The sequence below is a fragment of the Triplophysa dalaica genome, chromosome 16 (assembly GCF_015846415.1).
Source record: "Triplophysa dalaica isolate WHDGS20190420 chromosome 16, ASM1584641v1, whole genome shotgun sequence".
Classification (NCBI taxonomy): Eukaryota; Metazoa; Chordata; class Actinopteri; order Cypriniformes; family Nemacheilidae; genus Triplophysa; species Triplophysa dalaica.
Genome location: NC_079557.1, coordinates 19,399,779 through 19,452,074, shown reverse-complemented (window position 1 = coordinate 19,452,074; position 52,296 = coordinate 19,399,779). Strand labels below are relative to the sequence as shown.

Sequence of the window (52,296 nt, the reverse complement as noted above, 5' to 3'; positions counted from 1 at the left end):
GACACATTTACTGGTAATGATGTACTAATTTGTGGGATTGAAACTTGTTGTGTGAATGTGCCTTTGCACAGTGTGTACCTGGATTCTGGTATTGTAAGGGGTGCTGTCGGTTTAGCTGTAAGTTAGCAGCTACCTGTTGAAGGTATAGGACTGATTCTAGGGAATGACCTTGCAGGTGACACAGTTTTTTCTTGACCATTAGTGTCTTGCCACACTGCACCGATCCAAAAACCTGACCTGTCTGAGAAATTTCCTCTGCATTTCCTGTCTGTGCAGTTACACGTGCCCAATCCAAAAAGTTTGAGGAAGTTGTGGATCTTTCAAGCTCCTTTTTTTTGATTGATTTAGATCCTCTGGAATGTGTATTGTCTGTTACTCCAAGGATAGGTGTTGATGTGACTCCCTCATTTGAAAGCAGATAGCGAACATCTGGCTATTGCTCAAACGTCAGACCCTTCTTTGGTAAAGTGGATTGAGGCTGTTAACCATACTAACTTTGCACCCAATTCAGGGGTGGATTATTTTTTGGAACAGCGTTTACTAATGCATAAATGGAGGCCAAAACGTGATGAGAAAGCGTCGAAAGGAGGTACAGCAAGTAGTTTTGCCCTCTGGTTATAGACAGGAAATCCTTAAACTCACCCATGAGAACATGATGGCTGGACATCTCTGTATTAATAAAACCTACCATCGTATTACCGGATACTTTTTTTGGCCTGGACTAAGTCTGATGCGGCAAAATTCTGTAGGTCATTCCATACATGCCAGCTCTTGAGTAAGCCAAACCAGAAAATTCCACCTGCACCACTCTGCCCAATCCCTGTTGTAAATGATCAATTTGAACGACTGATCATTGACTGCATTTGACCATTGCCTAAGGCCAAATCTGGACATCAATACATATATGTGTGCTGCAACATGATTCCCAGAGGCTATTCCCTTACGTACCCTGAAAGCTAAGGTCGTGGTAAAATAACTTCTTAAATTCTGTACAACCTTCGGATTGCCACGGGTAATTCAAAGGCTATGTTATGCCGTTATTGCATAGGAATTGGTAAAGACTGGCATGAAGGTCTTACTTTCCTAATGTTTGCTGTCAGAGAATCAATGCAGGAGTCCCTTGGCTATAGTCCATCTGAACTTCTGTTTGACCCTACAGTGCATGGCCCCCTAAAGTAGTTAAGTGAACAGTTGTTAAATAAGAATTCCGAACCTGTGTCGATTGATGCTTATGTCGTGAAAAACCCAGAGCCTTGCTAACCTTCACTTGACTACTGCCCGGAGTAAGATGAAGGTTCATTTTGACAAAACCTCTGTGAAAAGAGACTTTAAGCCAGGTGACCCCATCTTAGTTCTTCTTCTGACTTCTGGATCTGTGTTAAATTCAAAGTTTTCTGGTCCATATTTCGTTGAACAAAAACTAAGCGACACCAACTATGTAATTACGAATCCCGACAGAATATGTAAAACACAAGAGATTCATGTAAACCGACTCAAAGCATATGTAGGTAGAGATGGTTTTGAAGGGGAAGTTAACACTAATATACCACTGGTCATCCCTACTGCTACTGTTAATACTACCTTAAATTACTCCTTAGAGGAATGTGATTTGTGAAGCAAAGATGCTCCAATGTCCTCTACACTGCTAAAGAATTCAGCTATGTTGCAGAACACTCCGAGTTTTCTTTCTCATCTGTCAGACGAGCAATCTGAAGATTCGATCCAGTTGTTAAATGCTTATCCTACCTTGTTTACTGATGTGCCAGGTAGAACAATGATGTGTCATCACAACATAGATGTAGGTAATGCTGTCCCTATCAAACAGTATCCATACAGAGTGAATCCATATAAACGGAAAGTCATGCAAGCAGAGGTAGAATATTTGCTGCACCATGGACTAGCCTAACCCAGCCAGAGTCCGTGGAGTTCTCCCTGTTTATTTGTTCCAAAGACTGATGATACCTATCGATTTTGAACAGATTACAGGAAAGTGAACAGTGTGACTAAGCCTAACTCTAGACCTACTAAAAGGTTATTGGCAGGCTCATCAGCGTTTTTACACCTGGTTATTTCCTTCAGTACAAAGTTTTAGCCTTTGGCCTGAGAAATGCACCTGCTACGTTTCAGGGTATGATGTGCAAGATACTGTTTGAAGTACCAAATTATGAAATATATCTAGATGATATTGTCCTTTACTCCACCGACTGGACGGATCATGTAAAAACCCTTGAGATGCTCAAGTACCTCAAGTACTTGTAAAGACTTTACAGGATGGAATATAGGTCAGAGGAAGATGTTAAAAACTTATGAAAAAATATGAATAGAGGAAGTAAAGAAAAATTGAAGTACATATCTGCTGTTATTACACAGATTTTTATTTTACTCTTTAAATGGTCAAAAACTAGTAAAAGATAAACAAATAACCACAAAATACAAGCAGGGCTGGATTCAACCAGCTGTTCTTCAGTAACCCTTTCCATTGTACCACTTGGCTCTGGCTACAACATCATTAGCATAATCATTTCCTGTTGTGCCAACGTCCATATTTTGATATGTACGAACATTCCCCACACCTGCGTTGTAAGCTGAAATTCCTCCTGAAACAGACATAACACTACAAATGAGACATTGTACTATAAATGAGTTTGACTTTAATCTAATATCTGAGTATTTATCAGTGGAGTAAAAAGTGTAAACATATGTCCCTTGGTAACTCAATTAATATAAAAAATAATAAATGTAAGAAAAATGTTAATTAATGACAAAGAAGCACTTTGGAATTCTTTGCATATGTGTTCACAGAGTATGCAGAGTTAATAAGGGTTAATGACCTTTAAAGCATTGTTCTTTTGTCCATTTGGGAAAGTTTGCTTTGATTTGTTTAATCGAGTTAATAAGTATTTCAGTTCCTTGTGTGAAATGCTCCTCACTGTCCCATGTGCCTTTGAGACTGTGATGGCGTTTGTCAACCTAAAAGAATCAGAAGTAACAAAGAAAACAGCAAAAGTATTTGTTAATAAATCAAATCAAAAAATCATATCAGTCTAGCTCGGCTCATTGTGGAAACTAGAGATAATCTAATTGTTAAACTCTATTCACACAAAAACTGAATTAATCAATTTAAAAACAAGTATTTTTAACTTTTAACTCAAATCTCAAGTAAACCTGTTCTCAACTTTGTATTTTCAAATAGGACACACCCATTCCTTAAACCAACCTGCATGAGGCCGAACCCATTGCCTTTGTCACCCCACCCATCCTTCAGTACAGCTCCAGCTCTGGACTCTCTGGATATGATGGCGGCGATCACAGCCGGCTCCATTTGCTTTGCTTTGCCAACTTTAATGATCAAACTCTTGTATTTCTCCATTCGGGCCAGATCATTCTCAGCCAGTTTTTGAGATGCTTCAACACCTTTAACAAGAATAAATGAATGTTAACAGAAACTGTAAAGTTGTGCATATTGATCTGACTATGTGGTAACTAATCAAAATTACATTTGAGTTAAATTTTCATACCCTTTGCAGTTAATTTGTCCTGTTTTGCTGTCATCTCTGATGCTCCAGTAGTGTCTATTTTCAGGATGTCTCCATAAATACATGCTGGGAACAAACAACATCACGTTTAAGCCCTCAGTAGATGGTTAAAATATACAGAATATTCAGCAGAGCTTCACTTTAATACTGATATTAAGATATAGAAGACGTAACTTTAACTTACCCATGGTGACTCAGAACTGCACTTGATGTGAACAAACACTGCAGTAAATCAGACTTTTAAACCGTTTCTCTTTCTCTTCCTCTCAAGTTCTTCCTGGAAGGTGGGGCAACACCATTCAAAAACAATGCAGTCATTGCAAGATTCTTGACTGAGTCACAAGCCAGCGAATCAAAAGTAAGCAGGTCATTGCAAGTATAGACTCAGCTGGCAGATTGTGTTCAGAAAACAGGCCAGGGGAGGCGGCAAAGAGGGAAATAAAAAGAAAAAGACATAGGAGGAAGTAAATAATAAAAGTGAAGTACAGTACTTTACACAATACTGTAATGTCACAAATTAGGCCTATGTCATAAAAATAGTGACCAAGTCTCAAAATAATGAAACATGTTAACAATTATGAACCATGTTATTATTCTTATAGAATCAGCAAATACTTACATGTGTGAAGCTTGTTATTCTTCTGTAGTGTACTGTAAAATGTGTTTGGCCTGGCTAATATCCACAAAATTGCGTAACATCTGTTGTCTGATCAGTTATAGTTATTGCAAGTGAGAGAGTAAATGGAGGGCCTTTTTCAGTCTTTTGGACAAAAAGGGGCTTGAAGTCAAAAAGGCTTGGAACCACTAACACCAAAAATCAGCACATTTTAAAGTATATGTTACATAAAACATGTTTATGTGGAGATTTCATCCAAAGACAAAAATAGTAGGCTACCAAACTTCATTTTTCAACATTTCACCCATTTCACGCTTGAGTTGTTTTCGGGGCCCACCTACTATTTAAAATCATATATTTGTCAGCATTAGTAAATGTTTTGACTAACAATGACACTTGTTCGTTGGTTTACTTGTTATAATTCTTTGTTTTGACAGTGGGAGCCACAAGTGGTGCGTCTATAGCATGTAGGAAGTTTCAAACGTTCTTAAATGTAAAATGTAAAATGCCACATACAATTGTTTATGTTAGTTTGTGGTGCATCTTCAATGTTTTTAAAAATAAGTAAATACTGAAAATGAATATTAAGAAATGCAGACATGTATTCTAAGGCTTAACTAATGTTAACAAATGGAACGTTGTAAAGTGTTATAAATAGATTCCATAGATCCATCAGTTAAGCTATGACAGATCTATGAGTTTGAAATGCACTTTAAATTTATAATCATAATAATGAGATGAAACATCTTAATATGGCTTGAATAGTTTCAGAATAATGAGATGGGTCCATAGTTTTGTAAAGTCTAGTTAACTGAAGTTGTGCATGGCAAATAGGGCTCTTCTCTGTTATACATCGTTTTAATTAATAAATCAGGATACGCCAACATGCCTGACGGAAAGTTAAGCTAATTATGCGAAATCAATCCTTACATAAGGCAGTGCTATTAAATCGTGCTAGACCAATGAACAAAGTTTAAATGAAAACTAAAATGACTGGCATATAACTACACAAATTAAATGTACGAGAGCAGGCGGGACCCCCTGAATGGCAGGGCCACTGGGCTGGAGCCCAGTCAAGCCCAATGGTAAGTCCGGCCTTGTTAGCACCTAAAGGAACTGTCACTGATAAACTTTAAAATTCAGCCATAAGTTCAAGTGAGTATACTTATAGTGCCACCTTATGGCTGAACTTTATATGAATTCTGAACATAGCCTTATAAAGATGCCCCATCATTTATTTACCAAGTGTCATGCTTATCAGCTATTCATTATTGTCATTTTTAGTTTAGATTTACAATGAATTTTCGATTCTTTGTTCAAATGGGTTTATTGGGCTCTTTGGGGGGGATTTTACAACCTCAGAACCTCACGTTGTTTTTGTCATTTACTTCTATTTAGTTTGGACTTCACTTTCAAGAAGTCAGTTATGCTCAAAGACAAAAACATCAGGTGTTTGCATCTCCAAATATGTATTAAATGTTTCATAAAATAACAACGGGCTTTGAGGATTATCAAATAAGTGGGAAATTAAAGGAGGCACGAACGCGTGTTTTTCTTGTGGCGATTTTAGCTGCATGTTAAAATAAGTTTAACTTACCAAATACGATTCTCCACCAGATCTATCAAGAACACATCCATGAAATTAGTTGTTTAAAACATCAATTTCATTCAAGGAATTAGTTTAGCTCAAAGGAAAATATGTATAATAATCGTCATTACACATACATATCTTACAAATTCTGATTAGCAGTATAGTGATAAAAATCCTTTATGTATTCGTCCAGCAAATGCATCAATGATTTTATACACTAACGTTATATCATGACCATAAGTAACGTGACTTTACCAAACAGAATTAAGAGCAGAGGTAGCATAGATCAAAACACAGTTTAAGTGACCAGTTTGTGAGCGTGAGCACAGAAAACCCATCACAAATGCCTTTATGGTTTTTATTAAACTCTACTCTACATGGTAAACATAATGACGACAAACAAATACATGAAACACAAAAACACATACACGCTAGGAAGCGCAGAGAGAGAGAGAGAGAGAGAGAGAGAGAGAGAATGAGAGAGAGAGAGAGAGGGGGTATGGCCCCGAGGCAGGTAAAACATGTCTGAAAACCAATAAAATCATCTTTAACAAAGAGGCACGCTCTTAACGCAGCTATTCTAATATATAGAATCGGATACTTGCTATCTCGATGATGGAACAATATCTGGATGCGCAAGGATGGAAATCTGGAATGGTTTCAGAATGCAGTCCTGTTGAAACGCTGAGTTTAGGTTCGGAGTCCCAAGTTCCATGGCCTAATCGGACTCCCCAGAGGGGAGCCCCAAGCCGGGGTGTCCGTTGGATTGTCCTCCGTGTCCTCTTTCTTTTCCCTTCCAATTCCTGATTCAAAAGTATCCAAAGTGGATCGGTGATGGTCTGCGGGCAAATGCCATGAAAGTGATAAGTGGGCCAGAGAAAGTTCCCTTGTTTTTCATGGCGCCTCATTTGCATAGCTCTGACAGTATGGTCAGTTTGCATTTAATACCTAAACTTAGTTATGGACATAGTATTATGTATGCTATGTTTTTATAACATAGCTCATCATATAGGGAATTCAGAGATGTGTAGTTACATATGAAACATGCAAGTCTTTGAGCTGTGAATCATCCCAACGTATGAATACATCGAATGAACCCAATATCAAATCTTGTACATCTAACAGTTACAGACTATTTAAAATGCCACGAGCGCCAACACACAACCTAGACATATCGATACATTTATAGAAAAGGATAGTTTAAATCACATAAGTTTATTATTTGTTAGAGAAGTTTCTCTGGTTAGCCTCAGATGTTAAGTTAGAGATGCGACAGACACTTCTCACCAATGCTTTGAAGCTTAGGAGTCCTAAAAATCCTACAGATACATAACATCTTGGTGAGAGTTCAAAACCTAAAACCTGAACTCTGGAGCCAGGTTTGCTATGGTCTTTTGATGATAGTATCTAGAAACCAGGACAAAAGGGAGTGAGGGGGTTTATGGCTTTCCTCTAAATGATCCACTACATTATGTTTCTTTGGTATGTTACAAGTTGCCCATGCATGTATTAGACATGTCCAGACTGGGCTAAAACACCTTAGTAACCACAGACACACAAATCTAGGTCAGTTCTGGTATGATTTGATTAAGACCAGACAAATGTATACGCAAGTAAGGTGGGCGTACCTGCCAGTACAATTGCTTTGGAACCTGATGTTCCCAATATGGTAAGAGGCGTTACATTTCTGCACAAGCTTGCAGTATTCGACCAATCACTACGCACTGGTTAAAGCCACAATATGGAATATTTGGACAAGGTAATGAACTAATTTATTTTGTGTCATCGTAATGAATTAGCTTGGTTCCATCTCAGGAACTGTCATTCCAACCATCATGGACCAATCTGTCAAGAGTTTGGGGAAGCTCTTTGACTCCAGCCTGAAAGACTTTGCCGCCATCCAGAAGTCCAACAAAGAAGTTGAGATTGGCTCACCAAGGTAGACAAGTCCGGTCTGCCTGGTAGATTTAAAGCGTGGATCTACCAGCATTCCATCCTACCCCGAGTCCTGTGGCCACTGCTAGTCTATGCAGTCCCAATGACAACAGTTAAGTCCCTAGAAAGGAAGATCAGTGGGTTTCTTCGGAGGTGGCTGGGCCTTCCATGCAGTCTTACCAGCACTGCACTGTATGGGACGAGTAACATCCTGCAGCTGCCCTTCCGTGGCCTCACGGAAGAATTCATGGTGGTACGCACCAGAGAAGTCCGACAGTACAGGGACACCAGGGAATGCAAGGTGTCATCAGGTGAAGACAGGAAGGAAATGGAAGGCTCGGAAAGCAGTGGAGGTGGTTAGCCTAGGGAAAGAAGCAAACAGGCGTATACAATAAGGAACCCGCCACCAGGCTCACACCTTCTACTGACCACCCAATCATCAAACTAAATTCCACAGATGTTTTCACTGCACTAAGCCGGATAAACACGCGTACAGATGATGCGGTGTCTATGGCGCTGCACTCCGTGCTCACACATCTGGACAATAAGGACACTTATGCACGAATGCTGTTTGTAGACTTCAGCTCTGCATTCAATACCGTCATCCCTTCCAAGCTAATCATCAAACTTGGAAACCTAGGCATTAACAACTCAACCTGCAACTGGATTATGGATTTCTTGACGAACAGGCCTCAGCTTGTTAGGTTAGGCAACATCTGCTCCACCACAATCACCCTCCACACTGGTGTTCCACAGGGCTGCGTACTGAGCCCCTTTCTCTACTCCCTTTTCACACTCGACTGCAGGCCTGTGAATGGATCTAACTCCTTCATCAAGTTCGCAGACAATACAACTGTGATTGGTCTCATCAGCAACAACAATGAGACTGCTTACAGGGAGGAGGTCCAACATGGCCACATGTTGCTCAAACAACAACCTGCTCCTTATCACCTCCAAGACAAAGGAGATCATCGTGGACTTCAGGAAGGCGAAAGGAGGCACACACAACCCCATCCACATTAATGGGATGGCTGTCGAACGTGTTTCCAGTTTTAAGTTCCTGGGGACCCATATTTCGGAGAACCTGTCCTGGACCACCAACACCTCATGCCTGGTCAAGAAGGCTCACCAGCATCTCTTCTTTCTGAGGACACTGAAGAAGAACCAACTGTCTTCAACTATCCTGGTGAACTTCTATCGCTGCACGATAGAGAGCATCCTGACCAACTGTGTCACAGTCTGGTACGGGAACTGTTCTGTTGCTGAGCGCATGGCACTGCAGCGGGTGGTGAAAACAGCCCAGCGCATCACAGGGACTACACTCTCTTCCATTGAGGACATCCATAAGAAACGCTGTCTGCGTCGAGCTCCCAGCATTCTAAAGGACTCCTCTCACCCCGCTCACAGACTGTTTACTCTCCTGCCTTCCGGTAGGCGCTTCAGGTGCCTCCGGACAAGAACCAGCAGACTAGGAAACAGCTTTTTTCCCAGAGCTGTTTCATTATTGAACTCTGTCCTCCACTGATTCCACTACCCTCATAACTTTAACTTTAATGCTGCTATTACATTGCACTACAGGGCTGCCATGCATGACTGAACTGTACACACCAGTACTTCATGTATCTGCTCTACCGGACTGTTTACACACACACAGCATAATTTGAACTCTATACTGCTCACTTGCACACAAGGAATATTACTGAATGCTCATTTGCACTAATGGACTACTCTCATAACTGCATTAACTCATCTACTGCACTGTAACTTCAATAACTGCACTAACTCATCTACTGCACTGAAACTTTCAGAACTGCATTACCTCATCTACTGCACTGTAACACTGTAAGGTATTTGCTATCCCCTGGGATCGAACCCACAACCTTGCGTTGTTAACGCAATGCTCTTACCACTGAGCTACAGGAAGGCTATTAATTGCATCTACTCATATACTGCACTGTAACTTCAATAACTGCACTAACTCATCTACTGCACTGTAACTCTATTAACTGCATCTACTCATATATTGCACCATAACTTCAATTACTGTATTAGTAACTCAGTAACTCTATTAACTGCATCTACTCATCTACTGCACTGTAACTTCAATAACTGCACTAACTCATCTTCTGCACTGTAACTCTATTAACGGCATCTACTCATCTGTTGCACCATAACTTCAATAACTGCATTAACTCATCTACTGCACTGTAACCTTAATAACTTCATTAACTCATCTTCTGCACTGTAACTTTAATAGCTAATGTCTGTAATTAATGCACACTTAAGTCACTTGCACTATTGTATAGTCTAAATTGTTATCTGTTCATATCCACCTGTACATTAATGTTCACAGTATATATCCTTCTGTATATTTTGTCCATAGTACATACCGACTGTCATATTGTTATAGAACATTTTTATAGTATTTCCCTAATATTGTATTCTGTATTTATTCACACTGTATATCCTGCAATTGCTAATTGCACTTCTGGTTAGACCTAAACTACATTTCGTTACAATGTACTTGTATATGTGTTATGACAATAAAGTTGAATCTAATCTAATCTAATCTAAGACACCATCTTCTCCAGGAAGAGGTCCGAGCAGGCGTAGAGGAAGAGCAATAAGCAGGGCGGCAGGGAGAGTGGACTAGGTGGGAGAGTACACTGCAGCGCAAGATCACCTGGGCAAACATCTTGAAGGCAGATTTTCATCGGGTCCGTTTCCTTGTACAAGCTGTGTACGATGCCCTGCTCTGCCAAGCCCAGCGAATCTCCATGTCTGGGGAAAGAGCGAGACACCTTCCTGCTGTCATGTTCCACTATCATGTCATGTTTTATTCCTGTCTCAAGTGGAGCCATGGCATTGCCTGATGGTTTTATGTGGGAAAGACATGGTTCTTTCTCGTGTCTTGTCATTGTTCCCTACATCTCGTTCCTCGTCAGCCTCTCCTTAGTGCTAATCCCCAGCACCTGTTCCTCGTTATGATCCTGTGTTTGTTCCCTTTAAAACACCCTCGTGTTCATTGTCCTGTGCTCGTTCATTGTCTACCATACCTTGTTTGATGTCGATGTTTCATAGTCGCTGTATCCTGTTTCCTTGTCTGCCGAGTCCTGTTTCCTCTGTGTTTAGTAAGTCTAGTTTTGTTAATGTAAGTTTTTATATCAAGTGTTCGTATTATTAGTTTAGTCAGTCCGTGTTCTTGTTTTTGTTAATAGTATCCTGTCTTACCCTGGGTAAATAGCTGAGGTTTCCTCTGCACATTGCAATAACAAGTCTCCGTCCAGACATGATAGTTATCTCCGAGGTTTCAAATCAGCTGATCATGCTGGAATTTTTGGTGCCCTGGGAAGAACGTATTGAGGTAGCCAATGAGAGGAAACGTGCTAAGTACCAGGAACTGGTGGAGGAGTGCAGGGAGAGAGGCTGGAGAACCTTCTATGAGCCGTAGAAGCTTCGCAGGATGTTCACTTTGCAAAGTCCTCAGTAGGTTGGGCGTTACAGGTGCAGCCAAGAAGAGGGCCATTCAGTCCGTAAACAAAACCGTAGAGAAGGCCACAAGGTGGCTTTGGATAAAGAGGCTACTGGGACACAAGTCGGGGCTTTATCAACGCCGGCTGGGTTGCCTGGGCAAGGGTGTATGATGTCGCGAAACACCCGATGATCCCATGATACATCACTGAGGATGCGTCCCTGTGCATTCATGAGATATTTCTTGAATAGTTGGCTACATATGTTTGTGCAACATATGCTGTATTTCATAGGGTAACTGCATTCATAACTATTCAAATAATCTGTGTATGAGTATTTAGTGTACAATAAACAAAAATTGCTTACCTGTCTATTAAAACACACACGAGAACGGAGTCTCTTTCGAGTCCAAGTTGGTCGCAGAGCTCTCTCCAAAAACGCCACGCCGATATTAATGCTTGTTTTGTTTCTTTGTTTGTCCATAAACCTAATTGCCTCATTTGGCCTATGTTTACACTTTTTAGGGTTTCATTTACTCGCCAAAGGGTAATCGTGATCCATAATAACAGAACAACAGATGCTGCGTCCCAAATGCTGTATAACCACTTCCGCATTTGCGTGTTGCCGTAGTTTCTACAACCGGAAAATGAGGGTAGTACGGAGCACCGGATATTAAGTCACTGATATGCGACAATTACAAGAGAGACAAGGACGGGCAATTATTTTAAATAGGAATTTCTCTGGAATTGCACATTCATGGGATCATTTGGGATAATGTAAGTACATGAAATATATCTCACTGTGCAAGGGATTTTTGGATATTTCATCACAAAATTCTTCCATATTGTGGCTTTACCTGGCCAGTCATTGCACACCTCGCTTTTCAGAGCATTTTATTTTATTCCATCATGATCAACATCATCAGAGGCAGTTTACAGTGAAATCATAGTTTGACCAAATAAAGATGAAAAAGATATTAAAAATATATAACATTTTCAAATAAAACTTGTAATAAACCACAAATTATGATGGGAGACCAAACAATTGAAATGATTAATGCCTATCATCATCATATTTAAACCTGTACCACAAAACAGCCTTATGGGATATTTTTCGAAATTGAGATTTTCACAATCCGAAAGCTGAATAATTAAGCTATAATTAGATAGGACAATATCTTTCAGAGATACAACAGTTTGAAACTCGTGAATCTCAGGATGCAAAAAAAAACAATTTATTGAGAAAATTGCCTTTGTTAATTGGATGCACTGTGGCAGGCCATCCACTCACAAAAAAAAATCTTTACTTAATATCCTAAGGATTTTTGGCATAAAAGAAAAATTGCAAATTTTGACTCATACAATGTAGGCTTTTACAAAAAATGTTTGTGTGCTACTTAAGACATATTGTCAGATTTTTTTTTTCATTACTACAGTAACTCTAATCACAAGACAAACTATGCTGCCATTCTGAAAATCACAAACAGTAACCCTTGCTTTTGAACCACTGGGCTCTGGCAACAACATCATTCCCATAATCATCTCCAGTGGTGCCCAGGTCCATATACTCATATGACCGGACGTTCTTTACACCTGCATTGTAAGCGGATATTCCTCCTGAAACAACACACAAGTCGTTTACATGCATTACAGTTTTTAACAATTGCTATGACAATTTTTCCAAAACTTTCTAAACTCTAGACACAGTTATCACAACATCTGGCTGTGTAGACAATACAATTAACACATTTATTTTTGCTTGATATAAAATGCATACATTTAACACAAATTTAAAATAATTTAACTTCTTTAACACACAAGCTCAACCAAGACCAAAGCTATGTATTTTAGCTGCCAAATATAAATCACAGCCGTAGTCTATATTTACAGCTGCTGTCATAAACATGTAAAGTGAGGGACAGAACATCACCGTAAGATGAACCTGGGATCCCCTTCCTAATGTAAAACACATATCCATCCATCATTTTTTATGTGTAAAGAAACATTTACATTTGATTAAATAAATAGTGAATTGGATATTACAGTATAACGACAACATATTGTTTCCAAATTTACAAATATTGTTTGAGGTATATAACCCTGAAGAGACATTTCAACATGTATTTGTACTGTAATACGTAACTTTAACTTTGAGTGAGGAAAAAAGGAAATATCTACTAGAAAAATACAAATATAAACAATTCAGAAAATTTTGCATGTAGCAAAAAAAGCAGATAAACACCTTCTGGGGGCCCCTGGGGGACCACGGACCCCAGTTTGAAAATCCCTGTCGAAAACCACAAGCTATCATACAGAGAGGCTGGTGAATGAATACAGACAAATCTTAGCTGGGACACAGTGACATTTATTGTCCAGATTTTTCGAGGACCCAACAAGTAGGATATTGTATAAGGGCAGACTTGACACATTTAAAATAATGTAGTTTCTGTTATTCAATCTGATTTTAGTGTTTTTTATGACATTGCGATATAATTGACAGAATGTTCCTCTCAGTAGAGAACATGTTTAAGTGTTTTGGTAGACACAGTGTATTTTTAAAACAAGTGTTGGTTTACAATGTGTGATTTTGAGCATGAAAGGAACAGTTTTGCCAATTATGTGTTTTAGGTGTGTTACTATGCTAAGAGTTTAGGAAAATTGTTAGTTGAACTGAAAAAATGGTCATAGGAATTATAAAAAACTGTAATACTTTAAGCACAAAACATTAAATATACATATATATACATTCAAAAGACAACCCCGTCTCAAGGCAGTACGAAAGCACAAAATCTGGAATCTATTGATTCGTGTTCATGGACACACGTTTCAAATTTTTTTACGCCACTCAGCACAATTTATTGCGTTATCTTTTTTTTGTCACCAGCACGACATTCAATTCAAAGACTGCTTGTCTATGTACATATTTATGATGTCGAAAGAAGTTGCACATATTTTAAGAGTTGGCTAACCATCACCTTATCTCACCCAAAAATCATAGCAGCAAGGGTTGATTTTACGAAAATGTGAGTTTTATGAGGTGGGAAAGCAATGATAAATGGCTCCCCTTACTCCCCCTAAACCGAAAGTTACAGGGGAAAAGTCAAATCATTACAAAACATATAAATGAGATCGTAGGAAATAGGAATTCTCATAAATGAGCCAGCTTGTAAAATAGCTATGAATTTCATTCAAATTGCCTTGATATATATCTATACATATGAAAGATATTGCGTAGTAAGATACTTTATATTGAAAGTCGTGGTGGGTGACACGAAACATTTCGTATCCATGAACAAGAATGAATGGATTAAAGTTGTGACAATGTCCCAAATTCCCTTGAGACTGTGTTGTTAAGCAAACGTATCTGGTTCATAAACCTGATTTGAAAGCAAATTTAAGGTTTGATTTGTATGAAAGTCGCCCACCTTTAAACTGCTGCTCTGGAGACCACTGATGAAATTTGGCTTTTAATGCTTGACAGTTGTCAATGAGTATAGCGGTTGCTTGTGTGAGATGCTTCTCACTGTCCCATGCACCGACTGGAGTGTGGTAGCGTTTGTCAATCTAGAAGAAACAGAAACTTAAATAATATCATCATCTTAATTCTTATACACTTGTACTTGTTGATAAATATGCCAATCAGGGTATAAACACTATGATTAAACCTTAATCTCAAGTGAACCTGCACTTTAAAAAAAAATCTTAGGCCGCATTATACTGAATTAATATGAAGGAATTTTCCGTAATCATTTATAACAGTTGTTTTACCTGTATTTTACGTTTTGACATACATTACATATACATTACATATTACATTATATTTAATCATTAACTGAAATGTCCTTAAAATTTCTGCCAGTACTTTTTTTTAAAGTGTGAGCTTGGCTTTGTATTTTCGAGAAGGACACATTCGCCTATTCCTCATACCAACCTGCATGAGGCCGAACCCATTGCCATGGTCACCCCACCCGTCCTTCAGCACAGCTCCAGCTTTGGACTCTCTGGATATGATGGCGGCGATCACAGCTGGTTCCATCTTCTTTGCTTTGCCAACTTTAATGATCAAACTCTTGTATTTCTCCATTCGGGCCAGATCATTCTCCGCCAGTTTTTGAGAGGCTTCAACACCTTTGACAGGAATAAACTTTTGTTATCAAAGTCTGTAATGAAGTGCATAATATATGGATTTGATTTAAAATGACATAAGAGTTAAACAGGTAACACGTTATAATACGGTTTCATACTTCATAGGTAGTCATGCAGGAACTAATGCAGAACAAATGGTAAGTGCTGCACTAAAATTGTCATGATTCCGCTATCATGTCATGTTTATTCTTGTTCTTGGAGCGGAGTCATGGCATAGCCTTAGGGTTTTGTGTGAGACAGTCATGGCTTGGTTTATATATTGCCTTGTCATGCTCTTTCTCGTGTCTCGTCAGTGTTTCCCGTCATCTTGTTTCCTTGTTAACCATCCCATTAGTGCTTAATCCCCAGCACCTGTTCCTTGTTAATTATCCTTTGTCTGTCTCCCCTTTAATACACCCTCGTGTTCATTGTCCTGTGCTCGTTCATTGTGCTTGTATCACTCCTTGTTCCTGTCTTTGTAGTGTGCTTTGAGATTGCTCTTGCCTACCTTGTTGCTGTATGTATTTCATTCCAGAGTGCTGTCCTTGCCTGTGATCTTGTCTGTGTCTAGTTTAGTTAGTGTTAGATTTTTGAAGTGTTGTTTTTTTAGTCTAGTTAGTCCGTGTTCTTGTTTTGTTCATAGTTTATCCCAGTCTTGTTTTCCCCATCGTGGGTTTTGTCTTTAGTAGTGTCTTTTTGTATAATAAATATCTGTTTACCCCATACCATCGTCTCGCCTTGTCTGCCTGCAATTAGGTTCTCCTGCCATGTCTTCTCAGACAAACCATGACAAACATATTCTACACAGTTCCACCCACCGTGCTCTGCCATTGTTGTTTTCACACGCGCCAGCTTTGTACGTGACGCCTTGGCTAAAGTTTGTGGAAAACATGCAATGTAAACGCTGCACAGAGTCCAAACAAGGAAGAGGGCGGAGTGGATTTATTTCATTTTAAGTGGAAATCCATCAGAAACTAGAAGTAAAAACCTGCTTGTTTGCACGAATCACTTCAAGTCGAGTTTTTCAGCCTGGGACAGTACAAGCAGGATTAGCTTCAAAGTTGTTTCTCTCAAGAGGGATCGAGACCGACTGAATGAGACAAAACTGCAGATGAGAGTAATATTTATAAACAGTCTAAATGTAGCGTATATATAGGAGAATAACGTTAGCATACGTTAGCGAAGGGAGCGAAGTCAGTCACAGGCTAAATAGAGCATTCAAAGCCAGTGTTAAACTTACTCTATATACGTGCAGATGGACACTTGGAGTTTAGTTGTATAAATGTTAAAGGGGTGATTTCACGAAAAACAGACTTTTTCATGTTTAAATACTAAAATCGGGTCTCTTGTGCATATGCCAACTCAGAAAACATGTGTGAAGTTCCAACACATGGCAAAAGTAGCAAATCTTACGAACTGTTCTGTTGTTGGCTGCACAGACAAACGCAGAACAATGTTCCAGAGAGCAATGGATTTATTTAGTTTTCAATGGAAATCATTCACACTGAATGAGGCAAAGCTGTACATAAAGACATCGTAAGTACCGTTATTTTTTAAGACCCCAGGGACTTAAAAGTAGATCAAATGTCACTGTGATACGTTTGTCCGTTCACTATTACAAAGCAACATCTGTAGCTTGTAAACACGCGACGGGATTGTCCTGTATAACATTAATTTGACTTTGAAATTAAAATCTCCTTAAATGCAAAAGTGGGCATGCAGCGCATGGTATATTAAAAGATCTGTGGTATTTTATTAGCTGAAACTTCAGACACTTTATGTGGACCCCTATGATTTATATTACATTTGTGAAAAACTGGAAAAAATCACCCCTTTAATACATTATGTGCGTTAATATGTTTAGCTGTGGCAAGCTGTTTGTTTTGCTAATGAACCGGGCGAACACTGCAGGTTAGTTTTGTTTTAAACGTCTCAAATCATTTGTGCTTGGGCTGAAAAATCATTAACAGCTTACTAGGTTATGCCTTCACGTTGTGTGTGTAACGTTATAACTTGTCAACGACAAGCGCTTAAATCCATGTTATTCCGATGAGATCTGCAGGAGCACCATCCTTGGATTTTAGGCAAGCATACACACACAACGTGAGTGCTGTTTGCTGTGACGGATTTTTTTTTCTTCGGACGAATGATTTGAGACGTTTAAAATGAAAGTATCCACAGAGGAGTTCAGGAAACATAATTTAGCTAAGCCATGGCAGTCCTACATGTGTGCTGTGTTGACACGCAGGACGGAAGGGGTAGGGGTGCACTGTAACTCATCATTTAGAGACATGCACCAAAACGGGTTGCTTTGAGCAGAGCTGTTTTTGACGAGGCAAGAAGGGTTTTGTTTACATAGCCATTGAGTGTTTTTAAGCAAAATATGTTCCAGACATGTCATGAAGACCCTAATAAATCAAACCAACTTGTTAAAAGTGGTGGTATGAGGAGACCTTTAAGGGGGAAGGGGGCATGAACATGACATCCCTGTATGAGGAAGTCACAGCAGCATGTTCAGATTGAATATTGCTAAAATGCTTGACCACATCTTTCAAATTGATATTGGTATATTCAGTTGTGGTCAAGTGGTAAGAGAGTTGGACTCGTAGCCAGAAGGTCGCTGGTTCAATTCTTTGTGCCACCAGGAAATGACTGAAGTGCCCTTGAGCAAGGCACCTTACCTCTGTTTGCTCTGCAGTGATAGCTGCCCACTGCACCCTACTTTTAAGTTGCTTTGGATAAAAGCGTCTGCCAAATGAATAAATGTAAATGTAAATATTCAACATGAGATTGCTGCTGTCTTTATGTATAAATTACTTATACAAATAGATGAAAGCTACAGAAAAGAGAAGCAAACGACACACTGTGATTTACAGAAGCAACTGGAAGCTAATTACTGAAACCTGGATTTACAGTAAGCATGTGTCAGATAAGTTTTGCGATAAAAACATACCCAGTTTTATATATTTCATTGACTACTGTACTATTGTGTAACTGTTTTTGTTTTTGTTAGTATTTATTATAATATATATTTTGTGTCCAGCTCTCTTTTGGTGTGTGTGGATTGTAAGTTACTACACGCTTTTGTAGTACTAGTTACTACAAGCTGTTTATTGGTAATACTGGGGATTTTTTAATTTCCTTTGCCACAGAATAGCTTTTTATTAACGGGTTAGGCCTATCATTATTTTCACTTCATATACTGTTCCGCATCATAATTACTTAATACTGATATGGTAACCGGATCATAAATAATTGCTTAATACTAATATGGTAAGACCTGAATAATTACCGAAGATTTATGTGATTTTCACAGAATGATTCAGTAATAAGAAGAGAGTAACACTATTTTTTTTTGATAATTAATAATGAGTGTTAATGAAAACACAACTCTTCAGCTATTGTCCCCCATATTCATAATAAGCAACAATGAGAGATATGTTAGATATGTTTATGAGGTAGGTTGACTAGAGATGCAGTGATTAGGAAGTGTATTTCTTAAGTTTCTTTCCTTTTAAATAAATAAAATTGAAAATAGGATAAAGATTCATTAGATTTATTTAATTGATACGATTGATATGAAAAATAAATCTTGAAAAGTACAATATTGGACGATAGTTTGGTGATATAAAATAATTAAGTTTACTGAAAAACTAAATATGTTAAAATAGTTTTTTAAATATTAATCATGATCATATATAACCAGTTTATGGACATAGGTAGGCTATTTTTAGCAGCTGTTAATGAGTAGGTAATAGATAATTATTTTAAATAAGTATGAAACAGTATTATAAAGTGTTACCAGTTAAATCGTCCTGTTTTGTTGTCATCTCCGATGCTCCCGTAGTGTCTATTTCATGATGTCTCCAAAAATGCATGCTGGGAACAATATGAAAAATACTTTCAGTCTTTTGTTTAAAACCCAATGTTTAGCAGTACTGCACACTTAAAATGCCTCAATTTCGACAGTATCAAGCTATTTAGGAAAAAATAAATTCTTACCCATGATGTTAACTGCTTTGATGCAAACCAAGACTGAAGAAACGTGTTGGTAGTTCATACACATGAGCGGTATTGTCTTGGAAGGAGTGGTCCTCTTGGGAAAAAATCATATAGGGAACTTTTCTCATAATTGATGGTTGTGTAACATCTAGAATTTTCTAATTTCATAAATCATCGTATTTGAGTACACTTGAGCCAGTGAATCATCAGCGGCAGGTTTATCAGGACAGGACACACCTGCAGAAAACGTACGGCTTTAAAAAACTTTGTAAAACACACTGACAGCACAACCAAAAGAGGAGAAATACGGATTACTGTAGGTGAGGCAGTTTATTGAGAGGTCATTACCATAAAATTATTTTTATTTATACAATTTGCAAAACGGAACCAGAAGTGTAAGGGGGATGGGAGGCCCTCTGGAGGACAGAATGTTTTTTATTTGCGTAAATTTTATTTAAAAAAAATAGCTGTGAGTTTATCGTTATTCCAACGATCGCAACATTCAAACGCATTTGATGGATTTGATGGATATGTAATCCGCGCTCTTTGTTGTTAATGCTGTGGTCTGGATAGTTCAGCAAAAAGTTTGCATCAATTTAACAGCATTTTATTAAAGAGGGTAAACCTTTACTGTACACATCCACATGAATTATCCAGATGGGGGATACATGATCTATTATTTGATAAGTTATGCCTTCGCGTCTCTTTATTCAGTAAATTTAACAGCATTATTGAAAATGGAAACTTTATCATTCAATCTTTCAAATGAACTGTACACTGACATGGACAAATCAGCTGGATAAACACAGTAACAGTCAATAAATACCGCAACAGAGGCTCACAGGAATTCGTGAAATTGTCACAAACCATCATCTTTTAATTCGTGTTCATCAACACGAATTTCCCCCTTTTTTCGTTTCAGTCAGCAGGCAATTTTTGCGTGTCACCCAGCACGACTTTCCATCAAAAGTATTTTAATACGCGATATATTTCGTATGTATGAATACATATCCGCTTTCCTGTAACGTAGCACAGTGGTACGGGCATGTCGTTAACATCGCTAAGGTTGTGGGTTCGATTCCAGGGGATTGCACATACTTAAGCGCCGCAAATCCACGTGTTTTCTGCAATGTAAGAATCGTCTGCGGTATCCCCAGAATGTCTCTGTTTAGTTTCAGCTAAAAATACACCACATATCTTTCATTACAATGTGTTGAAGATGGCCATTTGTGGCTGTTTTGTGCGCCGTTTTGTGTGTGTCTTTTTAAATGCAAATTAGCTTCTTCTCTCCTCTCCGTATGCAAAATATGAGGTAGAGTGCTTACACATGTGCTTTGGATGACATCAAGACAAGCAATATGGCTGAAAGCGCAATTTTGTTATGCCTTGCCCAACCAAAATCCTAAAGTAACTGTAAAAAAATCACCTTAATGCCTTGTTCATAAATATGAATGAAATGGAAAAGACAAAAACATAGATAGAACAACATATGCTGACCATTTGCTCGAAATGTTGGCCATTGATGATTAATCATGTGCATGCATATTACTAACAGACATAAACATGGATATAGGCAAGGGTTCAAATGAAGCGCGAAAGATGAAGATATAGCAGAAAAATATAATCCACATAAATGTCCACATGATGTGTAGATGCGCAGTTCAATTTTAACCACAGAAATATTCAGATTTTTTATTGGTTCATTATGTCTTGCGGTCCGGATGGAACGAAGCATAAACTGGGTGAAAACCTTTCATCCGGTAGTTGGGGCTGTTGCTTTGCCACAGCTCTCTTGCATAGAAATTATTTATTTTGCAAGTATGAATGTTTGCATTACACAGGCTTCCTGCTATGAAAAATGTCAGATACATTTTTTGGGGACACCCACAGTGTAACAATTCATCGGTCAAAACACAGTTCTTTGAAATTACGAAATTTAAAAAGGGCGATAAGTTATTTTTACCGGACTGTAGTTTTATGACATAATACAAATATTTATTGCTGTGAATTTAAATATTTTATGTGGTCCATTAAGATTATTATTTGACTTTTGACTATTTTGACATTTCTGGTAAATAACGTTTCTGTGGTTCAGTGGGAGAGCATTGTATTAGCGTCGAAAAAGTTTGTGGGTTAGATTGCAAGGGAATACTAATGCTTGAATGCACTGTCACTTGCGATAAAAGCGTCTGCCAGATGTGTTAATGTAAATATATCAACGCAATCTGATGTGAATTCATTCCTATTTTACAAGGTGGCTCATCTTATTCGTATGTTTTGTTATGATATGACTTTCCCCTGTGACGTAAGGTTAATGCGAGCAATTTATCATTGCTTTGCCACCCCGTGAATCTAGCATTTATAACTGAATTTTGCGGCTGTGATAGGGTTTGAGTTTTAGGGATTTAGAGTTTGTGTTGAGGTAAGGTGTTGGTTACCTCACAAAGTATTTGCGACTTCTTTGATATCAGGTTAGAAATAAATGTAGACTACATGCACTGTTGATAATGAAAAATGGTCGTGCTGGTGACACGAAAAAAAAAGGAAATTCGTGTTGATGAACACGAATTAATAGATTTACATTTCGTGACAATTTTACGAAGGAGGAGAAAACAGGCCGAGCGAAAGGTAAAAAATAATATATTTTAATCCACATGAGGATGTTTAACCGTCCTTTACAAAAAGTTGTTAGCGACTGATTCTATGCTTTAACAGGTTAAAGGTTACCATAATGGTCATTTTAATGCAGTTCTTAACTTAATAAGCAAAATTGTAAAATGCCTGCGATGGAAAGTGTATGCAGTAAGCATTGCGCTTCTGCAGTTGAAGTTTCCTCAAGTGTCCAGTAGAGGACGCCCTCAGCTTCGGCTGCTGCTTTCAGGTCTGGAGACCTCCAGAGGTGAGTGAGCTTCACATAGGCCTACTGTAGAGATAATCGGATCAATAAACCGTTTACATTACAGAACCTTAAATGATCTTAAGTCTTCACCTCAGGTCTTCATGGACTGTTTAGAAGTCTAATCCCCACTTGCTGGAAATGCAGATTTTATTTAATTGTCTTGTTCTGGCTTATTTGCAGTGTCACTTCCACATATGCCAATATTCCAATCATCCAGACCTGTTCCAAATCTTAAACTGTGCATATAAAATGAACAAAAATGACGTGGCAAAAATAATTACCCCAAAATTTGGAGAAATGTCTCAGTGGGTTCATACATTGGAAGTCAATGAGAGCCAATATTGTCTGGATACCAAGTTCCAACTTTAATGGCTGGTTCAACAATCTAAGGATACAAGTAAAGCCTCACAGGTAACAGTGCATGTCATTTTATTTCTATTTTGGATATGCTTTTGTTGTAAGATGAAGAACCTCTCATCTTTATTTCATTATTTATTTTATTATTTTTAGTTGCAATTGTTTGTTTAAATGTTCTTTAAATATTTTATTTGTCTTTTATGTTCCTGTTGACGTCCACTGTATGTCCACAAAACCACTGAGACATTTTTTTAAATATCTTCTTGTGTGTTCTACAGAAACCACAGCATGTTTTGAATGACTTGATGGTTAATGACTCATTACAGAGATTATATATATATATATATATATATATATATATATATATATATATATATATATATCAAATTAATAATTATCCCTCTAAGGACAGAATAACAAAGCAACATGTTTGTCATATTAGATACATTTTATGTTACACTTTTAGACCAGAAAAGATTATAAATAAACAGCATGATAGGATTGAAATAAATGATTTCTAGACATTAAAACAAAGTAACAAATAATGTGTGCTTCCAATGCTAGAAAAAGTCATGGGCCATCAAAATACAATTTCAGTCGTATCTTGTGATTGGAAAATTTTGACAGTATGCACACATACCTTATACACAAACAAACAATACAAATGCAAATACGTTCATGCAAAATTTACAATTCTAGATAGGCCTACATGATGTCAGGAGTTTAGTTTTAAGTATGATCTGAAATTGTGTTTAAAAGGAACTTACAAAATCACTGATTTTACATGCATAGCCTACATCTCTTGTGAAAACTAGCCCCGGTCTTATTTATATATGGGTAGTTGACAGACGCATATGCAATTTCTCCTATGGTGTGATGCCAAAAAGTAAACTACCAATTAAGATATATCTCTCTTATTTACTCTCTTATATTTATCATTTTATATGATACATGTGATTATAAACAGTTTGTTTTCTGAATTTTGCTTTGTGACACCATAGGACACATGTACGTATTCGTCAGCTACCCATATATGTACAGGATAGATATAAAGATTTGAGGAATTTAAATGTGCACCATTACAAAATCTGTAACTGTAAAAAAGATTAGAAAATATAAACAATAAAAGGTAGAAAATACAACACAAAAATATGAGAAAGTTAAACGTGTAATTGTAACCGGGATCACGGAGGACAAATGCACAGTGCTTCTGATAGCACCCTCTGACAAATTCAGTCATGGAATCCTTCCCCTAAAGCCAGCCAGTTGATAGGGAAACACAATGTATTAATTACTTTTCTCAAGGGCGTAAAAATGGTTGGTCCCCATTCACTTTAATTATGGTATGGACACAAGACCAATAGTTTTCTGTGACCAACTTGCTTCAACATATATTTTGCGTTTTGCAGAAGAAAGAAAGTCTTATAGGTTTGAAATGACATGGGGGTGAGTAAATAATGACAGAATTTTCATTTTGGGTCGCATTATCCCTCTAAGTCTTATCTTCTGAAAAAAAGATCCATCAAAATACTTGACTGTTATTAAATTTAATAAAATCATATTATCTCGTACTTTGCTTAAGCGTCTTATCACAAGAAAATATCAAAGTAAGGCCCTAACCTGATGATAGGTTGAATGCATGACTGACCTTAATAAAAAACTTTCTGCCAACTGGTGGAGGCCTTAGTTTCACAGTAGGCCGATCGTTTTTTTCCAACATTTCCCAGTCACGTATTCTTAGCTTAAATATCCAATGTTTTTCAATCCTTTTTTTTGGAGGATCTATGGTCTGAAATGCAATATAATGTGCATAGCTATGTCTTCAGAGGTGTATAAAGACCTTTCATAATGAAGCGTTATGTTTTATTACCTTAGAACAAGCTCTATACACAATCTCCACATTTCTCATTTAATGCAGCGTGTGGAGGGAGCCAAAGAGGACTTATAAAAATCGCAATCAAAATGATAACAATTATTTTATTTGATGGGGCATCAAATGACAACATTCCAGCAAATAAAACACAAAGGTCAACATAAAGTTAAAGTCAAACACTAAAAATGTTGGTTTAGGACCACTTCAGTGATGTCTGCAATCATTAAGTAAAAAACTGCCAAATGAATGCTGGACAATAAATGAATTTCCATTTAAGTCTCGATAACTAACTGGAGCCGAAACGTTTTTGTTAAACAAACACCCGACAGCCCCACCAGCGGCGTTGACGCACGACCCAGTAACCAATGCGCGGACTAGATGTCCTGTCTGCGCTCCCAATAGGATTAGAGCCAAGGGGGGCGTTCCGACAACCAGGAATCAAAACACCGCTGATATGCTGCAAAACATAAAACAAATATGCGCCACCGTTGAGTTAAAGAAGTATCTTTGTTTCATTGCCGAAGGATTTTACCATCATGTTTGTTAAAACTACCACGTGGTTGTTTGTTTTAATTGTACACTTTTGGGAGCAGAATGTTTTTGTAACATGTAACAAACAATTTAACATCCTGTATTTAATGGCTGATGATTTGAGACCAACATTAGGCTGCTACTCTGATCCGGTGGTCAAGTCGCCAAACATCGATCAGCTTGCGTCTGTGAGCAAAGTCTTTCATAACGCGTATGCACAGGTATGTTTATACATGCTTACAAACAAACAACACAACACGCACCAACTATATAGTAAGACTGGTTTGTAGTATGCACTTGATCCGTTGTTGTTTTCTCTTAAAGCAAGCTGTTTGCGCACCTAGTCGGGTGTCGTTTCTAACAAGTCGAAGACCTGACACCACGAAGCTGTATGATTTCAATTCCTACTGGCGAGTGCATGCGGGAAACTACACAACACTCCCTCAATACTTTAAGTCTAATGGATACACCACACTATCAGTGGGAAAAGTTTTTCATCCAGGTAACTAAAACAATGCCAATGCGTGGATCAGTTTTGATTATTTAGATGCTATGAAGTCTATCTATCTACCTACCCATACCTACCTACCCATACCTACCTACCTACCTACCTACCCATACCTACCTACCCACCCCTATTCACCCCTACCTACCCCCACCTACCCCTACCTTCCTACGATTACATGTTCTAACTGTCCTTATGTTTTCTAATAATGTCTGTTTTATGTGCTTGTTCTGAAGGCATTGCCTCCAACCACTCGGATGATTACCCGTACAGCTGGTCTGTACCGACGTATCATCCTCCCTCTTTTAAATATGAAAAGGGGAAGGTCAGTGTGTTTGTGTGTGTTTGCTTGCGTGTTTGTGCGGATAGTTAGGTGCACACACTTCTTGTCCAATGCATAAGCTTTTAATCACAAGCAGTGTTAAGAATGGTGAAGAAATGGAAAACATAACAGTAACTTGGTGCAGAGACAGATCAATATCACTCTGATGAAGACATATATGAGTAATATATATATATATATTTTATGATTTGGAAGGCATATTAGTCCTTTTAAAGATCACATGACTTTCGCATGACTGTTCTGTTTATCCTTGGAGGAATGTTTCCTTTACACAATTCTGACATCTGCTGGTCACATGAGCTCATTTCAAAGCTGTTTAGATCGTAAAGATTTACATTTGTTTGCACATATTATGATGTATATAAATAAATAACTTAATTTAAAATAAAAACGACATCATCATGGACGATGGGTGAAATCTTCTTCCATAGGAATATGTGACATTTCTGCAAGCTTGCAATGTTAATCTCCAGTGTCTCGTGTTGATCTCTTAGGTTTGTAAAAATAAGGATGGCACACTACACACTAATTTGCTGTGCGCCGTGAATGTGTCGGAAATGCCTCTGGGAACTCTTCCCGACATGGAGAACACAGCAGAGGCCATACGGCTTCTCGAGTCTATGAAACAATCTAGCACTCTTTTCTTCTTGGCTGTTGGCTTCTATAAACCGCACGTTCCTTTCCGAATCCCAAAGGTATGTCGTTTTTTTGCAATAATTGTGACATGTGTTCCTGCCTGTCAATCTAAAAGATATATCTTTGTTATAGGAGTACCTGAAGCTTTATCCGATCGAAAGTTTGAGTATTGTTCCTGACCCAGATGTTCCCAAGAAACTTCCTAGTGTGGCTTACAACCCCTGGACGGACCTCCGCAGAAGGGAAGATGTACAGGCTCTAAACCTTAGCTTTCCGTATGGCCCCATTCCTAAAGACTTTCAGGTACAGCACACAATATTAAGATAATGTTAATCAACCGTATTCTTTGAAAAAACATACATTGGATTGAATGCTTATTTATAAAAATAGTAGTGAGGACTTTAAAGATGCTTAACAGTAAATTAGTCTTACATATGCATAAAAATGTTGTTAAAGCACCGTGTGAGGCAAGGGAGCGCAAATAACCTCAATAATCCTTATGCAGCTGCCCAGTTTTTTTGTTTGCTTTGGATTACTAGTTAAAGATAAAAAAGTTTGTAGCGTTTGGACACCAACATCAGTTTTAAGCCAATGAAACATTGAGAACTGAAGAAAAGCAGAATAATTTGTATACCCTATACATAAATTATGAAAGTTACGTTCTTTTTTAACATGATTTGATTCCATAGAGAATAGAATTTTATTTTTTTAACTAATTCCCATATAAAATAGTATAGTTGTCATTTCTTTATGTGAATAGTTGCATGGTAGACTATTGATTTGTTTGGGCCTAACCCACATAACCACACATTTCAGTTGCAGATTCGACAGCACTACTTTGCTTCTGTGTCATATATGGATACTCAAGTGGGAAAAGTTCTAAATGCTCTGGACGATCTCGGCCTCTCCAGTAACACCATAGTGGTGTTCAGCTCTGATCATGGTTAGTTCAGTTGTTTTGTTAATTCCACTAGGTGGCAGTATTGAAGTGTTTGGTTTATATGAAAGCTCAGATTTGTTGATTCTGATGCCCTATCATTTAAATTCTAATTTAGCTTTTAATTCTGAGTTTTTGTTTCTTCAATCATCACATGTGTTTTGTCTTGTCGTACTGTAGTATAAATGTATGTAATGCATGTGTCTTTAGCGTGGTCGAGCAATTTTTGGTGAGGTCTTGAATTAAATTGGTCATATCACACTGAACCGGAATTTGAATAAAAATAAGAAAAGTTTAAATTACAATTCAGGACAATTTAACAGGACTTTCATTAGTCTAATAAAATAACAAAATGTGCATTTTCCACATTCTATCTGCTTTCTGTTGTTTGGGTCCATTAAGCTACATAAGGAGCATTCTGGAAAATAAAGTGTTTCTCCACCAAAGTTCATAAAATAACTTTATTAAACGGTTGATTTGTTAAATTACAAAATATAAACTAAATAAGTGGAATTTCACTGGTTCCCCTAAATTTAAGGCCTGGGGTGGGTTATAGTGCAGTCTCTAATATTGTCTATGCGGCCAAGGTCCGAACAATACTTTTTTACTAAATAATATTTAATCAGTTGAGCCCAGTCGAATATGTATATTAAAAGTTAACATCTAATATCTTATCAGGCCATTTATTTTATATTCTGATAGCCACAGTATGTATGAAACATAGAATGCCTGTTAACTGAGAAAAAGATCTAGTGGTCTATTTTAATATTTAAAAAAACTACTAACAACAAAATGTAACAACTGAAAAGAATTTATCATGAGCAGAAGTACTTACAAAGTTACTAACAAGTAGCCTTTAGATGCCATTCACACTAGAACTGATTCTTAATAATCCTTCCAATTAAAACAAGACCCTTTGCATGTGCATTGCCCCATACCGTTCTCTATTTCAATTCAGCTGTTGAATCAGACTTTTAAAAGTCATTTTCAGTAGTTCTGCATTGCGTCCCTGCTCTCACCCCAATCTGTCGGCCTCATGCTCCAAACCCAGAGAAACATTCTGTCAGCAAAGGCGGTTGGAAATGGTCCTTGTGTGCAAGTTGGAATAGCTTCTCACAGTTTGCTCTCTTTCTCAGGTTGGTCATTAGGAGAACACGGCGAATGGGCCAAGTACAGCAACTTTGATGTGGCCACCCGGGTGCCATTGATCGTTTTTAAGCCAGGTGTGACCTCACCTTTACCCCCGCCTGGAGAGAAGACGTTCCCCTTCATCGACGTGTTTCAGAACACGCAGGAGCGGTTTGGCAAAGGTAATGTTACAAGGAACGGCTGTCAACACTTGAAGACCACGGGGTCCTTCATGACAATCCGAGACTCCGACTGAAATCACTCACTCGTTTCATATCGGCTTTCTGGGAAAGATGTTAGCCAAAGCAAAAATATGGGCCTATTTAGGGCTTTGATGTCTGTTTTGAGGTTTTTGATGCAATGCAAAAGTTCGACTGTGTGGGAGCTCGTGAGGATGGCTCCTGCTTGAACTCTCAAGTGCACATTTGTGGTGATCTTCAGAAAGCACACGGCGCAAGCTGCTAGCTAGAGTAATGAGCGTAATGATAATGTCACAGCATAGAGAAGCTAATAAGTCCTAAGAGTTATTGCTCTCACAGTAGGATCTGCATTGCTGCTTGTTATTGCTCTAATGAACTGCACTATTTTCTGTAAGCATATCACTAGATTTCATGGAAAGTTCCTAACTGGGTCCATTTACATAAGAGAACAGTGGCTAAGTTTAAGGATTCCTCACTCGAGCGTTCGTTTATCTTATGACATACTGTAAAGGAATATGCCGGTTGTTTTCGTCCTAGGGAAACAACACAGACTTACCACATGCTCTAAACCTTTTAAGCTATGATCAGTCAGTGTATTTTAGCTTATAAAATCATGTTTGATTGTCAGATACCCGGGGAAAAACAACATTATTACACATAATACTGAATAGTAACCTACCAATCGGAGAAAACATTGTTATTATGGAAACAGATATTGGAGGGTCATTCTATAATTGCAGGTACATTTAGCATTTAAAAGAAGAAGATATGTTTTTATTTTCCCAAAAACTCAAGCATGACCTTAATACACAGCATAACACCCTTTAAATGTCATTTAACCCTTTTAATACACATTTTCCCCACTGTTTAGAAAACTAGTAAATTCATCAAAACTGTAGAATAACACAAAAAAAGGAACTATGAGGATTATGTTTTGACTACAAAATCTAAAATAAGAATTTAGAATCTTCAATGTAGTCACCTTCTGCCTAAAATTTGCAGGAATGATTTACCACAAGATGTTATTTAAGCGATATCAAAAGAATTCCCATGTATTGGGCATCATTCATGAAACATTCGTAAATATAAAGTATATTTAGAGTATATTTATTTTTAGAGTAAATTCCGAGTAAATTGCACGTAAAATAGACCTTCCCGAAAACTTTCATCTGAATTCACAAATTCTTCGTAAACGTCAGATTTCGTATTAAAATGTGTGTATGTTAATGAATTCCATTCCTTTGTAAACAAGTCGCGTATGCACGGTCATTCATAATTAGCATTATCAACCCCTATGATCTTACAGCTATGCAAATAACGTATCGCGGAATGCCGGAAACCTCTGGACTTAATGATCTGGTATGGTTTAAATATTTTGCATAAATGCATAAGAGACTGCTTACCAAAAATAATCAATTAAACTGTGTTCACCAAACCGTTTGTTAGCCAGCTAAAATAATAATACCTTATGCTCTTCTGTAAACGACCAGCTGGTGGCGCCTGAGAATGCTATGGAGGCACTGCGCGTTATTCCGGAGATGCGTTGGTTGCTGTGATTTTAGAATATCTGAAACAGGTAGCCCCTAAACTTTACTAATATCTTATTTTGAAGAATATTTCTTACTATGAAAATGGAGCGTGGTAGGGAGCAGGTGTACATTTCTTCTGTACCAACTAACATTTTGAAAATACAAACATTTTCATGAATACGGAAACTTGCGTCAAAACGACTTTACGAAAGATGTACACAAAAAATCTTCCGCTTCTGTTTCTAGAATGAGGCCCACTGTGTGCTCTTTCTTGCTGCTCTGTTTTTATTATTTAATCAAAGTAATTTTTGTATTCAAAAAATATTTTTGTCAATAAAAAATATTTTTGTCAATAAAACTAATTTCTGCCATTTAAGCTAATACCTTCAGATGAAAGCCTTTTTATGCCAATAAGAAACATTTCATTCAAGTTTGACATTTCAAGTGTTTGAAAACTTTAGTTTAGTTAGTTAAGTAACTAATTAAAGATTTGTAACTTTAGTTTTTTAGACCAGTAGTGTACCTTTAGCAAATATTTTACCTTTAAAGGGCCACTAATCCAGGTGTTTTCTGCAATGTTAATATAGTCAGTGTTATCCCCAGAATATCTCTGTAAAGTTTCAGCTCAAAATACACCACATATCTTTCCTTACAATGTGTCGAACATGGCCATTTGTGGCTGCAAACGCGCTGTTTTTGTCTGAGTCTCTTTAAATGCAAATGAGCTTCTGCACCCCTCCATGTATGCATATATGAGGTAGAGTTCTTACACATCTGCTTTGGATGACATCAAGACAAGCAATATGGCCGAAAGCGCAATTACACCTGTTTAGCCTTGCCCAACAAAAACCATACACTAACTACAATAACAATCACCTTAATGCCTTGTTCATAAATATGAAATAAATGTAAAGACAAAAACATAAATAGAACAACATATGCTGACCATTTGCTGTATGAAACGTTGGCCATTGATGAATAATCATGTGGAACAGACATAAACACGGATATAGCATAAACATGCATTCAGAGTACTTGTATATGTCTGACATATATGTAAAGATTAGCATCAAGGTGTTATTACACTGTTAGCAAAAAATTCTGCATAACCTCATTGTCTAACAAATGCACACTCTGTTTCTATCCGCTCTAAGAATTGTCGCACTTTGGACATATGAAAAAACACTGAACTCACAGAGAAAGACACTGCTATAACTTTCTTTCGTTTTAATGAATAAACTTTACAGAAATGATGTCAGTCACAAGTCTTCTGAACCGATGGGCGCGATGTGTTTTACCACTTAACGTTACGACATAACACCTGTCTTTAGACCATGTCTCAGGTTTAGCCGCGAACATGTAAACAACAGCCGCTAACATGCTAAACACATTATTTAAGAAAGGCTATTTAAAAATGATGTGTAATACCTACTTCTTTCAGAGATGAAGCTTGATCGCGAACAGCTGGACTGATCCACTCTTGACAATCAATTTCTTGGTGAAACCCATGCTATACTGATGGGCCACTGGGTCCCGGAGCTTTGATTTTTTCAACCTTTCAGCCTACCGGGAGCTCTAGCTCCAGACCTAGGGGTCGCATCGACCGTGTCATTGGTCCGCGTCATTTCGAATGCCCTGACGGAGATCCTTTTTCTCTAAGTCTTTCCGGACCGGAGATACAGACCGGTGAATGTTTGGTTTGTCAATACGAAAAAAGTCAATTCTTTCTGAACGCTAAGTCATCATCGTCCGCCGTGACTTTCGATCGTTAATAACTCCGGCACCCGAGGTCACAGTGGGACAATCCCGGGCTCGTTGAAAAGGTCTCCTCTCGGCCTCCTTTTATGTTCCAGTTTGCATCCAACAACAGCACACATTTTTTGGTTTCTTAGACATTTTAGTCGCTTGCTAGAGGCTACATCTGCCCTTGCCTGAAAATGGCTGACAGCGTGTCCCTGGCGGAAGGTGGAACTACATGCTCATAAGGTGGAGTCTGTGAGCGGTCATGGGCAGGCGTAAACAATGTGACATCAGATTGATAGGGGATCCCCAACAGCCTGTTTTGTGTCATTGTTGTGGTTTAAAGGAGATTACAAAAAGAAGAATAGATGGATTTGTATAATAATATAAGATAAATATTTAAACTTGCATTTTCTGGGATATCGGCCCTTTAATGTATAACACAGTAGAGTAAATAACTTATTATTTTTCAAATATGTTGGGCCTAGGACACCTGGAACTACCGATCTCATGCTATGTTTAAAAATACGTTATCATAATCATATGTTTTAGTTACAATTTCTTGTTAAAACTTCCTACCATATTTTTTTGTAACATTCCTGATGGTCAGTAAATCCATTCTTGACATAGGTTTGCTATTTTTGACCAGTATTTAGAAAAAAGATGGGACATACATTCCGTTCTTTCATCCATGCGATTTACTATAGATGGTTACAGCGACAACAACATTGACGTTATGTGGCCCATACTTAACTTCCTGGAGACCTCTGCAAAGAATCAATAACCTTTGAGGAGTTTTAATTTAATTTTATACAATTAATGTACGATAAAATATGAATATAAATTCATATCAATATATGCATACGGGCTGATGACGTTCTTATGCTAAGATAAGAACCATAGGGAACAATGGCGTTTCGCCTCAGGATGCACATGGGATTACGATCAACAATGTGAGTCTAATTATTCAAACACTTCGCCATACCTCGACAACCAAAAGGGAGAAGCACTTCAGGCTATCTGTTTCATGGGATTTCAACAAATATGAAAAAAAAGCTAAGTTAAATTCAATTTTTGTTTATATAGCGCCTTTCACAATGTGCGTTGTTCCAAAGCAGCTTTACAGGAGCAAATAAGAAAAACAGAAAAACACGGAAAGGTCAAACACAGCACGGTGCATGGTGTTTATAGAACAAGCAAGATCATTCTATTAAATAATATCAAATAAATAATTAAACTTTTGCCTGAACTTTTGCACTTAGAGACACTAAACCACGCTCACCCATAATGCTGCAGGTTCACCGAAATTTGAACGTTTTCTTACTAAACACATTGTGAAAAATCCCCTTAGTGCTATGAGACTGGAAGTGACCTAGCTGGCTGACGTCATCGTCCCGTGTGCATACCCCCCATTAAATATGCAATAAATTGTTATATTATAACTAGTGGTGGGCCGAATGTCGCCGTTAATCTATTCTCAAAATTGGGTTAGGAGCTGGGTCTATACTACGCAAGCTATGATGACTTTCACCTTGATATTTTAGCGCGGATGTATACCAGCTTAACTGCACTGTACGCGGCGAGAATGAGATTTTTCAACTCGCGTGATTCGCGTCATTCGCGGAAGCAGAAGCCGCCTCATCATCTCATAACCAGGGCTTCATTCGCGCGATTCGCGCAGCAAGTAGGTCTATTGGCTCTTTGCATTAACATATAAATCACTCGCGCTTGACACGCCATTCGCGTTTGGTCTGAACACAACATAACGTTACTGTGAAATTACCGCATCAAACGTGACGTGCTAACATGGATGCAGCTATGAAGCCGCCGGGTTTGCTTCAGGGAATATTAATTTTTAAGAAGCTTCCCAATAGAAACATCGACAAGACTAAGGTTGTTTGCACCTTGTGCAATGCGGAATTGGTTTAAAAAAAGCACTTTCTCTCAACAGGTAGTGGTCTAGCTTTAGTTGAAACCAGTAACTTTGTATTGAGATCTAATGTATTATGGCTCCTGTATGACATATCGCTTGTTGCTCCCTCACTCTTTGTAAGTTCGCTTTGGATAAAAGCGTCTGCTAAATGACTAAATGTAAATGTACTGTAGGAGCTCTTCCAGTCTCAAGTACCACCTAAACGCAAATCATCCCTTAGCTAATGCTGAAGTAAACACAAGTTCATCTTATTGAACATAATTTAATTTTCATCACCAATTATCATAGTAGAACAGCTTTCTCAAGCAGTTTGTGATGCATTTTGGAAACAGGAGATGAGCCCCTGGTCTAATGCGCCACCTGGCTTGAGAAACCCGTTCTCAAAGACTTACTTTTAGTCATTATTTGGGTAGCACACATATTCTGAATGCCTTCGGCAGAATTCAAATGAGCCATTTTAATCTAGATTAATCTAGATTAATTTTGGAATTAATCTAGATTAATCTAGATTAAAAAAATTAATCTATGCCCACCACTAATTATAACCAAACACAGACCGGAAATTAACGCATGCGTCCAATGAAACCATCCATATGCAAGTGATGTGAGATTTGGACAGACCTTAAGTTTCCCCAGTGGGAAAAAGTGCACAAGTGACCGCCTATTCCCATAAAATACTGCATATGACATAACTGAGTCAGTCTCCCGACACAGTATTATATACAGTATTTGTATGCATTTTCCTGTTTTGTAAAAAGTGACATATGGTAATTCAGCAGTAGTTGAAGTCTATTTTATATTGTAAGTTCTGGTTCATTTACAACATTTGCAAAGGAAATTATAATTTACCTGCATATACAAACAGAGATGATAACTCAAATACAAATATTTAGCATGTTGAGAAATGTTCAACTAATGAAAGGAATATATTGTTTCTTTGTAGAGGTTTTAGTATGGTTACTGTTTTGAAGTAGTGAGAAGAGTATACAAGGTAGGCTAATGGTTTTTAGAGAAAATCAACCAACACTCTACATCTTCATCTTTATCTCACTTTTAGAAAGATGCTTCCCTTCTGTGCATTTCACCTTCTTGTGTTTTCTCAGGTCAAGGGGTTGAAAGTATGGTGGAGCTGGTGGATGTTTTTCCCACTCTGTCCAACCTGGCCGGCCTGCGTCCTTTGCGCCGTTGCCCTCCTCGATCTTTCAACATGGAGCTTTGCACCGAGGGCTCAAACCTGGCCCATCTCATTCGCAACCCAGAAAGATACCCCAGCAGAGAAGGTTACTCATTCAGTCAGTACCCCCGGCCCTCAGACTCCATCCAGGAGAACTCGGACCTGCCTGATCTAGCTGATATCCGCATCATGGGCTACTCGATTCGATCTTTGGACTATCGTTACACTTTATGGGTGGGCTTTGACCCGGGCCAATGTCTGCATAACATGACGGACCTTCACGCAGGTGAACTGTATATCCTAGCCGAAGACCCGGGACAGGACAACAATGTGTTTAATGAGTTAGAGCATGGCGCAGTATTGCATAAACTCGGCATGGAAAGGTCATGGCCGGACAGTCTAAAGCATCACGTAATGTATTTCAGCAACAGTTTCAAATCAAACGTTGTGCTGTGATCAGTTTGTCAAAATAGATAGTAAAGGGACAAGTGGGTATTTCATTCTGGAATGTCGGGAAATAAGAAATTATATTTAGTTTGAAGCACCAGAACCAACAAATTTGTATTGTGACATCACTGCCATACCAATAAAGCCCCGCCTCTTTTCAAAGTTTTATTTAACAAAGTTAAAACTTTCTGTATAACGACAACGACAGTTTGGATAAAAAATCTTTACTGTTATGAAAAATGTGTTGGTCCTAAAATAGGCTTTGTTTTTTATATGACCTGGACATTTTGTTTACATGAGAATCTCAATCCTTACATTTTCTTTAACGTCTATTCTAGTATACGTTTTACATTTGTCATATTGTTAAAATTCTTTAAAGGAGACATTCATAATCTCTCAATTTGTTACAGCAAAAGGAAAGGTATTTTAGACTGCTTTGTCAATCGAAAAATTGAATGTGTTTCTCGTACATTCATAATGAAATGTAAACTTCTAAGGAACTTATCTCCATGGAATAAAAGGGAATATGCTCACTTAGAGTCAATATCGTGATAAATATGTGTCCATTGACTTAATATCCATGTCCTTTTCGGAATGCGATGCAGGGGAACGATGTAGAGTCAGATTAAATGAGAAATTAGTTTAATTTAAGTCTGGGAGAAATAGAAAGCTCCGCGCAGACAACAGTCTCCTTTAGCAATTTATCAGGTCACTAAGTCGTAATTGTATTTTGTCTTGAAGGCCGACAGAGACTGTGCCAGCGCCAAGCTCTTGTTTTTCCAGACTGCATGATGAAAATCAACTTAAATATAGAATTTCAAGTAATGCTCTCCCACAGAAACGTTGCCAAGGTAATTAGATGTTTAAATGTGAAAACTTGCAAATGATGTTGCTCGGATACACCTCAGAGAATAGTTTAACAATGATGAATGTTTTGGCTACCGTTAAAAAAAGACGAGCGTCGACTGCAGCATCCTTCTGCCAAATTACCAGCGCGTGCTTCCTGTGATGTCATCCAGCGTGCAAAATACTTGCTTTTATGTTTATTCTGGATTCCTCGCGCTCTCTGCGGTTAGATGCAGCGTTGTTTACCCCTGCAGAGGATGAATTATTTTTGAGGAAATATATTCAATATTTATGCGGAAACATAAATATGTTTCTCTCTTTAAGAAACAAAAGAGAATACAAAAAGCAGGAGCATTATTTTTGTCTCGGTGTGTTCTCTCCCTTTTTCAAGTGTGTTCTTAGAAAAGTGCAGCGGGAGTGTAATACTGGGGGTCCTTTGGGACCGTCAATGTATTCAGCTTCAGCAGACAGGCTTCATTGCCAGCTGGTCCGGAAAATTCCACTGCTGTCTCTTTTTCCTTGTCAAGTAAAGCAAGGTCAGGGCAGTCAGAGATGGATCCACAGACTTGATTGGAGCTGATATTTGAATTCATTACAGCAAAATAGATTGCAAGTTTCCTCTTGACGACACTACAAAAGATGACCCAGTTGTGTTTTATGTGGTAAGTAATAAAGAATGTTTAATTTGGCTTACTAATATAAGACCATCCTCAAATAGACAAACTGGCTGAAACAGAATTAGACTCTGTGATATTAAATGGTCTGTATTAACTCTATTATGTTGGGTGATTTCAAACACAGAATCAATGCAGAAGTGGTTAGGGATCACCACTCTGGATAATAAACATTGATTTCCATAAGCACAGTGAGAATGTATTCATAGCAATACGGGTTTTTATGCTTAAATTGTTGCAAATTCATTTCCAAGTCTAGAATGGCTGTGGTTGTGGAATCGGGTAAACCAAAACAATGGCTGGTCAACCTGAAAACAGGAGGCAATACACAAGTGCAAAATCCCCAGTGCATTGCTCGCTGTTGTTCTCTCTCTTTCATTTTGTAGAGCCACTCAAATACCACATATGAACGACTAAAGACAGTATAAAAATATTTCATATTTAAATCAAACTTCCTTTTTTTAAGCTAAATTAACTTTCATTCTTTATCAAAAGATCGAGTTATTATGCTGGATGTGTTCAAACCTGTTTTTTTCTATAAATTTGTAAAAAAAAAAAAAATTAGTTTCAATGTACTGGCCAAAGGTTTTAACCATGCTGATGGATCAGATGTCAGTGTTTAGTGGTAGTGTTAAACACCCATGTGAAGTCTCAAAGTATATAAAGGATTTTTTTGTTTTTACATAGTCTGGTGAATAAATTATCACATCTATAACGGAATTGTTACATAAAGGTCCATATTCATAACATGGGCACATGAAAATTAAAGTTAAAATTAAAACTATTTTATGTTCTGTAAAGAGTCATCCCTTCTCTATTTGTTGTATATTATTTCTAGGTTTGTACATTTTAATTCACAGAATTCCTACATGTTGTCTCAGAAATGTGAGAGTCACATCCATAACGCATTCATTTTTTCTTGTCTCTTAAAATAGAAAACTCGTCCACAGACTGATATTGTTCTGATGAACTCACATTTATAACGCTGGAATTGCCCGAACGATAATTCAGGCCTTTTTTAAAGTGGCACTCTGGGTCCTCCAATATCCCAACATTGTCTTTGTTGTTTTGACTACCTATTGTATGATAAAGTGCTGTGTCAACAACTGTTATGATGTTCAAATGAGTATGAGTAATACCAGTTTAGTAACGTTGCGGCATTCCGCCTAGAATATCCTTTATTTTAGATGTAATGGAATGTGTATACACGATTTGAGGTTCCAAAACATTGTATTGGCCAGTCTGTATGTTTTCTTTTGATAAGAACAAAATGCTCATGCTTATTGCTCTGAATAGCGAGGTGTGCTATGATTGGCCAGTTAACCAGTGTGTAGTGATTGGTCAAATACTTCAAGCGTGTGATAGAAATGTAACTTCTCTTACCATATTTGGAACATCAGGTGCAACATGCATGGGCAACTTATAACACACCAAAGACACAGAGAAACAAGTTTTTGCGCAATATGACCTGAACCGACAGGAGTTCACAGTTATTTTAAGGGGTGGCTAATTCATATAAATGCCTGAAATATGACTCATAGAAAAATGCAATAATGAAGCCCCACCCTTAATCCTAACCAAACGTAAAAAGGATTACGAATAAAATCTGCCAAATTTATACAACTGAACCACATTAAAAACTAGTTACACATTGGCCTGAAATTATGTTGGAAAAAAAACAAAAACAGATGCCATCTTTTAAAACCCATCCATAACTGCAAGCTCTGAGATGAAACGTTGCAATGCCATGTATGCTGTAGCCTTGACTCAGGACCAATGAAACACAGCTTGATTGTATTATGAAATAGTCTGTGACCCATTACTTTTGCAATTAGATTTGTGATCATGAGCGTTGTTGTAATGAAGTTGGAGAGTCTTTAGAGATCTGTCTCCAGAGCTCTGATGGTCTGACACGGCTCACAAACAGCCAGCATAACAAAGTGATTTACAATAGTCTCAAAATCAAGGCATCGTATTTGTGCACTTGAAACTGTATAATGTTTGTCAGCTCAGGGTCAGATGGGACAAACTGAACTGAAATAATCCCAGTGATATAGAATGAAATCAAATGTTTCAGTATTGCACATTAGTGGCGTTTGTTGAGGCAAGCATCACTATTATTGCTCAAACTATTCAATAGAACCCAAACACAGGTATTAATCTTCAACTGGTAATTTCTTCTTCTTTGGAAGGTGAAGTTGAATGAAAATTGTAATTATACAGCTTTTTAAAAGTGAGTTATTCCTATATATCCTATAGATTTACATTAAACAAGGAACTGTTTTGACTTTTCCAAACTATAGTATGGTATCAAAGTAGAAGCTCTCAAATGCAAAAACCTAGATATTATTAGATCTTTTCTTAGCACATTTTAAATAATGGTCTGCATAACCCAGGGAAATTTAGCCTCTCTCAGGAAGCAAAATCATGAACACAATACCATGTTTGACTGTTAATATGACATTACATCATAAGATAGAAATCTAATTTCAAACTTACAATTCTTACTGTAGATACTTTTCATGTTCCAGAGGCCTAGAGGAATTTTTGAAAGCTTGGAAAAATTTTGAAAGCTTCCGACAGTTTGGGATAATAAGTCACTGTTGATTGCCAGTGTCCCAGTGTCGTTAATCAAACTCTATAAAACTACTGTACTAGTCAAATTGGGAATTTTCTTCAAATCATATCGCATCATAATGCTTGCTGACACCTTGTAGATGCCTTTACATTGGTGTTAGGCTTCTGTATAGCTTATTCAACCGGGGTGCTTGAAATCATGACCATGCGTTTCTGTAAAAGAATCAAATGAGCAGTAACATCTGGTTAATGGGTTGTTTGAGTAATTGAGAGGGCAATTTACGTTTTTCACACAGGATTATCTAGATTTTAGTAAACCTTTCCATTTAAATGTAAAATTAAAGGGCCAGTGAATGAAATTTAGCGGCATCTAGCAGTAAGGTTGCGAATTGCAACTAATGGCTCACTCCACCCCTCCCCTACTCTTTTGAAGAACTGCAGTGGCTGACACAAAGCAACGCCACATTTTTGCTTCTTTGCTAAAAGAGATAACGTGTTTACAAAACCCATTCTGTAGAGCAGTTTGACTGTTTAGAGCTACTGTAGAAACAACATGACGAATTCCATGCAAGTGGACCCGCGATGTGTGTAGACAGAAATAGCTCATTCTAAATGCAAGAAAAACATAACGCTTCCTTATGTAAGATCTTTATACACCTCTGAAGCAGACGCGATTTCTTTAAGACTGCAAGAAATTGTCAAAAAATGAATGGTCAAATATATGTACTATTATGTTAACATTTTATTGACTAAAAATGCGTTAAACACGTTCATCTCGAACAAAAACAATTTCGATCAGAATCAGCTACTTAGGTCGGCTGACTCGATTTCCTTCTCATTCATTCCCGTAGCGTACAGTGCATTACTCTGTTGAAGCCCAGCGTCCATTGACTTCAATGGGGCTGCTTTAAACAGTTTTTTTCAGTGCTTAGAAACAAGACGGTCATTGGATAATGCTGCGATTATGTCCCGCCCACGGCCGCTCAGCGTCTCTGGGATGAATGGAGGAGTGGCCTGGCCCGGACTCCGAGCGTCTGCGTGATGATTAGAGGGTCTGTCATCTCTTTTTAATCCACTTTTATGTCCTAAAACGCTCGTTTTTTGGGGTCGACAGCTTATAAAAACGTATTTCTTGTTGTTTTTTTTAGCTTGTTTGCTATACGCCTAGTTGGTACGACAGGGTTACAAAGCATTTTCTTGAAAAGGAACGTAGGGCAGAATTGACAATTTTTATGATTTAGGCCGAAAATGAGCTTCCCCTCTTTAAAAGATCAGCAGCCGCCACTGCTCTGAAGACATAGTTATATATTATATTGCACTTCTGTCAATAGATCCTTAAAAAATCACAGCACCTTTAAGAACTATACATCATTTACTTGTTTTTTTTTGCAATATTGCATTGTGAATGAAGGTCTGAATCCATTCTGTGTGACAAATATGTAACAATAAAGAAACAAAAAAATATTATGTTCAGCAATTTACTCCGTTTAAAGCTGCAATATTCTTTGATCTTGTGTATGCTGTTTGATTCTGCACTTTGACACATAGTCTCTGTGTCTCACATGAGTTTAATGGTGCCAGTCATATTGGGGCCAGATTTCTTGGCCCTGAGGTCTAAGTGTCTCGGTGGGGAAGCTGTTCCTGTCTTGCTCAGTGACGTCCACCCCCAGGGCCAATGCTGTGGTATAGGCCGAACAACCCCCATTATGTGCCCAGATCATATCGCTGTGCGCTGGCATGTGCAAGCAGATGAAAGCTTGCCAAATATGCTGTCATCAAACCCCTGGCTTTAAAGACACCACGAAACACAGTTCTGAACCCATTTTACTTCAACAACAGTTCTCTCTAAAATGAAAATTCTGTCATCATTTACTCACCCTCTTGTCATTCCAAAGCTGTATGACTTTCTTTCTTTCGCAGAACACAGAAGATATTTTGAACAAAAGGATAACCGAATCGCAATTGCACCCATGTCTATTGTATAAAATGAGAACAATGGTTCTCTTTTTAGTTTAGTTTAGATTTAAACAAAAAATATTAAGGCTAATATTTTATTTTATTTTATTAATTATCAAAAAAAGTTTAAACCTTGAAAGAGAGGGGATGAAAGTGTGGCATTAACCAAAATGTTATTTCAGAAAGAGACGAATGTCATACATTACCATTAAAAGAGACAATTGTGTTTGTTTACACCTGAATGTTCATGTGCCTTCGATAGATGGGTTGGTGCAGGGTATACAGGGATGACACAGTTGACTTAACTCAGGGGGGCTGAATTTACTCGCTCCCACCATTATGAACAAAACACACATTTTTTTTTATTACTTTTTTACACACATGGAGCTAAGGAAGCACAATTTATGATACAATTGGAATCAGATTCCTAATATGAAATATGTTTCAGCACACAATCCCGACCCACCATGTGGGAGATATGTTTTTTCCTTTCAGGTATATAAGAGCTTGAATGGAAATAGCTGCCAGGAGCGTTACAAGTATGGGCCCTGAGTCGAACCTTATATACATATAGATGATTTTTCAGACGTATAGACACACAAATCATGTAAAACAATACATGTTCACTGCAATCCTGCTAGCTGCATTTTAGATGTTGTCATACCCAGTGCCATATCCTGGAACTGCAAAGTTGGAGCCGCCACATGCTGGATGGTGTTGGCAGCTGAGCGCCTGCTAATGACTGTGCAGCTCCAGAGGGAAATGAGCGGACAAGAGAAAGAGGTGAAAGAAAAGCACAATACAAAAAAAGGGAGCGAAAGTGATGCACATAATATAGTCCAGGATCTGATACCCTCCATCTGGAGCAGCAAGCTCGTGCCGACCTGCGGGCACTCCATCATTATTTTCCCTGATGCTCCCATGGCACCATGTTGGCATTTAGGAATGTCACTAATGCAAGCCAGAGTCCTGGTTGGAGCGGGCTAAGCGAAGCCCGCAGAGACGGGGTGAGTTGGCTTGCATCAGCAAAATACGTGTTTGGGGAGACGGATGTTCATTATCTTCTTAATACGGCCGTTTGTGGGACTTGCGTTGTGTGGGGATCGGTTAGGAAGTGTCACTCGAATGGCCGTACAGGTTTTCTGCTGAAAAGACAGTGATGGTACATGACGTTAAATATAAATACATGCTGTTACAGAATTAGTCCGACAGACAGGGACAATGGTTTGATAAGTGACAGTAATTCCTTGGAGTTAAACGTCAATGTTTTCATATTTCTTCTTTGGAGTAGGACGTGAAACAGTTTAGCATGATGGCAAAGAACGGCTTTTCTTCAAACAGCATTGGTCACTTTTCAGAAATGCCAGATTTCTTCTCTCTCTCCTTCAATCTTAGAACATCTTGGTCTAATGAGCTCTAACTTCAAAGAAGCATATTTATCTATTTTGACCTCCTTTTCAAGTGACAGCTGGCACATGTCGCATTTCTGTCGCAATTATTTCCGTGGAGACGCCGTGAGAGGAAACACAAATACAGAGTTGGCTGGCATAGGAAATACAGTAAAATACTCAACTGAAATAAATCAGTACAGAACGTGTTTGTAAAGAAGGAAATATGAATATATTATTGGAAACATACAAACATGCCTTCCACCTTTTAGTGGATAAACAGAAAACTTTATTTTAATTAAAGCTTTTATGTCGTCTTCTAATGCACTGTAAATGTAAACTCTGAAATAATACTCAAAATATTAATATGAATGATGCAGTTAAGGGGAAAATAACATTTGAGTTTAGACTGTATTATAAATTCATTAAACATTTGCTTTTATACATTCTGAAAATGTTATCATAATTTATTCACCCTCATGACATTCTTTCTTCTCTGCATTATAAATATGAAAAGATGTAATGTTTAGTGAATTAAATTTTGTGTATCAGTTGCCATGTTTTTATCCAGCTAATAAAAAGCATCAAGACGGATACATTTTTATTTAACAAAACTGCAATGGAAACCAAATACATTTATTAACCAAATAAATTTCTTGATGCACATCAGAAAAGTAATGTGATAACTGGACTAACCAGTGATCCAATCTTGTTGCACAGAATATGAAATGTTGCTTCGGTTATTCTGAAATGCCAAAGTCTGTCTTGAAAATGTTTCAGTATCTCCTTAAAGAGTTCTCAAAGAGCAGGTATCCACATCCGAAAGCAAGATGACATGTGGTCTGCACGCTTTGAGTTGCAGTTAATTTATTCATTTTAATGTATATGTTATATATTTCACATAACAGAACTTCATTGCTTCTTTTACTGCAATTATTTTCTGTGATATTTGCTGCCAATTCATCAGGTAATACACTGGATGGAAATGGTGCGAAATTCCAATTTTGGATTCAAATGTGAATTTCGCAACTTTGTATGGAAACATATCCAATATAAACAAGCAGATGTAAGTAAAAAATTGGCATGTAGTTAACATTGAATTTCAGTGGTAACCTTGTGATGTCACCGGAGATTTTGTCACAAGACATGAAAGAACTGCATATTTACATATTGTTGACATGCTCAAAGTATGAAATAAATTCTCTTACAAATATTTGAATGACATTTGTTAACCTACTGCAGTCCTTGGATTACATTAATAATGTTATGTGTTTTTAATTCTACATTAATGTAAAAGAAGACTATTCCATTATATTTGTTGGCTTAACAAAACCAGATATAAGAAAGTCTGATTCAGCAATTTTAATGCACAAAGGGTGAATATCCACTGTAAACACAATTATTCTGCTAGTTTTATATTTTAAACCTAGAATGACTCCCCGTGCACTTACAGTCAATATTGATCTCATGATGTAATGACTGCGGTCTTCCATGTGATGCCCATGACACATTATAAATAGGTTGTTCTCTGTTAACAAAAGCCTGATAATCTGCAGCACATCATGTGTAACGTCTAGCTCGTGTGACAGCAGTCTTCTCCCTCCCGTGAGTGGATCTTGATGTTGGTACCCTTTAGATTGCCATCTGCTCTGATGGGCTGTCATCTTGGATGGTGCACGGCCATCTGTCTGGTCTCCACCAAGTCAGTCCATATCCTTGGGTGGAGAGGGAAAACAGGATCAGTAATGACCTATGAGGTTTGGAGTTTGGAAAGGAAGTCCACAAGCATCTAGCAGTCGCTAAATGAGAAACGAGAGAGAAAATATCTGCCAACATTGGTGATAATAGGAATGAAAGGAAGCTGAAGAATTAGCGTGACTGTTTCTCGAGGGCACAGTTCAATTGGGTAAAGTACTGGAGCGGGTTACATGTGATAAAACAGTCATACATCACTTAGTTTTAAAGCACGACGACCCACATGTCTTTAAACAAGGGCTGTAAAATTACAGCATTGCTGTTCCCCATGATGTAACTGGCTGTAACGCCTCATATATTGTCCTCTCAAAATGAAAAAATAGCAGTTGTATGTCCAATGAACTATTGGTAATAAAGCTGTTGTTAAAGAAACACAATGTTCCTGGAGAATAAGGCAAAACAATCTGTATTAAATGTCAGCATGAAAGATCATAGGAAGAGATTAAAATGATTTCTAACAGGGAATGTTGAAAAAGCAGATGGAATTGTTTTCACTAAATCACTGTAAGAATGATCTTGAGAGATTTTTAAAGGGATATTTTAACCAAAAAACATCATTCTAAACTTTCTTTCCTCTCCAGAAAACAAAAGAAGATATTTTGAAGAATGTTGGTAACCGAACAACACAGGTCCTCATAGACTGCCATGGTATGAACAGAAAACCACAAAGACATTTCTCAAAATATCTTCTTTTTAAGAAAGTGGCAGGTTTTAAACCTCATTAAGGGAGAATAAATGATGGCAGATTTTGGGTGAACCATCCGTTCAAGTGCTTGATATTAACACAATATCGCATAAGCAAGAGTGCATTATAGCAGCAGAAGCTTTAAAGGGAACCTAATGGACCTTTTACTGTACAGTCTGAACATATCTGCAGGCCAAACAAAGTTATTGGATCTGCCTGCTAAACTTAAGCAACAATAAGAACGGAGCACTGCAGAACTATAATGCCATATGACCACTTACAAAACCTCCATCATCTGCATGTAGTTCATTATAATGTAATGGCATATGAATAAAGTGAATTTGGACAAGCACCCGCAGGTCAAAGAGGTAAAGGATGGTTTATTAGTCAGCTGCAGGTGAAGATGGGCTTGGAGATTGAGGGTGACTGGGTCTCGCTTTACCCTCATGAGGGGGTTTAATTGCGGGCTAATGAGCTCTTCCTCTCTGTGGACGTATATTGACCCAATGTGGCTTTACTGGCTAATATAATTGCTAGTGGTGAAATTAGACCTTTTTCTTGCTCTTCTCTTTTTCCGTCTTTAAACAATGCTTGGACATATTCATGAAATTTTAATATTGTTGAGCATAGATGCAATAACACATTTGCATGTGTCTATTAGAAACATACCGACTACTAAACTATATTGTGCAAGTATGTATATCTAGATGACTGGATACATTTGATATCGCTGACAACCCTAGTAGGAAGAATTCTAATAGTAGTGCCCCCGAACTGTTTGCTTTTCTACATTCTTCAAAATATCTTCTTTTGAGGTCACCAGCACAAGGACATTTTTAAAGCAATTTTTCCTACTATGGTACAGTATAGTCCGGTGGCCAAGAACTGTTTAGTAATAAGCATTCTTCTTACATTTTTGTGTGAACTGCCCCTTTAATACCCCATCAAGCTTATTATAGTTGGATACAATTATAAAATATATATTTTTTATGTAATAACAATATTTTATTATTATTAAACACAACATCTTGTCTAAATATTATTAGAAATGTTGCCTTGGCAATAAACTAAACTCAACTTTATTTTTATAGTGCTTTTTACAAATTTCATTGTTACAAAGCACCTGTACATGGGACATAATACCTATTAGCAAATAAATCAAAGATATATACCTGTGAAAACAAGAAAAAGGTCAGACATAAGACATAAACTGAAATAAGAAGCAGTAAAATTATTAATTGAACATAAATCTAAACTTGCATGCAACGTGTATAGTAAAATGACCAAAAAAACTAAATGCTCAAAAATTTTGATAAAAATTAAAAGTAAATATAAGTATAAAAACTAATTTAAAACCATTTTAAAACTACATTAAAACTGAAAAAAAGCCCATAAAAAACTCCTGAGTCCAGATATACAGTTTGGATCAAAATGACGGATGTTAAATTCATTATTATTACACTGGGTGAGAATGTCAGAGATTTTGAGACATTTTGTCATGTCTGAAAATATCAAAACACAATGACTACATGCATGTTTGACACTGCACATCACCCAGTTCTTGTGGTAAATGTCTTCACATTTGGCAAAGAATTACAATCCAGAGTTTTGCCAAAAGTAACACCAATTCTAATGTCAAAAAATATAATTTATGTGCACAGCGAGTGATCATGCGCTTTTGAATTTGATTGATCATGGAATCTCTCATTTTCGTGCAATTTGGCATGTCATGTTAATACCCACGCTGGGATCAAAAGCAGTCATTCTAATTGTAGTCATAATGTATTCCGGAGGCTTGAAACAGGCCCTGAATTAATAACCAAAAAGAAAATCAACCTTAGGAACTCCCGGTGGACTCATATGCACCGGTTGAGTGAGTTCTGACAAGATTTGGATCAGAAATATGGTAATAGGATATGTTGAATAAATATAAAAAATCCATTTTGTACATGTTTTCTGTAATTCACATCCGTGATATATAACCTTCTGCAACCCTTTAAATCTCCTTTCTTCATATGACCACATCATGCAAGTTTTTCAAGGGGTAATTGCCTTGACATTTTGAGGTGGTGGGTTACCAAGTTTTTGGAAGAACTTTGTATTGCCTGCTTTGGATAGAAATGTTATGTGATTGCTGGACGGCTTGCTGGAAAATGTTTTTTAAGTGATCGCTCCATATTTGAGGTCTGGAAAACTGAAAGATTGCTGGAGTGAATATCTGTTATAGCACACAGTCGATGTAATCTATTAAGCTGACAGTGTGAGTATGAACCAACACTGTGGCACAACCACACAATTACGTTGCTCTGAAATTTTTCAACGGGACTACATAAAACGGCAAGTCACCACCGCATAGCTTTGCTTGCCTTCCTTCATCAAGTATTTTGCAGTCGCTTTTTGACTTATATTGCATTCAAGCTACATTTTATCCGAACTACTTGTAAAATAATCACTAATGGGTCGAATACTTACATTACTTTCATACCTATATCTGTACAATGTGCACTATACGGTTGGTCCATTATACATACACGTTCATGTCTACACCTGCGTGTTTAATGTGTATGTTCAACGTCTTATGTGTATCTTTTGTACTATTGTGTATATACTGTCCATATATGTATAATGTCTGTCTATTTACACTTTGCACTGTTCGTCTGCACTGCATACTGTCACTTAAGTCTGTAAAGTCACACAGTTGTTTGTCATATGTATACAGTTGTCTGTCCAACTGCATTCTACTTTGTATGGAGTACACACCCAAGACTTTCATGATGTGGTGATGTGACAATATAAGTGACTTGAGTTGAGTATACACACTAAAAGACTTTTACAAGATTTTTTTAAACTATACACCATACACTAACTGATCTAATCTGCAGACTGACACAGACTTTCTGCAACGAATCCAGACTGAATGTCTGGGCAAAATCTGAGCAAAGGTCTTGTAGTGTATTGTACCCTTAACGCTGAATCAATTAAAAGGATCAAAACAGTGCTAAATGTACTTAAAAGATTATGGAGCTTTTGTAGAAATGGACAAATGGGAGCACTCCATCTCACTGAGAAGAACCAAGAGTTGTTTCACGCTAAAGTACGAGTCATTTTGGGATCGATAGACTTAATTGAACGGTAAGATCTATTTCTCACAAATGGCTCAAATATGACGTCGTGCAAGAAAGTGGGTTTATTAATATCCATCTTCAGCAGTAAGAACCAATTCCAAGATATGGAACATAGCATCAACCATCAGACACACCTTTAAGACATGGGCAAATGATATAAAAAAGACACACAGCCTACTTGATGGAATTTTACCAAGAACATTAAAAATGATGGTTGTAAACAGGAAGACAAATAGTATTTTTACAATGATTTTCCAACGACATTCTGAAAAAGAAGCTGGAAAGTCAGGATCGAAGTGTTTTGGAGTAGGGAGAGCCATGACACTTGGATCAAAGGGAGAATGGACAGGCTGGCACATTTCACATCCTTTTAATACTCCACAAATGCACATACTTCTCACAGGATTTTACAAGCATTAATAATTTTACACCCGTACACTATATTAAAAACCTTTTTACGTTTGTTTTTACCAAACCCCACAGGAGGAGAAAGTATACAACTGTATATATACAGGAATGTATTACTAAAATAATGATAATATTTATGTACTCTACTGTATGTGCTGCTATATAATTTACTAAAACTAATGAAGCAAAGCATGTATGCATTTGTGTGGTGTTTCACATGATCACATACAGTATATGCCAGTCATTTTCTACATCTTCAAAGTGTTCTTCTCTAATGTGCGAGTAGGGCAAAATACCAAGATCATTCTTACAGGGATCAAGTTCAGAATAAACCAAGAAAGTGGAAACATAAGGCCAAAGGACTTAACCTGAAGTATCTGCTGCAGTTTCTTTGGATCGCTCACACAACCCATGAGGCTAATAGAAGTGATATGGTCTGAAGGTCATTCTGATGGACCTATGAGTGGAGGGCTGTGCAGGTCTTTAAGATGAAAACCAGTAAATACCAACCCTGACACAGAACTGAAGGGGCGATGAATGTCAGACATGTTCTTGTTGAGTTTAACCGCAGAGGAATTGAGTTAGAGCAGAGAGAGAGAGAGAGAGAGAGAGAGAGTTAGCAAACACAGAAGCTGAAGACCAGGAGGAAATAACCTGACATTTGGCCATAAAGTCAAACCCTGGATCAACCAACCAACTTATAGCATGGATATAGCCAATGAAAGTAGGGCACTGACTGATGACATCATCAGCTGTTCAGAGAGTGACAAAAATATGCTGCAGATGTATGTGTATTTACATACGTGGGTGGCCAATTCAAGTGATACCTGGAGGGCACAGTATTTGCTTTTAATGTCCCCTCAGGACAGATTAAACCATAAAAATATGAGGTGTATGGTACGAAGTGAAGTAAACACTAAACTAATTGTTTGGTCAAAACGGCAAACTACAGCATGTCAGGAAATATGGATTTTAATCTTACCCAAAATATTAAAAACATATACAATATGACAAATATGTCTGTTATTATTTTGTTGGTCCTCTATATTCTCTCTCAATTTATTCTCAAAGTTGCAATTAACACTAACACAATTGTAGAAATTTCATAAAAAAATTGTGAACACATTTTTAACAATTTAGACAAAAACTTTTGGCCACTAGCCTACTGTAAAAAAAACATCTTTAACCAGTTATGACTGAGTGTGAAAGGAGGCAGTGCTGTAGTACTTGAGTCCCGACTCCGAATGTTTTTCTGTAGTCTCGGACTTGTCTTGGACTCGTTGGTCTCTGCACTCGTACTTGTCTTGGACCTGGTCGTTGGACTCGCCAAATGTTCTAGTTGTTCTCAAACGAGTCCAAATGATTTTAAAGCTATTTCCAATTGAAGAGCTGTATTGCATTACAAATGAAGTAGGTGGTCTTGAAGAGGACTCTTTTTTTCTGTCGCTGTCTTGACTGTCTCATTTGGACTCGGTCTTGACTTGGACTCAAACCTCTTCAGACTCGGTCATGAAAATGTCTCGCCCTGGTCTTGGACTTGTCTTTGACAAAGGCGGACTTGACTACAGCCGTGTCAGGAAGACAGACAAAAAGAACTCCTGACTTGAACTCATGTTCTGGGAACAGAACTAGTGTTGAGTTGACTTTTTCATTAGGGCTGAGTTGTATGAGCATAATAATGACAGACCCAAGGGCTCAGACTGCCCGCAAGCCTAATCACTCAACCGCCAGCAGACACAATCTTACCCCTCGTGTCATTAAAACAAACCCTTAGAGCAACACCAACTCTCCACTCCCCATGAGACACGCGGATCTACCTTCTCATGTGAATAAACAAGATAAGACTGAGTGATTTCTGTAAAGCAGGATAACCTTTTAAACCTTAAAAATTAATAGATCTTTTCAAAATTATTTTCATGTGAATGTACTATACGTGTGTGTTAACAGGTAAAAAAAATTATGATCATCAATATTTCTCCCAATTTTCTAATAAAACTATTGTTTCTATTTGCGTTTATTTGCAAAAAATGAAAACTAGAGAAACACGTTTAAATAACAGAAAAAATGCTCTGTATTTTTTCAGACCTCAGATAATGCAAAAAGTTCATATTCACTTTAGAGCAATACAACGGTAATATTTGCAAATATTATGAATAGTTAAAAAAATAATTTGATAAGCATGTGTCTTGTCATGCTGTCTTTCACATAACTGTCGGATGAATTTATGACACTGTTGAGGTTAGATTTTTTTGAAATTCAACAGACAGTGGACTGGAATGGACACATGAATTCAATCGGAATGCTGATAAATAATATACAAAGTTATGAATAAATCACGGAATAAACATTTACTAACAATCACGTTTATAAGGTATATTGTATGCAGAGAGAGAGACAAGAGAGATTAGATGTTCAATTCAAATCAATTGAGTTTTTTTACGTGCATTTTGCAAAGGAGATTTATAGACATGATTTGATGCACAAAAACTTGAAATTGAAAAAAAACACATTGACAGATTTCGTCAAAGTCCCTGTGAACCGGAAGTCGCGAAGTTTACTTCCGTATTCTGAAACATTTCTGAGTGAAACGGTATTTCAAAGGAGAAAATGAGTGGGCGTGGCTTGTGTTTTTCACTGCGAATTGATTGGATATGTTAAATGTTGCATTGATTTTTCAATGAAACTGGCAGCAGATTGACAGTTGAAGGGAAGAGTTAACGGATGCTCCACCCAAGCCATCCTACATTATTTGAGATGGATAGTCATTTCAGTGCAGAAGTGCATTTTCAGATTTTAACGGAAGATAATGAGGGTTAATTTAAACTTTTGCATTTGGGAGATGCTTTTATCCAAAGCGACTGACATTGCATTATATTATACATGGTTTCTGACTATGTGCAATCCCCTGGGATCGAACCCATGACCTTGGCATTGCTAGTGCCATGCTCTAACCACTGAGCTACAGGAATTTTAAAAAGAAAATGACCCGTGGTGATAAGCTACTTTCTATAAACGCAGAAACATATAAGAGTTGTCATTGTTCATTTCACTGGGACTTTAAGTTAGTCATACAGGGAGGTCAGGTTGCCTTTTGTTGAGGTACTGAATATTGACTCCAGCCCGTAGTCTTACTGATCCGGAGAGCAAGAGATGTCTGTGTTCCCATAGCAACACAATAGAAAGCTTGCTTCGTTTTCACAAAGTGAAGAGCCCTGTGTTTTTATTGTGCAGAGGTGAAGGAAGCGAATTAACAGTCCGTAATATAAAACAGTGTGTTTTTTCTGTACACTCCATGGCTGTTCTACCCTCAATTGACCCTGAGGGTTCCTAAGGTGCTCTTAATCGCTGTATTTATCACTTCATTATAATACCTAA

The 52,296-nt window shown here is 37.6% G+C and overlaps 3 protein-coding genes across 3 annotated transcripts; 1 reads left to right on the top strand and 2 right to left on the bottom strand.

Moving 5' to 3' along the window:
• Positions 1-2,354: 2,354 nt before the first annotated feature.
• On the bottom strand, positions 2,355-3,831 carry LOC130437949 (lysozyme g-like). Its single transcript, XM_056769630.1, has 5 exons — positions 3,721-3,831; positions 3,519-3,602; positions 3,218-3,414; positions 2,832-2,970; positions 2,355-2,597 (listed from the first exon to the last, which is right to left on the bottom strand). Exons 1-5 carry the CDS (start codon positions 3,722-3,724, stop codon positions 2,464-2,466), a joined length of 558 nt encoding a protein of 185 aa, XP_056625608.1. The 5' UTR covers positions 3,725-3,831; the 3' UTR covers positions 2,355-2,463.
• Positions 3,832-12,082: 8,251 nt separating this feature from the next.
• On the bottom strand, positions 12,083-19,405 carry LOC130438015 (lysozyme g-like). Its single transcript, XM_056769751.1, has 5 exons — positions 19,276-19,405; positions 19,076-19,152; positions 15,080-15,276; positions 14,574-14,712; positions 12,083-12,765 (listed from the first exon to the last, which is right to left on the bottom strand). Exons 2-5 carry the CDS (start codon positions 19,149-19,151, stop codon positions 12,626-12,628), a joined length of 552 nt encoding a protein of 183 aa, XP_056625729.1. The 5' UTR covers position 19,152; positions 19,276-19,405; the 3' UTR covers positions 12,083-12,625.
• A 5,417-nt stretch (positions 19,406-24,822) lies between these two features.
• Positions 24,823-36,040, top strand: ids (iduronate 2-sulfatase). The gene is made up of 8 exons (XM_056770246.1): positions 24,823-25,156; positions 25,260-25,437; positions 25,677-25,765; positions 26,278-26,478; positions 26,552-26,722; positions 27,236-27,362; positions 28,493-28,666; positions 34,990-36,040. The coding sequence occupies exons 1-8, from the start codon at positions 24,941-24,943 to the stop codon at positions 35,514-35,516; spliced, it is 1,683 nt and encodes a 560-aa protein (XP_056626224.1). The 5' UTR covers positions 24,823-24,940; the 3' UTR covers positions 35,517-36,040.
• Positions 36,041-52,296: the final 16,256 nt, after the last annotated feature.

Bases quoted from the DNA above. Each gene is read 5' to 3' on its own strand.
- LOC130437949 (XM_056769630.1), bottom strand. The intron at 3,415-3,518 runs GTATGAAAATTT...TTCTTGTTAAAG, and splicing joins GGACAAATTAACTGCAAAGG to GTGTTGAAGCATCTCAAAAA. The intron at 2,971-3,217 runs GTTGGTTTAAGG...TGATTCTTTTAG, and splicing joins ATGGGTTCGGCCTCATGCAG to GTTGACAAACGCCATCACAG.
- LOC130438015 (XM_056769751.1), bottom strand. From the start codon at position 19,151: ATGCATTTTTGGAGACATCATGAAATAGACACTACGGGAGCATCGGAG. The intron at 15,277-19,075 runs GTAACACTTTAT...TTCCTGTCAAAG, and splicing joins AAAACAGGACGATTTAACTG to GTGTTGAAGCCTCTCAAAAA. The intron at 12,766-14,573 runs GTGGGCGACTTT...GTGTTGTTTCAG, and splicing joins TCCAGAGCAGCAGTTTAAAG to GAGGAATATCCGCTTACAAT.
- ids (XM_056770246.1), top strand. From the start codon at position 24,941: ATGTTTGTTAAAACTACCACGTGGTTGTTTGTTTTAATTGTACACTTT. The intron at 26,479-26,551 runs GTATGTCGTTTT...TCTTTGTTATAG, and splicing joins TTCCTTTCCGAATCCCAAAG to GAGTACCTGAAGCTTTATCC. The intron at 26,723-27,235 runs GTACAGCACACA...CACACATTTCAG, and splicing joins CCATTCCTAAAGACTTTCAG to TTGCAGATTCGACAGCACTA.